This window comes from Helianthus annuus, chromosome 6 (assembly GCF_002127325.2).
Source record: "Helianthus annuus cultivar XRQ/B chromosome 6, HanXRQr2.0-SUNRISE, whole genome shotgun sequence".
Lineage (NCBI taxonomy): Eukaryota > Viridiplantae > Streptophyta > Magnoliopsida > Asterales > Asteraceae > Helianthus > Helianthus annuus.
The window spans coordinates 23,922,672-23,983,619 of NC_035438.2; the positions used below are offsets into that span (position 1 = coordinate 23,922,672).

A 60,948-nucleotide genomic window follows, 5' to 3' on the forward strand; every position below is an offset into this window, starting at 1 on the left:
CCTCCTTGGGCTCCAAGAAATTAACTACAAGGGCCTTGATTGCCAAAAATGAAGTTAAAAAGGGTTTAAAACGTTCAGGGACTGAAACTGCCAAGCTTTAAACTTGTTTTACCAGTTTTCCCGGTCCATGCGGCCCGCGTAAGACCCCCCTTAAGTCTTACGCGGCCCGCCTCAGCATGCCAGATGCAGAAAATAACCTGCAGGTGCGGGTTTGGTCAGTTCCACCGCCTTAGCCTAGTTTTTAACGACCTAGGGGCTGTAAGTCGGTTCAAATTAATAGGTAGGACACCTGGGGTGATCCCATGGCCCTCAATAACACCTGGAAATGATCAAGACCAATGGAATTTACTATATAAGGAGAGCTAGTCTTGTGTTCTTGGCACATCACTTGCAACAAGCTTCACTAAGGACTTACTCTGGAGCTCTCAGCAGTAACAAGAGGAATTCAAGTGTAGAAAAGATTGCTAGGAACATTAGTAAGCTTCTAATTACTTCTTTAAGTTGTTTAATTTAGCTTAATTACTTAAAAGTCAAACTTAGTGCTTAATTAGTTTGACTTTCATTTTAATTACACGTGGCTTAACCACTGATCAAATTGAAAGTGGTTAAGAAACCACATTAGCATAGGTGATTAACCCCTGAAAGGGTGTCTCCTAATTATCTCGTTTGATTGATTAAATGTCGGGTCAAAGTTGTTTGACAAAAAGTCAAACTGGACAGAAATGACAAAAATGATTCTAATTAATAAACCAGAGGTTCTAAATTATATTATAACATTCTAATGACTCGGTAATGACTATATAAACATGTTTTATCAGTCCTAATCCGACAATTAATCGTTTAAGGGCAGATTATAACCGAAAGCCGCAAAAGCTTGACTTTTGCTATGACTTTCAGTTCTGACCCATTCAAGCTTATTTCTTCCTTGTTTTAAGCTTCCATTAGGACCGTAATACATTGTATTATAACTCTCTGAACTTATATTGCATGGTGCCTAATCGTTTGTAATTTATGCTCTTGATCGTAATTATGCTCATTAATGCCTAAAACGCCCTTTTTGCATAAAACCAAGATTTTTAGCAATATGAATGGACTAAAACCTTTGCTACTGATATTTAGACATGTCCCGAAAGTTTGACATCAGTTTGAGGTCTAGGATGGGAGTTATGATTAATAGCGTAATTAAGGGACTTCTTAATAATTAAAAAGCGTAATTAGCATAAGGCCCATCTAAACCCGATTTTCGACACCAATCTTTTTACCTACTGATGTTAAATAATATTTTGGGATTTTTGAAGATTTTTATTTATTTTTAGGCTGAGCTTAACATAAGATTATAGCCTAATTTCGGTAATTACCGGTTTTACCCTTTTCATACATAAATTGAGTTTTACATAATATTTTGAAGCCAAACTTTTTGCTACTGATCCTAAATGATAAATGTATTATTTTGAACCTTATAGACTGACCAAAATATCAGATTTCCTATTTTTACCATATTAGCCCTTTAAATCGCATATTAGGCGTTTTTAGCACCTAGTATGGGTCAAAACTATATTTATCATTTAAAACCCATAACCTACTGATGTTTTAAGTTAATTTACTTAATATTACAGTAAGTTAAAGTTTTAAACTCAGAAACCTATTTTCAGCTTTTAAAAGTCTATGTAAAATTACCAAAATGCCCTCACGGTGCATAATTGGCCATAAAAGGTGTATTTTTCATATATTAAGTATCTTACTGAAATAACTTAATAAAATGCATGTTTTTACTTATCTAATCAGACCTGGAACTCAGTTTTATAAATAACTCTTTTATAAGCATCAAAATTACCAAAATGCCCTTATGGGACTTATTTTGGTTTAAATTGCTTTTGGGCATAAATGTTGATATGCTACAGTTATATTAACATACTTTGAGCATAATAATGATTAAGACCTGTTTATAACTTGTCCGGTTACCCGTTACGCATTTACGCGTTCGAAACGGCTTACGTGACTAGTTTACGTAAAATAGCCGAAACGGGCTTTACTTTGTCATTAAAACCTCATTTTCCACAATGTGTTTAGTTTACCCATATTATACAAGTATCCAAGCTTGTCGGGTCTAAATCACATTCTATCCCGGTCTCCGTTTAATCTACCGGTTAGGTTCGTAAGGTTTCTTTCTAGCTAGTCGGTCTAAGTCTTTGACTTAAGTAAAGACCCGTTAGCATCCTAATTGTAACACCTCGAATTTTTGTGTCCAATGATGTGTTAACACGTGTCATTTGTTTACACGTGGCATCTATAATAAATAAAGGACTAATTTTGACAAACCTTGAAAGTATATAAATTCGAGGGTTATAAAATGTCAACAAGGGTAAATATACTGTATAGTATCCCTAAATAATGCTTAAACCTTCAAACGAATAAATTATAGATCGTACAAAAACAAAACGCGAAAGAAAGTGAGAGATTACAAACTACAGGGGTTAACTGTGTCAACATGTTTAATAATACCTCTGAGTGACCCTTTAACGTTCCAAAGACTTTGTAACGGTATTATACACTCACTAAAATAATATATATGAATTTCGCGAAGTTTCGATATGAAACGAGAAAGTTACGATCGAATTCGTAGAAGAAGGGTTAAAAGCGTCAACAGTGAAAGTTAAGGCTTTCCAATATAATTAATAAATAAACCAGGGACTTAATAATGCGGGTAAATAACACGAGGCCCCTATCGGTAAATAACCGAGGGCCAAACCGCAAAGTTACCCCTTCAAAACCGAAAGGTCAGGTAAATCATTACGAAAGATTTCGTTATTAATTACCGGATTCTGATAATCATGACAAAAGATTTTAAAAATCTGAAAAACAGACTTCTCGCGACCCGCGTGAAGGTTAGGCTTAAGTGTAAGCGGGCCGCGAGCCTCCTAAATAACACGCCTAATATTTAAACTTTAGGCGACCCGCGTTAAAGTGCATGGGAACTCCCATGCGGGTCGCGTAAAGTGCCCAGATGCAGAATTGTTGTAACTACTTGGCCTTTGGACCATTTGAACGATCAAACCTCAATCAATGAGGCATGGGCACCCTACAATTGACCCATATCACTCAGGGGACACCTACCCATCATCATGATCAGTAGTAGCATGTTGTGTAATGATTTTAGGCCTTGTTCTTGGCTATAAATAGCACCATTGTGCTCACAACATTCATCACATTCAAAACTCACTCATCTGATCATTCCAAGAGCTCTAAAGCATTCCCCTGTGTTCTTAAGTCTTCTCTTAAGCTTCTGTAAGTAATTCAACCTTTGTGGTTCCACATTTGCTTAGTATTTAGCTAAAAACCAAACCGTCGTAACTACGGTTTGACTTTACAATAAATCAGTAATGGTTCAGTCTTATGACGAATCAAAAGTGGTTATGAGTTGGCATTTACGTGGGTAATAAACCTCTAAAATGGTTCCCCCTGATCACCACTCTAACTATGTCAAATGTCGAGTCAAACGTGCGGTTAAAAAGTCAACAGAAAGCTATTTTAGCGATTTATGCATAATCTGTAATGTATATGTTATGGAACCTGTTTTGAAAATCATAAAACATGATAATAAGTATATAAACCTGTTTGCGCTCGTTTGAATCGATCATTTACTATATTGAACCGGTTCGGAGCCGAAAGTCGCATAAGTTTGACTTTTGCTTTGACTTCAGTTCTGACCCGTTTTAGTGAGGTATAAATATACCTTAGGACTCTCTTAGGACCAGGTCACATGTTGGTATACGCCTCTGTGGTCGGTTCATGAGTTATCCGAGTCTTTTACGTATTTCCGTCATTCGCCTAAAAGTTGACCGTAACGGCCTTTTAAAATTAAAACGAGTATTTCGGACACGTGAACGGACCAAAACCTTGCTTGTTAAATTATAAGCATGTCCTTAAAGTTTCACGTCAATCCGAGGCCTAGAATGAGAGTTATGCTAAAAGGCGCACTTTTAAGAAAGTTTTGTAATTAACGGCGCAATTAGCATAACGCCCATCTAACCCAAGTTTTCGTCACCAAAACTTTTACCCACTGTGGTAAAATAATATTTTGGGAATTTTAAAGATTTTTAATAATTTTTACCTTGCTCATAACCTGCGGTTATGGCTACGGTTCGGTAAATACCGAATATGCCCTTTTTGGCCAAAACGGGAGTTCTACAAGGTCTTTTGACCCGATTCCAGTTGCTACTGGTTTTAAATAATAAATAAAGTATTTTAAGCTTTATAAGCTGTTCGGGAAACTCAGATTTCCTGTAGAACTCGAAAAGCCCTTTTAAAGTCTTTAAAATGACCGAAAAGCCCCTACGGGGCATAATATAAACTTAAACTCGTTACGGGCATTACGGAAGGTATCCTACTGATACCACAACCCATTTAAGGCATATTGACTTAGGAAATAAGCGTACGACTCTCATGATTAACCGTTTCGCCTATTTGCGCACACGGTACGGCTCATGGAACTAGTTTTCGTGCAATAGCCGATATGGGTCAAATTATATTATTTGAACCCCAAAATCCAGAGTATGAACTATAAACCCATATAAAACAAGTCTCTGAACTTGTTGGGTCCAAATCATACTCCATTCTCGGTTTTCGCCTTTCCGTGCGAATTAACCATATCTATGTATCGGAATCAACCGGTTTAAGCTACGGCTAATATAAGGACCGTTAGGATTCTAAGAGGTTAACTAAAAACCTTCGTTCCAGATTAGGAGCCCCAGTAAAAGCTATCGGTGATTTGATCTAAATTAAGGAATATACTTGCAAAGGTAAATACTTTAACTTATTTCCCCTATATGGGCTTGGGTTACGGTATATTAATACCGCTTGATTGAGCATTATATAATTCCATCGCTTAGGTGGTTAATTGATTAAATATGATCGGCTCATTAAAACAGTTTTGTTGCTTATAAGCCTTTGGGGGGTTTAATGACCGTTGTCCCGGATATCCTCGGCATCATTTTACGAAATGGCCACGACCATCGACATCCCGGTGTAGGCGTACACCCGGTATAAAGTGTCGACATTAAAATTAAAAGACGTAGCCGTTGGTTTTTATACTACGGTTTTACGCAAACGTGGTGTGTCTATAAATCTTTAACCCGGCACGACCCGGGCTACTGAACGCATAAAAGAACATGTAAAACGTTCACAAGATCATTATGAATTTTCCCAAGTTATAAAAGAGTTTGTGCCCTGTGCATTCAAATCAATTTTACTAAACATTTTCAAATGTGTCAGTTGAATGTATTTACCAGTGTAAACTGACGTATTTTCCCCAAAAAGATTAAGTGCAGGTACCTAAACGTAAATTGGCTGGTATTAGCTCCCTAGCGTCGGGATAAGCCTCGCAAGCTTGATTGCAGTATCTGATGGAACAATACTTTATGATTATTTACGATCCACTGTGGATATTCAACTTCTGTAATACATTGATATTATCACCAGAGGTTGAAATATATATAATTATCTTATGCTTCCGCTGTGCATTATATAATTGTGTGGTTTGACTATATTGTTGCTAACATCGTCACGGTAATCCCCCACCGGGCCCACCGGTGAGACACGTGGAAATCGGGGTGTGACAGGTTGGTATCAGAGCCAACATTGAGTGAATTAAACACTATCCTTATGTGTTTAATCTCAATGACACAATTGCACATACTTGAGTCTAGACTTAACATAGGAATGTTCTAAATTCTGATCTGGAAATTTTGCTTACAAATTTTTATACGTCGCCAAGCGAAGGAGCTGTAATAGGAAGTCTCCACATCCGGAGTCATGAACTGCTGAGCTTCGTACCGCGACCAGGATGAAACGTGCAACCAAGGAGAAAGCATTCAGGAAATGAATGAAGAAGAAACTCCTCTTACTGAAGATCGTTTCCTTAATAAGTCTTTATAAGAACATATTTACCTTTCAGTCCCTTCGAGGACAACATTATTATTTTCGAGTCCCGCTTAGGGCAACCTTATATTTTTTATTTTTATATAATGGAATGATTAAGTTTAGACTTTCATTCTAAATAAGAAATATTAAATAAATCAAAACCATTCCTTTTATTTGATCTGCCTAAATAAAGAATCTTAAGGGGGTGAAACCTAGCCTGGTGTCTTTTAAGATCCGGTCATGATGGTAAGACCTGATTAAAAGATTCAGAATTTCAGTTAACCTCTGTGATCATGTTAACATCCATGGCAGATGTGATTCGTTAAAAATCGCACGCGTCATTCCTATAAGAGAATCCTTCTATGGATTCCAAAACCCAAATTAGTGATTTATAAATCATGGGTTAAATCGTCAATAAAGATGATCATTTAATTAACATCCATTAGTGATGTAGTGCCTACGGGCCAAAACTTATTAAACATCCATTAGTGATGTAGTGCCTACGGGCCAAACTTATTAAACATCCATTAGTGATGTAGTGCCTACGGGCCAAACTTATTAAACATCCATTAGTGATGTAGTGCCTACGGGCCAAACTTATTAAACATCCATTAGTGATGTAGTGCCTACGGGCCAAACTTATTAAACATCCATTAGTGATGTAGTGCCTACGGGCCAAACTTATTAAACATCCATTAGTGATGTAGTGCCTACGGGCCAAACTTATTAAACATCCATTAGTGATGTAGTGCCTACGGGCCAAACTTATTAAAACATCCATTAGTGATGTGGTGCCTACGGGCCAAACTTATTAAAACATCCATTAGTGGTGTAGAGCCTACAGGCCATACAAATTGTCATATAAAACAAAAAGGGCAGTGGTAGTCGATGACTCCCTGTCAGAAAAAGGTAATGAACTAGGTTCAAACCTCAAGGCTTTGATTCTCTGAAATCCTAGCTTATAAGGTATAAATGTCCTAGTGACTAGGCCTATTGTGCCAGAATACCTTCATGCTGTGATTCTCTGAAATCATAGCTTATAAATTATATATGTCCTTGTGACTAAGCCTTTTGTGATATTACTAAATGCCTCGATCCCAGACGATCATGGCTTATAAATTAAACTTGTCTACGCGACTAGGCCAATTGTGCTATTATTAACTTATAAATTAGGATTTATGATAAGATCCTAAATAAAATAAATATCCTTCCTTCCCTGCCAGCAGGCATTTTTAAAAAGAAATCTCAAGGGTAAACCTAGCCTATATGACGAGGCCAAGATGGTAGGACCTATTCAGGAGATTCAATTCCTTGTTAACATCCGTAAAATGTTAACACTCCTGGCAAACGTGGTTCGATAAAAATCACGTAAGTCATCCCTAGATTGGGTTGTTCCAAACCTTCCTTATTAAAATAATCATCCCTTAAGGAGGAAGTGCCACGGGCTATAATACACTGTCCGATTGCGACATCAACAATTGTAATCTTTTGAAATTCCCCATCCTAAGGGGATGAGCTATGCTCAAAGCCCTCTAGACGATAATCCTGTCATCATGTCATTATTATAACCACTGAATGACAGTTGATTTAAATTAAAGTACTAATCCTGTCGTCATGTCATTATTATGACCACTGAACGACAGTTGATCAAATTAAGTGCTAATCCTGTCGTCATGTCATTATTATGACCACTGAACGTCAGTTGATTAAATTAAGTGCAAATCCTGTCGTCATGTCATTATTATGACCACTGAACGTCAGTTGATTAAATTAAGTGCTAATCCTGCCGTCATGTCATTATTATGACCACTGAACGTCAGTTGATCAAATTAAGTGCAAATCATGTCGTCATGTCATTATTATGACCACTGAACGTCAGTTGATTAAATTAAGTGCTAATCCTGCCGTCATGCCATTATTATGACCACTGAACGACAGTTGATTAAATTAATGGCACTGATCATGTCGTCATGTCATTACTGTGACCGCTGAACGTATCATCAGTGCAATGACTATATGTCTTAACATCTTACGAGATGTTAATTGATAGGCCTCCAGGCCAGAAATTTTAATAAAGACAGTCATAACTTACAACTCCCTGTCAAGAAAAGGCAAGAACACGTTCAGGCCTAAATACCTTAATTCTACAAAATCAAGGTTGATAATATAAAGTTGTCCCTGTGACTTGGTCTCTTGTGCCATAATTATATATTATCAAATTAGGATTTATGATAAAAATCCTGAATAAAATAAACATCCCTCTTTTCCCTGCCAGTATGCAGTTTAAAAAGAATTTTAAAGGTGAGACCTAGTCTACACGGCCAAGATGGTGAAACCTACTCAAAGGATTCAGATCCTTGTTAAACACCTAAGGACGTGTTAGCACTCTTGACAAATGTGATTCAGGAAGATCACGACAGTCATCCTTACATTGGATTCTTCCAATTCCCTTATCTATCCTAGTGATGTAAAAATCATGGCTTATATCATCCTATGATACGATCATATTATAAACATCCGTTAGTGATGAAATGCCTGTAAGCTAAACTTGTCATCCGATAAGACAACAACAGTGATGGTCTTTGACCTCCTGCCTAAAATATTGGACTATGTCCAAACATAATAGTCTATATGATCAATGCGATCATGACTAACATCATCTAATACGATGATTTATTATTTAAACGTCCTTTAGTGATGTTTTGCCTACAGGCTATAATATATTGTCCATTTGAGACATTAATGTTGTTATCTTTATGATTACCTGTCTGAGGTGGTGAGCCATGCTCAAACCAAATAGTCAAAATGATTAATGCAATCATGACTTATAACATCTAATAGGATGAACCCATTATAAACATCCATTTATAATGTTTCGTCTTCGGGCCATATCATATTGTCCATTTGTGACACAAACATTAAGATCTCTATGATCCCCAGTTAAAAGTAGTGAGCTGCGCTCAAGCCTAATAATCTATATGGTCAATGCGATCCTGACTAGTATCATCAATATGATGATCATAAATTCATGATATTGACATCCCTAGGGATGAAATCCCTATGGGCTATACTTTACTCTATTTTTTTTTATAAGACAAAATAGTGGTGATCCTTATGATTCCCTATTCAAAATGGTAGAATGATACCTAAACCTAATAGTCCATGCGATCGAAGTGATCATGACTAATATCGGTAGATACGATAATTATAGATAGACATCCACTAGTGATGTTAAATTGGTATTGCCTTCCTGTCAAGAGAATCGCCTGTCTAAACGATGACAGTTGTAGTCTGTGACTCCCTGTCCAAAAGGTGAAGAACTGTGTTCAAGCCTTAAGACTCCTGATCTAATAAGATTACAACCTATGAATTGATGTCCTTGTGACAAACCCACAATTTCTTTTACAAGTCACCTATAACTAGCCTCCGTGCTTTAATACGTCGTTCGTGACAAGTTAACATATTAAATGTTAACATCACTGGTGACAGACCTTAGTGCCAGGTCCTATGACGTCCTGGAGACAAGGCCATTTGTGCCACATCTAAAGGTCATTACGACAAAGCCTTCGTGCCATATGATTACTTATATCCTTCAAGACTAGGCTTATCGCCATATCTTTCTACGTCCCCCGCGACAGGCTTCTGTGCCATTTATGTATATACATATATATAACCAAGGCCATGTAAGGATAGCCTTTGAGCTATTTATAAACGTCCTTGTGACAAAGACAGTTGTGACATTATGGTCCCCTGTCAAACAAATATTGGACTAGCTCCAAACCTTAAAGGCCATTGATGGTCCTTTTGTGACCTAAGCTAAATGTAATAGATATACATCCAGATAGCATTCACTAAGAATGTTCAGAACAGAATGACCCATACGGCTTATGAATGATGTGGCTAATCTAAGTCAGGTCATCAGAATGATGACTAATAATTGTTAAATCTTGGTAATTAGTACCAAGTTTCGAGTATAGAAAACTCGGATGAGGTAGACGACAGTCGCAATACTATTAATGCAATGAAGGATTTCAAACGTAAACCTCAAAATTAATGGAGTTGATCTCCTGGCTGTGTTTACGCAGCAGTTGGAAGGACCATGGGAAGCTCATGAAATAATCCAAGGGCCGAAAGCTCCTCGCTCTGAATTTCATTCAAAACCATGTCCAATTGCTCATGAAAAGAGTTTGGTTCACACTTCGTATATGAAGGACGAACCAAAGGAGGAAGATAACTCCCATAAATCTAAGAAAGAGAGCGAATACAGGCTTAATAAAAAAAAATAAAAAAAAAGCAACGAAGGTTCGGTAAAAGCCTGTATGTAAGAATTGCTAGCAAAGACATTAGGGACGGTGTCGAATAGAACCAAAATCCAAGCAGTGTGACATCTGCTAAGGAACAGGTCATCATTTCCCCGGAATGTAGGGACCTGGAGAATACATTCTATCACGACTGTGATGAGTAAGACCGTATTAGAGATAGATACCATAAAGCTGCCCAAGAAGGTGCAGCTAAGCCTGGAAAGGGCTAAAGGAAGAAATGCTTGAACTCACCTAATGAACACCAAAAGGCAGTTTACGATGTCATCAAGTATGTTCATCATCCTTTTTTTTCAAATAATAATTTCCGCTAAGTGTCCTGATTTAATACAGGCAATCATAAATCTTCATAAACCATAAGCTTAGCAAACTTTTATATTATCCGCAAGGTATAATTTACCAAGGGAACCTTAGTAACCAATTCTTTTCGTATCGGCAAGAAATCCTTCTGAAAAATCTAAAAGTACTCTTTCTTCGCATAGAGTACAACAACCTATGTTATTTTAATTATTTTCTTCTTTCATTGTTTTTCTATCGCCTGCGAATGCCAAACTATGTTTGATAAAAGTACCATATGAGGATTGGCGTATCCTAATGTGTCCCATAGATTATTTCCATGCCTGATCAGTATGGAGGTTTAATACATGGAACCCATGAGATATCCCAATGGTCATATTGTACTAAAGTCGACTAGTAGTATTCAAAGAAGATATCCAGAATAGAATTGCCCAAGTAAATGTTCCCGAATTAGAAATTCGTGGACTTATATGTGTCACTTGTTTGGCACAAACAATAATGAATGAACTGGAGCCTGAGATATGAAAAATCTCGGTAGTCTCCCTGTATCTAGATTATCTTCTCTTAAGTTTTCCCTGCTTACCTCCTGGAAGGCAGGTAGAATTAATTTTAACATCCCGCTATGGGCTGGAGTATTACGAAAACTCCATACTGCTTATAGAACAATCGAAACCTTGATTAAGTAGGGTTTAAGATGTAGGCTCATATAGCCTCACTCAATATTCTGAAAGTTTTATATTATTAAATAAGAAAGACGGTTCACATTGCTTATATAGTAATTACCGCAACCCCAATTAAGCAACAACTAAGAATTGCCATAAGATGCCCAGGATCTAAAAGCAAATTATTGGTGGATAGGCTTGAAAAAGTCTGTAGCCGCCCACGTAGCAAAGTGCTTGACTTGTGCTCAAGTCAAAGCCGAGCACCAAAAGCCATCTGGCTTGCTACAACAGCCTGAACTTCCCGAGTGGAAGTGGGAATGCGTAACTATGGACTTCATAACCAAGTTACCCAAAACCAGGAAAGGAAACGATACAATATGGGTCATAGTCGATAGGCTGACTAAATCAGCTCACTTTCTACCCATCAAGGAGACGTATAGCTCCGATATGTTAGCCCAACTTTATGTTGATAAGATTGTAGCCTTACACGGCATACCTGTGTCTATTATCTCCGACAGGGATACTAGATACACGTCTCATTTCTGGAAAAGTTTCCAGCAATCTTTGGGCACGCGTTTAAACTTTAGTACGGCTTACCATCCACAGACGGACGGTCAAAGTGAGCGTACTATTCAAACGCTAGAACACATGCTTCGTGCATGTGCGATCGATTTAGGTGGTAACTGGGATAAAAACCTACCCCTGATCGAATTCTCCTACAATAATAGCTACCACACCAGCATAAAGGCTGCGCCTTTTGAGGCATTATATGGTAGGAAATGTAGATCGCCTGTTTGTTGGGCGGAAGTAGGAGAGGTCCAATTATCGGGACCAGAGATTGTTTTCCAGACAACGGACAAGATTGTCCAGATCCGGGAACATCTCAAGGCTGCCCGCGATAGGCAGAAGAGCTACGCTGATCCAAAGCGTAAGGATTTTCACTTCGAAGTGGGTGAAAAGGTATTACTTAAGGTATCACCCTGGAAGGGGGTGATGCGTTTCGGCAAGAAGGGCAAGCTGAGTCCGAGATACATAGGGCCTTTTGAGGTCATTGAACGGGTCGGATCAGTCGCCTATAAGTTGAACTTGCCTGAAGAGCTCAATGGAATTCACAATGTGTTCCACATCTGCAATCTCAAAAAGTGCTTCGCCGACGAATCGTTGGTGATTCCACACACAGATGTGCATATAGATGAGAGCTTAAAGTTCATAGAAAAACCGTTGGCGATTGAAGATCGACAGGTGAAGAAGCTTCGCAGAAAGCACGTACCGATTGTAAAAGTCAAATGGGATGCTCGTAGAGGTCCTGAATATACGTGGGAAGTCGAAGCTACAATGAAAGAAAAATACCCCTATTTATTTGATTAAATCTCGGGTCGAGATTTATTTTAAGGGGGTGAGGATGTAACACCTCAAATTTTTGTGTCCAATGATGTGTTAACACGTGTCATTTGTTTACACGTGGCATCTATAATAAATAAAGGACTAATTTTGACAAACCTTGAAAGTATATAAATTCGAGGGTTATAAAATGTCAACAAGGGTAAATATACTGTATAGTATCCCTAAATAATGCTTAAACCTTCAAACGAATAAATTATAGATCGTACAAAAACAAAACGCGAAAGAAAGTGAGAGATTACAAACTACAGGGGTTAACTGTGTCAACATGTTTAATAATACCTCTGAGTGACCCTTTAACGTTCCAAAGACTTTGTAACGGTATTATACACTCACTAAAATAATATATATGAATTTCGCGAAGTTTCGATATGAAACGAGAAAGTTACGATCGAATTCGTAGAAGAAGGGTTAAAAGCGTCAACAGTGAAAGTTAAGGCTTTCCAATATAATTAATAAATAAACCAGGGACTTAATAATGCGGGTAAATAACACGAGGCCCCTATCGGTAAATAACCGAGGGCCAAACCGCAAAGTTACCCCTTCAAAACCGAAAGGTCAGGTAAATCATTACGAAAGATTTCGTTATTAATTACCGGATTCTGATAATCATGACAAAAGATTTTAAAAATCTGAAAAACAGACTTCTCGCGACCCGCGTGAAGGTTAGGCTTAAGTGTAAGCGGGCCGCGAGCCTCCTAAATAACACGCCTAATATTTAAACTTTAGGCGACCCGCGTTAAAGTGCATGGGAACTCCCATGCGGGTCGCGTAAAGTGCCCAGATGCAGAATTGTTGTAACTACTTGGCCTTTGGACCATTTGAACGATCAAACCTCAATCAATGAGGCATGGGCACCCTACAATTGACCCATATCACTCAGGGGACACCTACCCATCATCATGATCAGTAGTAGCATGTTGTGTAATGATTTTAGGCCTTGTTCTTGGCTATAAATAGCACCATTGTGCTCACAACATTCATCACATTCAAAACTCACTCATCTGATCATTCCAAGAGCTCTAAAGCATTCCCCTGTGTTCTTAAGTCTTCTCTTAAGCTTCTGTAAGTAATTCAACCTTTGTGGTTCCACATTTGCTTAGTATTTAGCTAAAAACCAAACCGTCGTAACTACGGTTTGACTTTACAATAAATCAGTAATGGTTCAGTCTTATGACGAATCAAAAGTGGTTATGAGTTGGTATTTACGTGGGTAATAAACCTCTAAAATGGTTCCCCCTGATCACCACTCTAACTATGTCAAATGTCGAGTCAAACGTGCGGTTAAAAAGTCAACAGAAAGCTATTTTAGCGATTTATGCATAATCTGTAATGTATATGTTATGGAACCTGTTTTGACAATCATAAAACATGATAATAAGTATATAAACCTGTTTGCGCTCGTTTGAATCGATCATTTACTATATTGAACCGGTTCGGAGCCGAAAGTCGCATAAGTTTGACTTTTGCTTTGACTTCAGTTCTGACCCGTTTTAGTGAGGTATAAATATACCTTAGGACTCTCTTAGGACCAGGTCACATGTTGGTATACGCCTCTGTGGTCGGTTCATGAGTTATCCGAGTCTTTTACGTATTTCCGTCATTCGCCTAAAAGTTGACCGTAACGGCCTTTTAAAATTAAAACGAGTATTTCGGACACGTGAACGGACCAAAACCTTGCTTGTTAAATTATAAGCATGTCCTTAAAGTTTCACGTCAATCCGAGGCCTAGAATGAGAGTTATGCTAAAAGGCGCACTTTTAAGAAAGTTTTGTAATTAACGGCGCAATTAGCATAACGCCCATCTAACCCAAGTTTTCGTCACCAAAACTTTTACCCACTGTGGTAAAATAATATTTTGGGAATTTTAAAGATTTTTAATAATTTTTACCTTGCTCATAACCTGCGGTTATGGCTACGGTTCGGTAAATACCGAATATGCCCTTTTTGGCCAAAACGGGAGTTCTACAAGGTCTTTTGACCCGATTCCAGTTGATACTGGTTTTAAATAATAAATAAAGTATTTTAAGCTTTATAAGCTGTTCGGGAAACTCAGATTTCCTGTAGAACTCGAAAAGCCCTTTTAAAGTCTTTAAAATGACCGAAAAGCCCCTACGGGGCATAATATTAACTTAAACTCGTTACGGGCATTACGGAAGGTATCCTACTGATACCACAACCCATTTAAGGCATATTGACTTAGGAAATAAGCGTACGACTCTCATGATTAACCGTTTCGCCTATTTGCGCACACGGTACGGCTCATGGAACTAGTTTTCGTGCAATAGCCGATATGGGTCAAATTATATTATTTGAACCCCAAAATCCAGAGTATGAACTATAAACCCATATAAAACAAGTCTCTGAACTTGTTGGGTCCAAATCATACTCCATTCTCGGTTTTCGCCTTTCCGTGCGAATTAACCATATCTATGTATCGGAATCAACCGGTTTAAGCTACGGCTAATATAAGGACCGTTAGGATTCTAAGAGGTTAATTAAAAACCTTCGTTCCAGATTAGGAGCCCCAGTAAAAGCTATCGGTGATTTGATCTAAATTAAGGAATATACTTGCAAAGGTAAATACTTTAACTTATTTCCCCTATATGGGCTTGGGTTACGGTATATTAATACCGCTTGATTGAGCATTATATAATTCCATCGCTTAGGTGGTTAATTGATTAAATATGATCGGCTCATTAAAACAGTTTTGTTGCTTATAAGCCTTTGGGGGGTTTAATGACCGTTGTCCCGGATATCCTCGGCATCATTTTACGAAATGGCCACGACCATCGACATCCCGGTGTAGGCGTACACCCGGTATAAAGTGTCGACATTAAAATTAAAAGACGTAGCCGTTGGTTTTTATACTACGGTTTTACGCAAACGTGGTGTGTCTATAAATCTTTAACCCGGCACGACCCGGGCTACTGAACGCATAAAAGAACATGTAAAACGTTCACAAGATCATTATGAATTTTCCCAAGTTATAAAAGAGTTTGTGCCCTGTGCATTCAAATCAATTTTACTAAACATTTTCAAATGTGTCAGTTGAATGTATTTACCAGTGTAAACTGACGTATTTTCCCCAAAAAGATTAAGTGCAGGTACCTAAACGTAAATTGGCTGGTATTAGCTCCCTAGCGTCGGGATAAGCCTCGCAAGCTTGATTGCAGTATCTGGTGGAACAATACTTTATGATTATTTACGATCCACTGTGGATATTCAACTTCTGTAATACATTGATACTATCACCAGAGGTTGAAATATATATAATTATCTTATGCTTCCGCTGTGCATTATATAATTGTGTGGTTTGACTATATTGTTGCCAACATCGTCACGGTAATCCCCCACCGGGCCCACCGGTGAGACACGTGGAAATCGGGGTGTGACACTAATAGATAATTAAACCTTCTATACAGATTTATAGCTTCCGGTAAAATGTGCCTTTCAGGAACTTTAGGGATTTATGCTACATCAGGTAAATACTTTTAACTTATTTTCCCTATACGGGCTTGGGATACGGTATATTAATACCGCTTGGTCGGGTATGGGATTATTATGTCGGATTGTGATTTAATAAATCCGCATAACCCGTTTTAATCTGTATTGTTTGATAACATAAACATTTGGGGGTTAACGACCGTGTCCTGGATATCCTTGGCTCATTTAAGTTATTAATGGCCACGACCTATGCACGGGGTGCAGGCATGCACCCGACAGATGCAAATGCTAAATATTAATTTACCCACAAGTTGGGGATAACTCCTTTGTGGGTTCTATAAGTGGTGAGTCAGTTAATCATGTCCGGCTTACAAACCGGCCCCACATGTATGACAAGCATGTAAAACTGTATACAAGATTTTAGTAAGATTGTCCCAAGTTATAAAGGATTTGTGCCTTGTGCATCTAAACCAATTTTCTTAAATGTTTTCAAAATGAGTCAGTTAAATTGTATTTACCAGTGTATACTGACGTATTTTCCTAAAGATTGATTTGACAAGTACTTATCGAAATAGGCTGGAGCTATAGGGTGTTGTAGAGGATATTGCAAATCCCATAGATACCCGGAGTCTGTAGATTTTGTTTTCTTGTACTTTATGATCCGCCTGTGGATCTTATTACATTCCAGTCTTTATTAGTTTTGTACTCGAACATCGACAGACAGTATGGTTTGTAATAGTTTATTTACCCAGCCTTCCGCTGTGCTATATTATTGTGTGTGTTGACAATGATGATATCAACTACGTCACGATACTCCCCACCGGGCCCACCGGTAATACGTGGAATATTGGGGTGTGACAGGTTGGTATCAGAGCCAACATTGAGCGAATTAAACACTAACCTTTTGTGTTTAATCTCAATGACATAATAAGCACATTCCTTAGACTCACGAGTCTAGGCAAAAGACCTAGGGTGCATCTTTATCTTTCCTTTGCTATTATTCTATTTTGTTTTATTTTGTTTCTTGTTTCAACAGGAAGCTTACCATCATGCCTCCAAGACTAAGAGGACGTGGCAAGGGTCCCATGCGTGGAGGACCGTCATCTGCAGGACCATCTCACAGACGCACTCCATCGGCGTCTCTATCCTCCTCCAACTCTCACGATATATGGGGTCAACCGTATGAGCCGGTAAGACACTCAGTGTCGCTAAGCTCTTCGCCATCTTTTCATCAGTCTTTCAGACCATTTGCTCCAATCGAGCCCGAACACTCTCACCATTCTGATCAATCTCACCATTCGCATGAGTCTTATCATTCACACCACTCGTTGCAATCCCATTCATTTCACCACTCTGACCCCCCTACTCTCCGGGACAGTTTAACCCAGCCGACTATGTTAATGACTTCCTTGGCTATAACCCATTGGGCCCTGAGGACCATTTCTCTCAGGAAATGGAGATGGATGATGACCCCGATCCGGAGATGCAAACAGGAACCCCGGGCCACCCTATTAGCATATCTAGTGGGTCTCCGTTTCAGGGATCCCCTTACCGTGGACCCGACTCCTTCTAAGTGAGGATGGCTACCTATGACTGGTTCTTTACTCCATCTTACCATAGCTCTCTGGCTCAACCACCTTTAGAAGATCCTCAACTTCAAGCTGTCTTACCACCGCCACTCCAGGTAGAGGAGCCACCGCAGCAGCCACCGCAACCACCTCCTGAGCCTCCGAGGCGAAGGAGGAACGCACGCATGTCCGTGAGAGGAGGACCCCGTTTCAGTTCTCCTCGTGGTTCGAGTTCCTATCCCCCTATTCCAGAGGACCCTCAGATGGGTGGGCCCTCAAACGCGGCACCGGAGGATAATCCTCCGCAAGCTTCTTATGCACCACCTATGCCGCCTGTGGGATTTGATAACCCAATTCCGACGTACCCAGGTTCTTCCGGGTACAATCCTTATGGAGACCCGTCGGGATATCCATTGGGCTATGGAACTCATGACCCATATCTTACGGCTACGCAGTATCACCACCTTTATCCTTCTACTTACCCTCCTATGCCTCCAACTGACTACCCAATTCAGGGTTATCAGTATCCTCCGTATCAGCCACCTCCTTCCCAACAACTACAGCAGCAGCAACAAACTCAGGAAATCTTAGAGAGGTTGGATAAGGTTGAGCATAAGACCAAGAAGAACAAGGAGAGGCATACTAGCTTCATGAAAGGCCTCGCCAACCTTATCAAGGGGAAGAAGAAATAGAGGGGTGTTTTGTTTCTTGTTTATTGTAATCATGTCCCTACGTGGACATTTATTTGATTTCTGTACCATGTCCCTGCGTGGACATTTGTTTGATTTCTGTATCAAGTCCCTGCGTGGACTTATTTTCATTTCCGTATACCCCTGCATGGGTAGTTTGTCTTTTCTTAAGTCCCGTTTAGGGCGGTTGTATTGTTTTCTTCGTAATGAAGTTTTAACTTTGGTTTTAATTGTGTACTTTATTACACTATTTATTTCCTTTCAATTTATAATTGATCTGCCAAAGAAACTCTTAGAGGTATAACCTAGCCAAAGTATTAATTGGCTATGATGGTACAACCTTTTTAAGATAATAAATCTCCGTTAACATCTGAACATATGTTAACATTCCTAGCTGTGTGGTACGAGAAACCACACAAGCTTCCAAAAGAGTACTTGGATCCATCCAAGTCATTTAAAGCCAAATTGATCAATGCGAATCCTGGCTAATAAATATCAGTGTGATGTATACATCAAGACATCCATTTGAGATGCATGCTTTAAGCAAAGGTGTAAAATGACAATGAAAGTACGATTCATAAACTTCTTGTCAAAAAGGCAATGAACTTTGTTCAGACCTTAAAAGATCACTGATTTTTGAAATCATAGCTAGAATCTCAACTTGTTCTGGTGACAAGCTGTAACACCCCGACCAGAATAGGGCTGACGTGTCACTCTTACAGATATCAAAACTCAGAACCAATCCATAAGATTAAATAAAAGATCTTAATTACATTTTATTACGTTACTAAAATAAAGAATCTTGGTCAGCAACTTCCTAACGCTCCTCACTGAAATCCCATATTATCCCAGATTACCTGTAAAACAAATAAGACAACCACAAAAAGAAAATACGGCTGAGCCAAAAGTTGCTCAGTAACGGAGAAATCAACAGTACAAGTAAAGTCATATAACAGCGGAAGCAAAACACAACATAACATAACTGAGACTGAACTGAAACGATTACTGACACGGGTACTGAAAAACAGATGCAGACACAGGACTGATACAACAACTGATACACGAACTGATCTGAAACTATAACGGACACTGATACAGAAACAAAAATCAGTCATATACATAACCGATCCCGAACCCAACACAAAACCGATGTAGAGACTTATACATTGATGACCATGATGACTTTGTATAAACGTATTCATTTAATAATGCTATTATTTTAAATATGCGGTACTTGGCAAAACTGTTTTCTCATTTGAACATTTGAGTTTTATCAAGATATAGTAATTTATCATATTTAATAGCAAATCGTTATTACACAAAATTAACAAATTTTCTAACTATGAAAACATTATATATAAAAAGTAGAGTAAGTTGAATAACCTAGATTTCTAAACAAAATACTTATTATAAATTTCGAAAACCGATACGGACACTGAGTCAAAACACATGTAACTTATCATAACATAATCAGAAACAAAACATATTCAAATACTGAAACATATGCTAACTTACACGACAGATATATCGACAAAATAAGTCGTGTAACACAGAAGCACCCAGAGCCAGAAACAACCAAACAGGTACACAGCTAGCTAGTCCATGCACCTATGAGACGGTGAGTGCGGTGCGCACCCATTGTTCCATCTCCACAAACCAAACCAAACCAAACCGAACCAAACCGAACCAAACCAAACCAAACCAATCATGCTCGGGTGACAGAATACAAAAACTAAAGCCATTTACCGGCAACTGAACGTAATGCTAAAGAGAACATGCAATAATGTTTACAATTGCTATAGTCTATTGCATGCTACTATGAACTTATCAACTAACGGAAACAGACAAAATCCGTACTGCAAAGTAACGGATATGATTAAGATAAATACTATGATGAGAAGACCAAAGAATCCGTACCAAGAGTAACGAAAATAAAATTATACTATGATGTAAACGAAACGGAATCCGTACCTTAATTTTAGCAAAAGAAAGCAATACAGAAATCAAATTGTCCTCAAATAACACGCGGACCTATATTCCTGTTATACCCCAAATCAGTTTCATAATTGATTATCCCTGATAGTATTATTTAAATTTCCCGGCGACAAGGATCTCACTCTTAACACTTTACTCAAAATAATTTAGAGAAAACTAAATAAGATCCCAATTTCACATAATTGCTTAATTTTAAAGACATATATAAACAATTTCTTTTTACAAAACAACATCGATTTCATTTATATAAGAAAATTTAAAACTCCAGTGAACATATTAGAAGTGTAAGGTCTAGTCATTTACTAGATCCATTTACTTTCCCATTGAAATTACTAAATGTTAACTATCTGTTCGATTTGTTTAAATAAAATCTTCATTTACTTGTAAGAAATTCTTTTTGGCAACACACAAAGATGGCCAATATTTGAATTCTCAACGTGAATTCACTATGGAAATTTCCTAGTAAAGTTATTTTAGCATTATTAGATAGTAAAATATGTAGGGATGAAAAGTCATGCTACCTATAAAAAAAATTATTTTAACATTCCTTTAAATAAAGCAACAATTTGGTTGAAGTAAGTTTGCTACCCCAAAAAGGTTCATGTGTATATTATTTTTTTTTTCCAGCCGAGTAAGCCAATGAACAAACGGAAAATACCCAAACCAGGTTCAAACCCGTATATGCCAGACTTCAGTTTGTTAAGTTTAATCTAGATTAGGTTTAACAAGCAATGATTCAGTTAATACAATACAGACTCTGTCGCCGGAAACAAATCGGTGGTTAGTTTTAGTCGATCAAACGAAAGTCGGGATTCAAATCATTACCTCAAACGATGAGCAAGAGCAACCAAGTTAGTTTTGCGGAGATTAATGGCATTGGTAAAGGTCACCGGTTCTGGATGGCGTGAGGCTAAAAATAATGGCGATTGTAGTTCGAACCAGCGACACGATTGGCTCTTGTTTGGCTGATGGCATCGCAACTCGACTGACTGAACCAGTGGTAGGCGGAGGAGGTGCAGCGATGACTACGGTGGCTGGTTCACACAGCATTTGAAATGATGACAAGGCGGCTATGTGCGGCGGTGCATGGCGGAGCGACAAACTAGTCGTGGTGGTAGAGGTTGTTCTACCGTGGTGTGCGGCGGCAATGGTGGTTCCGTTGTGACGAACTCGATCGTGTGCGGGTTTTTTTTTATGAAATAGAAAGGACAGGGCCATAATGCGATTGAAGGGTTTTAAGAGAAGAAAAGAACCAATGGTAATGTCGGTCGGTATGTCAAATAAGGCTTGGATTCGATTGAAACATAATTCCCTATTTTACAGATGGTTACAAAGGAAATATATTAATCTTGACAAAATTTCTATATATATATGTATTATTTTAAAACAAGACTTTTTAAATTCTTATTTCATGTCTAACCAACTTGATACATATATTTGAAAAAAAAAACAATAGTTAGAGACTTTATGTTATATATTTTTGTTAGTTATTTTGAAATTCACAAACCTTCATATCCCTCATATCTGTTCGTTCAAAATTGATTAGTATACATACTTATCAATCCCTTAATATAATTTATAAATATAAATACATTTAATTTTTAACGAAATTTATAATTAATTTTGTTCTAACTACTTATTAATTTACCAAGTTAAAATATACCAACTTTTATTGATAATAAATATTGTTAAAGTAAGTCAAAATTTCTGAGTGTTACACAAGCTTTTTAAGCTATTTTAATGTCCTTTGAAACAAGTTTAATGATAAGTAAAAAGTCTTCTATGACATTGACAGTTGTGAAATTTCTATCTTTCCCCTGTCTAATAATGTGTAGAATAATGCATTATGTAAACTTTTAGTCATGTCTTGAAATGGTCTAAATGGTTTAATAATACCATGACCATTGGATCATCAATGCGATGAATTTATATGTAATTTAAATATTATTATTGTCTATATTATAGCATTCAGAAATGGCTGGCTCAGACAAAGTAAACAGTCATCCAGCACAGGGCAACACCAGAATCAATATTACTGGTGCCGAATTGCAAGCTTTAATCACCGCGGCAGTCTCTCAAGCGGTAGATGCTAAGTTTAAGGAGCCGAGTATTGTTCGCTCTCAAACTCACTCAAAAACCCATTCTCAGTCACATACTCACAAGAAGAGTGAGTCAGTGCATTCGTCTAACCAAGGTAGTATACCCAAGAGGCAGGTAGATCTTGAGCCGACCCCTAGGTACACCAAGGGTTGTACCTACAAGTATTTTGTTTCCTGTAAGCCGAGGGATTTTACAGGAGAAAAAGGGGCGATAGACTGTATGAAGTGGTTAGATGAGATGGAGACGGTGATAGACATTAGCGGTTGCGCTAAGGAAGATGTAGTTATGTTTGTCTCCCAATCTTTTAAGGGCGATGCCCTTACGTGGTGGAAAGCACTTGTACAGTCCACCGGGAAGGTCCGTTTGTATAACCTTTCCTGGGAGAAGTTTGTCGATCTGGTTAAGGACACTTATTGTCCTCAGCATGAAGTAGAGCGCGTAGAAACTGATTTTCTCACCCTCGTGATGAAGGATCTAGATTGTAGATCCTATGTGACTAGTTTCAATTCCATGTCGAGGCTAGTACCATATTTAGTCACCCCTGAGCCGAAGCGCATCGCGCGTTTTATTGGTGGTTTGGCCCCAGAAGTTAAGGGGAATGTCAAGGCTTCAAAGCCAACCACCTACAGATCCGCTGTGGATCTGTCATTATCCCTCACTTTGGATATTGTGAGGAGTAGGGCGAAGAAAAATTCGGAAGAGGGGAAGAGGAAGAGAGAGGATGATCAGTCCTCTCAGTCAAATAAGAAAGGAAAAGGGAACTCTGGTTCCAAGAAAGGGCAGACTGGTGACAAGCCCAGATGCAAGACTTGCCATAAGAGGCACTTTGGCAAGTGCAACCGGGACCCACAGGCCAAACCATGTGGGATTTGCAAGAAGAAAGGGCACAAGTCTGTTGAGTGCCGAAACATCAAGGATGCAACCTATTATGGTTGCAATGAAAAGGGGCATATCAAGACCAATTGCCCCAAGAATGCGAAGAAGCCTGAGGAGGCTAAGAAGAACAATGCCCGAGTGTTCCAGATGCAGGCACGGGAAGCGGTGACTGATGATAACGTCATAACAGGTACCTTCCTCATCAATAATATTTATGCTAGAGTCTTATTTGATTCCGGTGCTGATAAGTCTTTCGTAGATCATAAGTTCTGTAAGTTATTGAGTTTGCCTATTAAGACTCTAGACATAAAATATGAGGTAGAACTCGCTGATGGTACCTTAGAATCCGTTTCAACTCTTCTTGATGGATGTTCAATATCCATTAAGAACTATTCTATCCCGCCGTCCCTCCTGCCAATGAAATTGGCTGGTTTTGATATAGTTTTAGGCATGGATTGGTTGTCGCATAACCAAGCCTAAATTGCCTGTGATAAAAAGCTTATCATTATCAAAACCCCCTCCGGTGAATCAGTCACTATCCAAGGAGACACACAATATGGGTTACCAAGCAACGTGTCCATTCTTAAAGTATCCCAGTGTTTGAAGGGTGGATGTGTCATTTACATGGCACAAGTGACGGTGAATGATCCAAAGCCGAAGATTGAGGACATTCCAATTATTTCAGAGTATCCTGATGTCTTTCCGGATGAGTTACCTGGATTACCTCCTGAGAGGCAAGTAGAATTCAGGATCGAGATTCTCCCTGGATCTGCGCCTATTGCACGAGCTCCGTATCGTCTCGCGCCTACCGAGATGAAAGAACTCAGAACTCAACTGGATGAGTTATTGGGAAAAGGTTTTATTCAGCCCAGCTCTTCGCCTTGGGGAGCTCCAATTTTGTTTGTGAAAAAGAAGGATGGTTCAATGCGCCTATGCATTGATTACCGTGAACTGAATAAGGTAACGATCAAGAATCGTTATCCTTTACCCAGGATCGATGACTTGTTCGATCAACTCCAAGGAGCGAGTTACTTCTCAAAGATAGATTTGAGATCTGGGTATCATCAACTTAAAGTTCGAACTGAAGATGTTCCGAAGACGGCATTCAGAACGAGGTATGGACATTTCGAGTTCTTAGTGATGCCTTTTGGGCTCACTAATGCACCTGCAGCATTCATGGATCTCATGAATAGAGTCTGCAAGCCATATTTAGATAAGTTCGTCATTGTTTTTATAGACGACATACTTATCTACTCGCGGAGCCAAATGGAGCATGAAAAGCACCTTCGATGTATTTTAAGACTGCTTAGGCAAGAGAAGTTGTATGCCAAATTCTCTAAGTGTGAATTTTGGCTTCGTAAGGTCCAGTTCCTTGGACATGTTGTCAGTGAACAAGGTATTCAAGTAGATCCTGCCAAAGTAGAGGCTGTTATGAATTGGGAAGCACCTAAGACACCTACAGAAATTCGCAGCGTTCTGGGTTTAGCAGGATATTATAGAAGGTTCAACGAGAACTTCTCAAGAATAGCTGCACCATTAACCTCCTTAACCCGCAAGAATGTAAAATTTGTCTGGGGTCCCAAGCAACAGGAATCTTTCGAGAATCTAAAGCAAAGATTGAGCAAAGCTCCGGTATTAACTCTACCGGAAGGAGTTGAAGATTTTGTGGTATACTGCGATGCTTCACACACTGGCATGGGGTGTGTACTTATGCAGCGGGGCAATGTAATTGCCTATGCATCGCGACAGTTAAAGGTGCACGAAAAGAATTACACCACCCATGATTTGGAATTGGGTGCCGTTGTATTCGCACTAAAATTATGGAGACACTATTTGTATGGAACAAAATGTGTAATCTATTCAGATCACAAAAGTCTCCAACACTTGTTCAACCAGAAAGAGCTCAATATGATACAACGCCGTTGGATGGAAACTTTAAATGATTATGATTGCGAGATTCGCTACCATCCCGGTAAGGCGAATGTGGTTGCCGATGCTCTAAGTCGGAAAGAAAGAGTTAAGCCGATTAGGATCAATGCAAAGAGCATTGCATTAAAGAATAATTTGAATGAAAGGCTGTTGGCTGCACAAAAAGATGCTGTATTGGAAGATAATCTCCCAAATGAAAAGTTAGGTGTAACTGCTGAACAGTTAACACCTGGAAAGGATGGAATTCTGAGAATGAACGGTAGAATTTGGGTTCCTATTCATGGAGGACTTCGGGATGTAATCCTCTAGGAAGCCCACAACTCTAAGTATTCGGTTCACCCGGGAGGTGACAAGATGTATCAAGATTTAAAGGCAAATTACTGGTGGATAGGTTTGAAGATATCTATTGCCACCCACGTAACTAAGTGCCTGACATGTGCTCAGATTAAAGCTGAACATCAAAAGCCATCAGGTCTTCTACAACAGCCGGAACTTCCCACTTGGAAATGGGAAATGGTAACCATGGATTTTATAACCAAGTTACCCAAAACAAGGCACGGAAATGACACTATATGGGTTATTGTTGATAGACTGACAAAGTCAGGTCATTTCCTGCCCATCAAGGAGACTCATAGCTCCGATAAGTTGGCCCGGTTATATGTCGATAAGATTGTAGCACTTCATGGAGTACCGGTGGCGATTATCTCGGATAGAGATACTAGATACACCTCGCATTTTTGGAAAAGTTTCCAACAATCATCGGGCACACGTTTGAATTTAAGTACTGCTTACCATCCTCAGACTGATGGTCAGAGTGAGCGTACTATTCAAACCTTAGAAGACATGCTTCGTGCATGTGTTATTGATTTGGGTGGTAGTTGGGACGACCACCTGCCATTGATTGAGTTCTCCTATAACAATAGTTATCATACCAGCATTCAGGCTGCGCCTTTTGAGGCATTATATGGTAGGAAATGCAGAACGCCTATCTGTTGGGCAGAAGTAGGAGAAGCTCAGATATCAGGACCAGATATAGTCCTTGAAACGACGGATAAAATTTTCCAAATTCGAGATCGCCTAAAAGCTGCCAGGGATAGGCAGAAAAGTTATGCTGACATGAGGCGAAAACCTCTAAAGTTTGAAGTAGGCGATAAAGTGTTATTAAAAGTGTCACCCTGGAAAGGTGTGATGCGTTTTGGTAAAAAGGGCAAGTTAAGCTCTAGATATATCGGACCATTCGAGATCATCGAATGTGTCGGCAGTGTAGCATATAGACTAAGATTGCCAGAGGAGCTGAGTGGAATTCATGATGTGTTCCACGTTTGTAATCTCAAGAAATGTTTAGCTGATGAATCTCTAGCAATGTCTCATAAAGACGTGCAAGTTGATAAAAGCTTGAGATTCATTGAGAAGCCTATAGCAATTGAGGATCGGCAAGTCAAGAAGCTCCGAAGAAAGTATGTACCGATAGTAAAGGTTAAATGGGACGCTCGTAGAGGTCCCGAATATACGTGGGAAGTTGAGTCCACTATGAAACAGAAGTACCCTCACTTGTTCCAGTAAATCTCGGGGTCGAGATTTCTTTTAAGGGGGTGAGGATGTAACACCACGTAAAAACGTGTCCAATTATACATAGACACGTGTCCTAAACTCCGGTGATGTGAAAGATTGAGTTTAAGGGACTAAAGTTGACAACAAGTGAAAATCTGCAAACGAAAGGACTAAAAGTGTCAATATGCCAAACTTGAGCCTCTGAATGACCACACGTGAAGAAAATATTCTTAAATGGGTGATTGATTGGATATGCGAAGCCGTTTGTGAAAATAATCGGAAGATTATAAATTACAAGGGTTAAAAGTGTCAATATGTCAATTCTGACCTCTGAGTGGCCTTTTAACGAAACCGAGGCTTCGTAATATTCAAATATACTCCTGAGAATGTGTGGTAAAAATTTCACGTGATTCCGAGATCGTTAAGCATGTTTTCTAAACTTTGGGCTAAAAGCGTCAACTTGATGAAACTTGCGTTTATGAAGGAATCTAACGAACCCGAGCCTAACGAAGTTTGTTTATACCTCCTTGGGCTCCAAGAAATTAACTACAAGGGCCTTGATTCCCAAAAATGAAGTTAAAAATGGTTTAAAACGTTCAGGGACTGAAACTGCCAAGCTTTAAACTTGTTTTACCAGTTTTCCCGGTCCACGCGGCCCGCGTAAGACCCCCCTTAAGTCTTACGCGGCCCGCCTCAGCATGCCAGATGCAGAAAATAACCTGCAGGTGCGGGTTTGGTCAGTTCCACCGCCTGAGCCTAGTTTTTAACGACCTAGGGGCTGTAAGTCGGTTCAAATTAATAGGTAGGACACCTGGGGTGATCCCATGGCCCTCAATAACACCTGGAAATGATCAAGACCAATGGAATTTACTATATAAGGAGAGCTAGTCTTGTGTTCTTGGCACATCACTTGCAACAAGCTTCACTAAGGACTTACTCTGGAGCTCTCAGCAGTAACAAGAGGAATTCAAGTGTAGAAAAGATTGCTAGGACCATTAGTAAGCTTCTAATTACTTCTTTAAGTTGTTTAATTTAGCTTAATTACTTAAAAGTCAAACTTAGTGCTTAATTAGTTTGACTTTCGTTTTAATTACACGTGGCTTAACCACTGATCAAATTGAAAGTGGTTAAGAAACCACATTAGCATAGGTGATTAACCCCTGAAAGGGTGTCTCCTAATTATCTCGTTTGATTGATTAAATGTCGGGTCAAAGTAGTTTGACAAAAAGTCAAACTGGACAGAAACGACAAAAATGATTCTAACTAATAAACCAGAGGTTCTAAATTATATTATAACATTCTAATGACTCGGTAATGACTATATAAACATGTTTTATCAGTCCTAATCCGACAATTAATCGTTTAAGGGCAGATTATAACCGAAAGCCGCAAAAGCTTGACTTTTGCTATGACTTTCAGTTCTGACCCATTCAAGCTTATTTCTTCCATGTTTTAAGCTTCCATTAGGACCGTAATACATTGTATTATAACTCTCTGAACTTATATTGCATGGTGCCTAATCGTTTGTAATTTATGCTCTTGATCGTAATTATGCTCATTAATGCCTAAAACGCCCTTTTTGCATAAAACCAAGATTTTTAGCAATATGAATGGACTAAAACCTTTGCTACTGATATTTAGACATGTCCCGAAAGTTTGACATCAGTTTGAGGTCTAGGATGGGAGTTATGATTAATAGCGTAATTAAGGGACTTCTTAGTAATTAAAAAGCGTAATTAGCATAAGGCCCATCTAAACCCGATTTTCGACACCAATCTTTTTACCTACTGATGTTAAATAATATTTTGGGATTTTTGAAGATTTTTATTTATTTTTAGGCTGAGCTTAACATAAGATTATAGCCTAATTTCGGTAATTACCGGTTTTACCCTTTTCATACATAAATTGAGTTTTACATAATATTTTGAAGCCAAACTTTTTGCTACTGATCCTAAATGATAAATGTATTATTTTGAACCTTATAGACTGACCAAAATATCAGATTTCCTATTTTTACCATATTAGCCCTTTAAATCGCATATTAGGCGTTTTTAGCACATAGTATGGGTCAAAACTATATTTATCATTTAAAACCCATAACCTACTGATGTTTTAAGTTAATTTACTTAATATTACAGTAAGTTAAAGTTTTAAACTCAGAAACCTATTTTCAGCTTTTAAAAGTCTATGTAAAATTACCAAAATGCCCTCACGGTGCATAATTGGTCATAAAAGGTGTATTTTTCATATATTAAGTATCTTACTGAAATAACTTAATAAAATGCATGTTTTTACTAATCTAATCAGACCTGGAACTCAGTTTTATAAATAAACTCTTTTATAAGCATCAAAATTACCAAAATGCCCTTATGGGACTTATTTTGGTTTAAATTGCTTTTGGGCATAAATGTTGATATGCTACTGTTATATTAACATATTTTGAGCATAATAATGATTAAGACCTGTTTATAACTTGTCCGGTTACCCGTTACTCATTTACGCGTTCGAAACGGCTTACGTGACTAGTTTACGTAAAATAGCGGAAACGGGCTTAACTTTGTCATTAAAACCTCATTTTCCAGAATGTGTTTAGTTTACCCATATTATACAAGTATCCAAGCTTGTCGGGTCTAAATCACATTCTATCCCGGTCTCCGTTTAATCTACCGGTTAGGTTCGTAAGGTTTCTTTCTAGCTAGTCGGTCTAAGTCTTTGACTTAAGTAAAGACCCGTTAGCATCCTAATAGATAATTAAACCTTCTATACAGATTTATAGCTTCCGGTAAAAAGTGCCTTTCAGGAACTTTAGGGATTTACTGCTACATCAGGTAAATACTTTTAACTTATTTTCCCTATACGGGCTTGGGATACGGTATATTAATACCGCTTGGTCGGGTATGGGATTATTATGTCAGATTGTGATTTAATAAATCCGCATAACCCGTTTTAATCTGTATTGTTTGATAACATAAACATTTGGGGGTTAACGACCGTGTCCTGGATATCCTTGGCTCATTTAAGTTATTAATGGCCACGACCTATGCACGGGGTGCAGGCATGCCAAAAGTATCCAAAAGTATCCAAAAGTATCCAAAAGTATTACTATAAATATGGAATGCCAGATCGTAGGAAGACACACACTATCGAGCTCTCATACTCGTACACTCTCTTTTCTAGCAGCGTTTACACTCTAACACTCACAACTCACAATCATTGTAACACTTAGAATCGATCTGAGCATTATCCTGCAACTGTATCCTGGTTATTCAAAGCAATAAGAAGAACAAGGCAGCCGACGATTGTCAGCTCCCGAGGTTTTATGCCGGCGATCTAGATTGATCAAGGGCTTTCCTCGTATATCCTCTGTCAACTTTTACCTTTATCGCTCAATTGTTTGATTATTGGTATAGCTTGATATCCTCGAGCTATATACTGAAACTGTTTTCATACACAATCAACTTAACATATTTTTGCAAACATCAATAGCACACTACCTCACAAACTAAGTTTGATCACTTAATTGTTTTAGTAATTTTTGACCAAAACAAGAAGAACGTGTTTCGTTGTTTAAACTATTTGTTTTTGTTGTTCTGTTTCTTTAGCGTTACTGTTACTTTCAGTCTGGATAGGTTAAATTCCGTTACGTTTCAAACTAGATGGTGTGTTGATTGTGGCAATACAGTACAGGCTAATCACTGTTAATGTTCCCTTATAATATCTCTCCAAAGGTGTGTTAAGAAGAACAACGTTACAAAGGTAGAAAGCATGGGAAAGCAAAAAGAAAAGGTGGTTGATATTGTATTTTGTTGGTTGGTTTTCCTTTGTTGATATTGTCCAGTATATGTGTTCACGCCCGACCTGATTATTTAAACAAATAAATGATTGTCATAAACTTAAAGCTATGGTCCTTTAAAGTTAGTTAATCAACGAAGTATAAGAAGGAGGCCATACCAATCCTTTTTCAAGCAGAATCTCTTTCTTGTGTCCTGTGCTGCATTTTATAATACAAAAGTGTATTATAAGACCCCTTGTAGTGGGGCGTTATTTGGGCAATTTTTTGATGTATAGCGCCCCGCACACCATTACGGGCGGCGCTATCGGGGAATTTTTGGTGGGAGGCGCGATATGCATAGCGGCGCCATGGGATTTGCTTTTCAAGTGTTGACCAATCAAAAATTATTAAGGGTTTTTATAATTAATTAATGAAATTGAAAATTAATAATTCGGTAATGATGTGTAGGGGCTTTATGACTACGGTTTCTAGTGATATAATGCCCCATAAAGCCCCTGTGTGACGTGGCACGACACGTGTCGCATAACGCCCCACAAGGGGCTTTATGACTACGGATGGCCTAAGTGGTGTGCTATAGGAGATGATTAAGGTCGTATTCATTTATGGCATTTCACATTTTCATTTTTAGGGGTCCCGTTAACATTAAGTGAGAAATGGGTCAGACCTGATACCACCACCACCAGCCGGTCCGTTCATGTAGAGAGCCGTGAACTCCTCGGTGAATTCAATAGCATGTTTTTCTAGCTCAAATAATCCATCCATGGTGGTTAGTGGTGGTCTTATGGCGGTTCATATGGTGAAGGTTTAAGATGAGAGTGATAATAGGTGGAGATTGCTTGTGGTTTTATTTTAATATATATATATATATATATATATATATATATATATATATATATATATATATATATGTTAAATAAAGGTTTGAAAAGACTAAAATACCCTCACGCATGTGAGGTGACTTAACCAACAATTTAACAGAGTTTCTGCAAAAGGTTGTACCCTGTAGTAAAACATGAACGTAAAGGTTGGGTTTGGCCGATTTCACAGTGAAAGGTATAATCTGCAGTTTAGATATAACATAAAGGTTGATTTGTGCAATTTTGTCTTATTAAATCTTCTAAAAAAGTTATTTTTTATTTTTTTTATTATTTAACTAAAGTTCCTTTTTTGTGTTTAAATTAACCCGATTTGACTCAAGCTGTTATAGTATCTTTAATATGTTTACAACTTTATTTGTCAATTGAGTTTAAATTTAGGTTGATCTAGTGAACCAGATTAGGTGACACTTTCTCTTATGATTCGATTGCATTCAGCCATTCACCAACATTTTTCATCCTTTTGCGAGATTAAGGGGCTGTTTGGCAACATCTGAATGGTTAAGTGCTGAACCAGTAAGAGGTCTGAACCATTAAGTGCTGAACCAGTAAAAGGTCTGAATCATTAAAAGCCTATATAATGCTTAACCGTTCAGAGGCAAATGTTTGACCAATTCAGATTAGAGGTCTTAACCATTCAGACTCTGTATAAATTTTAACCATTTAGAGGCAAATGTCTGAATCATTCAGACATCTGCTTGTGAAACAAACAGTCTGAACCATTAAGTGATGAACCAGTAAGAGGTCTGAACCATTAAGAGTCTCATTAAGAGGTAAACAAACAGTCTCTAAACGATGCAAATGCACCAATATTAATTATTTTTATCATATAAATAAAATCAACAAAACAAAAAAAGTTATGTAATAATAAAAAGAGTAAATTACCAAAATCGTCCCTGATGTTTGTTTAATTTTGCTAAATCCATCCAAAAAACTTTTTTTTTTCTTATCTGAACCACTGAGATTTATAAATCATTGCCAAATCCATCCAAATCTTTAACACCATTAAAATTTAAAGTTAAATGAAGGGTAGTCTTGTCATTCTCTTAATTTATTTAATATTTATATTTTTTAAGTCCTGTTTATTTTTCCCTCTTTTTAACACCAAAACAACCCTAATTAGCACAAAAATCTCACCGAATGTCAGAATTTATATACAAAGGTCGGTGCAAAAAAGACAAACCATCTTACATCACCTTCTACGTGTCACTGTTCTCCTACTCCACCTCTCTTTCTAACCCTAAGCATCTTTCTCAGGTATATGTCCAACCCATAACCGCGCCACCACCACCGTCACTACCATTACAAATTATTTGTATTTTCAGGAGGTAACCGAGGTTCCAACGGTAACAACAGTGGATGATCTGGTTTATGATGGAGAGCGATGTCTACAACCCCGACGATGTAACAGTCGCGCTCAATCAAATGTTCTATGATTTGGGGGTTTTGTGATTAAGAACGAAGTATAGTAGGGTCAGTTCTAGGGTTTCAAGGTTGAAGTTCACGGCGGCACTCGGTGGCACCTTCCTTTCCAACAAATCCTAAATTGATTTCTGCCTATTGACCATATCATTATTCTGGCGAGTCAAAACAGGTAAAAAAAACTAACGTTTATTCCATTACGAACCTTTTCCTTCGTCAATCGAACTTGAAATCTTGAGTTAGGGATTAGAGATGGAGGACACGGCATTTGAAATGCTAAATCTAAGTGGGGAAGATAAACAGTAACCTGGGGACTAAATCCTGGGACCCTTCTTTGTTTATTGTTGTTTAGTTTAATAAATGACGACTTCTTTGTATATGTATACACAATCGATGTCACTAGAAATCTGTGAAGTTGTGTTTTATGGTAAATAGAAGTTTCTGTATGTAGTTGATTATTAGCTTTTATTTGATTTTTATAAATGATTATCATTCATGGTTGTTGAAACATCACTTATATTGTTTGGTGTAAAGCTCTATGGCATATAAGTAAAAGATCTGAATTATACTTGGTACACAAATCACAAATGTGCGTCTTTGCGCCCGACCCCCCAACTTTTCGCTCAGTAGTGTCCGGTATGTACTTTACGTACAGAATTTTTTTAGGTATATACGTTTTTGACTTCGGTTTTATAATTTTTTTTAGGTATATACGTTTTCGACCCTCCGATCGGAAATCTCAAGCGTCGCCACTTAGCAACATAATTTGCAACCACAGTAAGCCATAATCTTTTCAATATTTTTCTTTACTAATGGCCCAATAGTTAGCTTACCCAAACTTTCTAAAGAGTCTTTTATAATTAACTAATGGTCTGTGATCTAAATAGTTTGTTGGTCTCGATCCAGTCTACATGTCAGACCAAAATACATCAGTCTAGAATGGAACCCATTGCCTACCAAATTCAAGAACTTGAGGGGTAATCTTTTCAGTAAATAGTTAATTTTAGGCTTTTATATAAGGTTTTGTTGTGTATTGAATATTGATGATATGTTTATATTGTTTGTGGTAATACTTTTTTTAAAGATAATCCTCACCCTGATGAGAAAGAAAGCTTGGCGCTTGGAAAGAAGCTGAATTTGGCAATCAAGCATGTCAAATGAAGGTAATAAAATTTGGTTTATAACTTATATACACTGAATTCCATTGGATTTTAACTATAAGAACATATAAACAGACAAACATACACAATATCTTACCTGTAAAGTAGAGTCTCGGGATGTTAAGACAGCGATTGGTCCAGACTCAAATAGAGCGGCATGAAAATGTGATTTCAAAGCAAGAAAACGACAACTTATGGATAAAAAATGTAGCCATAAAAGAAGCCATCCGCTCTGGTATGTAACAATTGCGGGGCACATGCAACACGAGTTTCTAATGAATTTTGTACAAATCCTTATAGGTTTAGACTTGCATGTTTTTATGTATTAATTTGAAGTTTAGGTTTTTTTGGTTAATGCATTTAACTGGTGAAACAACAGGAGAAGTAAGGGTAGTGGCTGATATGCATCAGAGGGTGAAACAACAGGAGAAGTAAGGGTAGTGGCTGATATGCATCAGAGGAAAGCAAAAGTGGGTAAGCACAATGATGCTTTTATTGCTTTACCATTTTTTTAAACATTGCAAAAGCCTTTGTACTCTTTCACTAAAATTTTGTGTACAAATTCATCATTAGATGAAATGGAAGCTGCTTTGGTGATTGCTTTTATGAGTCATCAATTGAAGCGGCAACTAGAAATATTATTAGGATGGCTCAGGATTAACATAATTTTTAGGATTGTTGGTATGCCATTTACTTTTTTGCAAGCATGTATATTGTGTGGATGACTTTATGAATTTTCATTATTCTAGATGTTTACAAATGCCAGAATAATCATGGTTTTGTCAATTGGCTTAACATTTTCAATATGTGTATGTATGTATGCTGTTTATGATTGAATTTCCATTTAATTTTTGTATGTATATCGATATATTATGTTCCTTTTGTATCGTACATACCGAAACATACGTTTTCATATGGTTAACACATCCCAACTATAAATAACAAAGGTGTGGCCGCCGCAACGCGCGGCCTATCGCTATTATCTAGTTATCTATTAAAACCAAGCATGACTGTTCCTTTGATAACACTATCATTAAATCCCCCCAAAAAAGAAGCATACATAGAATGCTAGAAGCTATCACTTATTGATCTTAAAATCAATTGAAAACATAGATTTATTTACGTGCTACCAAATCACTAAATCATATATAGCAAATCACAGACACAAAACTGATCTTAGTGGTTGAAAGATTGACTAGAAATATTAGCAATACATACCCATGGCATTATAGCCTAGTGGTATCTTGGTGGTGGGATAAGGCTTATGACCATTAGGTCATGGGTTCGATTCCCACAAAGGGGGTTTTCTCATATTTATTGGGTTTCCTCCTGAATTGGTGTATAGGCATTATTGCCTATTGGAGATGGATATGATCGGGTGGTTCTGCTGGTGGCACGATGATACTCTAGTGGTCCGTCAGTGATCCAAATTTTCCGTTCAAAAAAAAAATTATTAGCAATACATGTTAGATAAAGAACATGAAAATAACATACAAAGTAATAATGTTGACAGCCGTTTAGTGCTAACTAATGTAAAATGAAGAAATTTATGTACTTACGAATGCAAAACCCACATTAGCATAGCCCAACTCATAATTATATAACCTATAGTCTGGTGCGATTTTCTTTCAGCCAGTTTTCACACGAAAGCGTAAACTAGCCAGTTTGGTATGGTTTGAAATTTTCAATACTAACTGAATTTAAAAAAAAAGAGAAAGCTCGTCAAACTGAAATGATGACTAATTTAGGAGATTTTACGGTTAAACCGAACCACAAACGCTATGTTAGAGTTATAAAATACACACATACATACGTTTGTTTTTTAGCTAATACCCACTTGTTTAATTAATTCATTACTTAGTTTTCGAGATAAGATAACAAAAAATATATAGAAATAATAGTTGACTTAAAAGTAGATAATAAAAGGAAGAAAACAAGAGTAATAAAATCACGTACGTTTAAGAAAAATAAGAATATATAAAGTTTCAAATTAATTCATGGTTCAGGTGGGAGGTTTATGCTAATTAGGGTTTTTTGGGTGTTAAAAAGGGAAGAAAATAAAGCATGACTTCAAAAAATGAAAATATTAAATAAATTAAGAGAATGGCAACACTACCCTTCATTTAACCTTGAATTTTAATGGTGTTAAAGATTTGGATTGTTTTGGCAATGATTTATAAACCTTAGTGGTTCAAGTGAGAAAAAAAAAACTTTTTTGGATGGATCTAACAATAGTCATCAAACCTCAAGGACGATTTTGGTAGTTTACTTAAAAGATATATTTTGATTTTATAAATAACTAGGTTTAGAACCCCATGCATTACATGGGTTGCATAAATATAATTTTATATAATAAATAATAAAAAATATATCTTTAAAAAAACTCGTATATTGTACGTGTTGAATAAAATATAATGTTATATGTTAACATAAATAGTCATCAAGATTTATCTTTTAAAATGAACATTGATGTACTATTTACTTATTATAACATTTTACTTTGTTTTTTTTATTTTGCATAAATGTAATTTTATATAATAAATAATAAAAATATATATCTTTAAAAAAACTTGTATACTGAACATGTTGAATAAAATATAATGTCATATGTTAATACAAACAGTCGTCAATATTTATCTTCTAAAATTAACTTTGATATACTATTACTTATTATAACATTTTACTTTGTTTTTTATTTATTATTATGTTAAAAACACATGTATTACGTGGGGTTGAATCCCATTTTTATGATACACTAGGTTATTCCCCGGGTAAATACCCGGGTAGGAAAATTTAAATAGATTAATCAAAAATTTCACCACACTGATTCATTTCTATTTAAAATTAAAATCAAACCATACCTATTGAGTAAAATATTGAATCAGGAGTAACACTAATGCATTAGGCCTCGTTAGATGAAATATAAAAACATATACACGGGTACTCTTTCAGAGAGCCCGTCAAGTTCGAACGTTTAGTGTCTACGGTGGACAACAGACCAATCGAATGGTCCAGTGCCTTGACGTCTGGATTATATCCACGCAGTAGTTTTGTAACTGAAGTTGATACAGACGCTTTTTGCAAATTCGTAGAAGAGTTTGGAACACAAGAAACGACTGACACTTGTGCACGGATAGTAAAAAGCTCAAACGGAGAGCTCATTAGTGATTCCACACCACTTGCTACGATTCCTGCTGTGAGAGCTTTAGAGACGTACACCTAGTTGTCTTTACGACCGTCTGCATAAAGATGGGACCAACATATTGAAAATGTGTTATTGTGAAGTTTCGAACATTCAGAACATAACATGTATAGGCAATAATAACTTACTCAACTAACCAAATAAGTATAATGCCTTAAAAGACGAATAATCTACCTTTATAGAAAGTCGTTAATAACTCGTAGGTACCGAAACATGCTCCAACGCCCAACATTCTCCCTGTCGCCAAACACCCGAAACCATTGTATAACCCTGCAAGAATACGCACATTGAAAGAGATTCACCTTCAGTCAATCAATTTCATAAATCTTGAATTCACAGGTCAACATTATAGAATTTAAATCAGCATCTTGAGTGTCAAATTCGAAGTGATGGTTCCTTGAAACGCTAACTGATGTGACAATGGATAACATCTTAGTTTAAATAAGCGTGAGATGCTATGAGGCGTTTTGGTCCCAAAAGTCACGACGCAAGGCACACACCTCACATACAACCAAATAAGCTTTGTTTACAACCAGAAACTGCATATCTATCATCTATTTTACGCATAAACCTATCTATCAAGTAAACGTTTCATCATTTTTGCATCCCTTAGTACATGTAACCCTCATGGTACCCTAATTATTAGAAAGATTAAAGGCATTCACATGTAAATAATATTATTTGTAAGCATGTTCTAGTGAGTTGATGACTGATGCACTGATCATATGAAAGCATAACTCTTTGGTAAATTAAAAACCAACTACATAGATGACAGTCAAATGTACATTACTGGTTAGCAGATCGTAAAATCTACTACAAACCTTACTTTGTTGATTCCTAGATCCTTTGTACCATATGTCTCGCAACTTCTCCATAATTGATAGTAGCTCAAGCTGGAAAAGAGATAATCTACATCTAAATAAATTAAAAAAAAACTCTTTATATAATTAAAGAATTAGCAATTAAAAACCTCCTATATATAATCATTAGATAAACTACTACTATACAATACAAAATGGGAATGAGTCTATGAACTTGATTCACATAACTATTCTCCTTATTATCGTTCATTCTAATAGTAAGTATAAGCTAAATTATCTCTATAAAATATGAAAATTCATTTAAAAGTAAACTTGTACATACCATGATAAAGCTCTTCGTTGACAACACAAAATAAATATGAACTCCTCCTCTCAGATTAACATCACTTAAGATGTTCTTGTTATTTCTAGTCTTGTGTCAACATGTCATTTGCTAGATTCATGAATGATGAGTCAATTCTTTCATGAGAAAAAAAATAGGATAACCAAGTGTTGAGCCATTAATAATTAAATAAAAAACTTAACTAAAGCCCATTTATGATACAAAAAAATTGTTTTACCATCATTTTGTACTTTGAATTATATCAGGTGAATTCACCTATTCGGTAATCTTTAGTCAGTCCAGGTACTGTTCTGCACAAAACAAAATATATTCAAGATACTTGCAATATAACTTGAAATTTATCTATTATAAATAACTTGACGTGTCAAACCATATCTGATGTGTATGTCTATTGGGAGATATGGCTAGAAATTTTAAAGTATAAAGTATTTACATATAAAAAACTTTACCATTTGTATATCTTTTGAAGATATGTCTCTCGCCACTCCAGCAGAATTTTTTTATACCTCAAATGAAAAAAAGGTTATAAAAATACATATTCTACCTATTGTAAAAGAGTGAAAAAAATGTCCAAATTGAAGGATGTCTTAATGTATGCCAATATATGTGTTGTTATCCTATTATTTGATTAAAAAAATTAACCTACACAGGGAAAAAGAGTAGAAAAAGCAACATCATAAAACACTTTGGCATATACCCAACAATATTTGGGTCTCGTAAACAAAAGAAATAAAAAATAATAAAAGTAATAAGCAAATAAAAAGGCGTGAACAGTAGGAATCTTATCATCCATACTAAGATTAGTACCATCACATGATAAATTACAATAAATGGTGAATATCTTAAATCGGGTCATCCCGCGACAAAAGTACGATAGGCTGGCTACATTAGTAAGGATTTCATATTATGACACAATAGACACCTGTTGTTAATGTTGTTATAATTTCTAAAATATATTTGGAGTTTGCTTTGATTAAATCACTTAACTGCACGAACAAAATGAAAATGCCTAGTTACTTCATCTTTAACAAAAAACTGTTGTTTTTGCATAATTGATTTAAAAAAGATATATATGTTGTAAGATTAAGAAAAGTAATATCAAAAATCATAAAGTCCACTTAACTTTTTTTTTAAATCAATTAGTGTTTGTAGGTTTACCTCACCATTCGTGATGCCGTCTTCCCTGTCTATCTCTCTCTCTCTATAAGCATATCTCTCCACACCATGAAGGAAAGGAAACGCCTGGACACGCGTGAGAAGACCGACCCAGCTGCCTTGCAATATTCCACCGCTATTCTTTCCATTTGTCTATACATAAAGGTAATATTAATAAACAACTAATTAATACATGATCAAAATTAATCAAAGAATATTACAAATTTAGAAAAGGAAACAAAAATACACGTGATTCTATCTAGTCAAAGCGATGCACTTGTTTTGTTTTTTCAAAAATTAAAGAAAATGTTAGAGATGAAATCAACTTACTCTTAAGCAATTTTAGAGTTTCCAGCAAAAATGTTGAAATAACCGGACAATTTGAGAAAAAAAAAATCTTAAACCCTGCTATATATTAATTTTGGAACTCAAAAAACAACCGAAAACAAATATGATTGTTAAACAATCAATCGCCTTTAAAATGTCAGCCACCCCTTTTTGAGTGTCATCGCCTCCAATTATACTATCTTGTTAGCATCATGGCCTACTCGTGGAGTTTGAAGAATAGTACCACCACATTTGATATCATTAACAATTTATTGGATTTAATTCCTCTGAGTAAAAGCACTATAGCCTACCTATAACAAAGAATACTATCAGTTGCTGCATAACCCACTGCAAGAAGGATGGAATTATATGGTAATAAATTAGGTTTATAAGTAACGGATTGTTTCAAAATGATTCCAAATCGAAGACTTACTGAGTAAATAGTTAGATACAATAAAGATACATGTAGGAGCATTCCATACTCACTATATATTCCTATTATTCGTAGATATCCAATAATGCTAAGGCATTCTGGTAACTGCAATACATAACAAAAGACATTGTCAAAAATAATGTAATATTACAAGTATCAAATGCACAAATAACAGTCATAAAATTATTCGTGTTACCCATTTGATAATGTATGTATCATAATCCTAATTAGCCATGCCTTAGATCCCTCCTAGTCGCAGATTGGACCTATTATGATAGCACTTCAAACAGATTATACCAGCTTATCAACACGACAATCGTTCGCCAATCTGTGCAAAACCCTAAGAATAAAACATCCATCATTTACCCAAAAAATTATAATAATAAAAAAAATCTTCTTCACCTATTAATACACCTATTTAAGCTGATTAATTTTATCAATAACCAGAAAAACACTAAATCACACCAAATAACCCAAAATCAAACAAATTAATCCACCAATTCTGCAAAAACCCTAACCCTAAACCGCTCATCCATTACCAATTTACAAATTAGAGGTTAATTTTCCCACCTAATAACTATAAAAACCTTCTGTTACAAACCAAAACCAAAACTAACACAATAAAAACACATACGGAAGTTCGTGACTACAAAAAAAAAACACTAAAAATCGAGCAACTTTATAACAAATTCTATCAACGACAACATCCAATAAACAATAATCAAGAGGCTAGTATAATAAGAATTAAAGCACAATCTGATACATTAATAACAAATTCTACTTACCAAAATGTGTCACTACTGGTATAGAGAAGAGAGATGGTAAACCAAAAGGAGAAGAATATTGAGGGTTACCTCACCCAAATTCCGCTTTTGCTTCGGACTATCCACCTTCTTCAACACCATCGACTCCTTACCTTCGCTATTGCTCCGCCTCAGCAAAGACCAGAACATCCACTTTTTCGATCCGGAACCAGTAGAATTACTCTTTTTGCATTTAGTTATGTCATCATCATTTTCCACAATATTTTATCCAAACCATTTTATGTCAAAAACCCTAGAAATCGATTTATGACAGAAACCCTAGAAATCGATCAATAGATTTATTCCAGAAACCCTAGAAATCGATCGGTAACAAAAAAAAACAAAAAAACAAACTGAGATAAACAAAAGACCTCGACATACCTGGCTGTGCTTGGAATTGGGCTGAAAAACAACAATCTTGATTGATAGGTAACAAAGATCTGGATAACAGGGGAAGCAGTGAGAACAGAGGCCAAGTGAAATCAAATTAGGGTTAAGAGGAAGAAGGAAATATGATAAATAGAAAGACTTAGATCGAGTTCTAGTACCTTAGATCGAGTGTATGATTGTTGATTGGTGAGATTTTGTGGAACTGAGGAAGGATCTTGGCGGTGGCGATAGGAGGGAGACAGAGCTGCAACTATGTTTCTTTAGGGTTGTGAAAGACGAATGAGAAAAAATGAAATATAAAGGATCCATTATCCATCATGCTTGACCCATATTCCGACCCGGATTATTTCGGATCCCGTGTCAAAGATAAGTGGACGGAATTTTCCCGCCAAAAAGCAAAAATTAGTGGCCTGATAGCTTGACACATCAGCAGAATTTATCACATTTATTATATATAATAGATTCAAATTATGAGATACAATTATTTTAGTTAGTTTTTTACACCATCATGCTTATTTGTTTATTTCATTCATAAAACACTCGTCTTAAATTTGTATTCAAGCAGTGGCGAAGCTTGACCCGAATGATTGGGGGGGGGGGTCGAAAACGTATATACCCAAAAAATTCTATAGAACCGGGGGGTCGAAAGCGTATATATCCAAAAATTTCTATACAAAAACTACATATATAACACTACTGAGCGAAAAGTTCGGGGGGTCGGGCGCCCCCTCCTGCCCCTTCTATACTTCGCCCCTGTATTCAAGAGAGTTTACGGTACAAAAAAGGTGGAGATCGATCACCACGTTTTCATATATTTCATCATTTTTATTAATTATACCGTAAAATTGAGAATTAAATTCTCTTTGAATGGAGTATAGAATTGTTATATTTAAAAATGGTGTATTTCAGTATGTTGGTGCAATATGCGATAAATGATGAGTTTAAACCAATTAAATTAGTACGCCAACCATTATAATGATGCGTCTTTAAACACTTACAATTTGATAGAAGCATATGCCGATCTAGAATAATTATTTAATTCTAGTGAAAAAAAACAATAATACAATTATTAAGCATATATCAAACAGGAAACTTTGATTCCTAATTTACCATAATTTCAATCACTGAACTCCAAAGTATATCTACTCATAATAAAAACAAACATTTATGCTTATCTAAATTTTTGTTTAGAGTTATTTATAGAAAAACTAATATTTTTTCTTATCTAATTTTTTGTATAAAATTATTATTATTATTTACTATGATCATAATAAAAAGAGTAAAATGCCCATATAGTCCCTATGGTTTGTCAAAATAACACATATGGTCCTCAGCTTTTGAAAATTACACTCATGCTCCCTGTGGTATTATACTTTGTTACTTGGATGGTCCCCTGATTGGATCGACGTTAGTTTTTCCAATTAAGTCTATTTGAAAGGTCTAAAATACACCTAATACTAAAAATAAAGTTAGAAGAACAATTTATTATCATTTAATAACTAGAATGGGTCCCACATTTTTAATTTAATACAACTAAACTCCCCATCTCACATGTTTCTTCAATTCATCATCTTCGTTTCTTTCTGGTTCTTCAAGTTTCACACACAAGTGTGTGTTTGTAAAGAGAGAAGCAGGTATAGAGAGAAATTTTCAGATCTCGATTTCGAAGTGGTAACTTCAGTTTCTTGAGCGTTTTCTTCCCTAGATCTAAAGAGTTTGAGGGAAAAATTGGGGGTTGTGGTTACAAGCTTACCGCGTTGAAGCTCGAATCAGATTTAGAACTTAATCTAACCAAACTCGTTTCCAGAAGAAAAAAAATTATATTGAAACATGAATATATATATCGTTTACATTAAAACGTGAATTTATACCGACACATACATTAAAATGTCAAAACGTAGACCAACTGAAAACGTACATAAAAATTAGCATGAAAACGTATTTATATTTGACTCTACTCATTTCCAAAAAGGTTACGTCGAAACATGAATTTACACTGGCACGCACATAATTTTGAAAAGTTAGAACTCAACGGGGTGAAAATGACATTTTATAAAATTTTTAGAAAGTATAAGGGGTGTAAGTGTCAATGTCAAAAGTTTAGGATATGTTTTTGTACAGTTATAAACTTTTGTAGGCTGTTTTGGACAAGTTGGAAACTTGAGAGGCTGTTTTGTATTTTCGAAAGTTTAGGGGTTGTTTTTTTTTTCAAGTTCTAAACTTGAAAGATGGTTTTGTCTTTTTTATCAGGGGCTATTTGGGTCAAGTTGTAAACCTGAGGTGCTATTGTGTATTTTGCTCACCGGTCGTATGTTTTAAAATACACCGGGCTTACGCGCATTGCGGCATGGGCACATCACAAATATCGAATGGATTAGTCCAAACATTATGTGATGCGTTAACCATACGAAAACATGTGTGTTCGACGTATTCGATGGAACTCAGTATAACTTATATAAGCATGCGATTGGATCAAAACATAAAGTAAATCGAATTAATACCGTATAATCATAATGTATTATTTGGAATATATTAGAGGTTTAAAAAAGGAAAAAAAATACAATTTGACTCCACTCGTTTCTGAACAAAATTTACGAAAAAATACATAAAAATAAGCATGAAAACATATTGTATTTGACCTGACTCGTTTCCCAAAAAAGATTACGTCAAAACGTAGACCAACTCGAATTAATACAAACACATACATAAAAATATGCACGTAAAAATGGTTTTAAAAGAAAACGTATTATATTTGACCTGACTTGTCTCAAAAAAAATTACGTCAAAACGTAGACACACTCAAATTTATATTGATACGTACATAAAAATATGCACGTAAAAAATGTTTTTTTAAAGTAAAATAATGATAAAGATAAACAAAAGAATTTAACAAACAAAAGTTACTGATGGAAAATTAAATTAGTAAAAAGGTAGGGGTTAAAAACGCTAAATGCCAAAGGGATTAAAATGGAGAACTCCAAAAATGAAAGGGCCAACCAAAGCCGGTGGAAACCCGACCGAATTTAATTTTTAAGATATACTAGTAATAGTAATGTAACAACCCTCGAGAAACACCCCTAAACGCTCCTAGATACACCCCGTATGTGAGAAACGGACCCAAATAACATTAATATTAATAAAAATTAAAGAAAACAAGAAAAGCCCTTCGCTCGCCGGCCGCGACAGACGAAGGCAACTCCTTCGTAGGGAGCGAGGCCCCATTACTTGCGGATCACTTGTACTGCCACGTGTCAGACACATGTCGGCCCTACTCGCTGACTCACCAAGCCTATCGCCGCCTTTAGGGCTCTCGCGGGCCGCGATAGATGAAGAGGAGGATGTCGCGGGGCGCGACCCGCCCTGATCAGGCTATAAAAGGGGCCGAGATAAGCATTTCCAATCCGTTCAATTCTCTTTATTCTCTCTCAACTTCTCATAGGCAGAAACTATAGCCAATTAACCCCTGAAAACCCGAAGCTCTGCCTTGTTGTAAGTATTATAACCCTATTTATTACCCTACACGATCTATCTAGGGCTCCGTAACGCATGTCAAGGCTCTGCCTGACTCAGTCGTTGGAGTTCTGTCTCGTGTACACCCGATTGATTAGGACTCCGTAATGCATGTCAAGGCTCTGCCTAACTCAGTCATTGGAGTTCTGTCTCGAGTTGTACGGATAATGCAATTTGGGTTATTTTACTAACACATGTGCATTGTTTAATTTTAATAAATAATAACCAGGAGAAACAACAGGAAGCTATAATATTACCAGGAAGCCTGTAGAAATACCTAAGTTTGCAAATGTAAGTACATTCACTTTTTCCTCACTGTTTGTGAGTACATTCTCCTTTTATAAACACTTTTTGTGAGTCAAAATGTTTTACCAAAACCTCAAATGTGTTCAAATACAATTACAGTGATTAAGTCTTTGTAATTCTACAATTGCTGCCAGTATTATGGGTTTTGTATACTATAACAACCCTCAAAATAATTCCGACACCCTAAAAATAATTAAAATATCTCAATACGTCCTAAAATACACCCCGAATACAAAAACGGACCCCGAATACCTTTATTTTTACTAAATTTAATTAAAAACAAGATTTTTAGGGCTGTGGCGGGCCACGTAGACCTACCCTTGGTCTTACGTGGACCGCGAGCGAAAGGACATGAGGTGCAGCCCGGGGCTGCCACGTGTCTGATACGCGTCGAGGGTACATCGGTGAGCCGACAAAGCTAGGCCATACGGACCCTATGTCGCGGGCCGCGTAGGCCCTTCCTTTCTCTTACGCGGGCCATGAAGGCCTGGTCGACCGACCCTATATAATGGGAGCTCAGGCCTTCAGTCCCAACTCGCACCGAATTGCTTTTCTCTCTCGAATTTTCACATAGCAATAGTAATCTCCGGGCATAATAACCCCCTAAATAATGAATTTCTGCCTTGCTGGAGGTATCATAACCCTAGTTACATATTAGATACGATGCCCGATTGATCCAGGGTTCCGTAACGACTGTCGAGGTTCTGCCCGACGTAGTCGTTGGAATGCCGTCTCGGGGAGGGTATTACTAATGTAAATATTGGGTTATTATACTAACACATGTGCATTTGTGTAAGTTATAGATAATCACCAGGAAACCCTAAAGGAAAAATTAAGACAGCAATGTGAGTAATCTCCTTTTTGTAAACTGTTTTTACAAAACCTTGAATATTTTACAATGTGATTAAGCAGTGATTGAGTCTTTGTAATTCTTCAATTACTGCCGGTATGTTGGGGTTTTGTATACAAAATGTGGAACACGTTACCATTGGACAAAGAGTTAGCGAATGGGTAATGTGACCCACCAGTCAGGATTGACAATACTGAATGAGTAATTGTGTAGATGTAAACATTGTAATCGTTCTCAATACTGTTAAATGATAAAATTCTTCTTGATTAAACTGGGATTCACTCACCAGTATTTCCCACTGACAAAATTTTTTTAAACGCGTTTCTGGTAACAAAATGTGAAAGCCAGCTAGAAGCCAGCTGGACAGCACTGAAGGCTTGGAAAAGTGGCTATAAAAGTTACCTAAATAAAGAAGATGTTTTATTTCGATAAAATGGGGTTTACCTCTATAAAACAGTTTGTAATTAAAACTTGGGTTTTATCCCAATATACTTATTTATATAAAATATGGTGTTTTACTCTGATAAAATATTTCCTAATACGGTCCTGAAATAATTTCCGCTGCCAAATTGATAAACACTGATACCACCAATACTGATTCTCGCGGCCGCCCGTTCCCGGGACAGATAGGGGGCGGGTGTTGCGACAGAAGGTGGTATCAGAGCTAAGCCACTGATTCAGCCATAGAAGTGTTCTGCTGATACCAAGATATTATACAAAATGTTAGGAAATAAATTACAGAACTACGTGCATATTTGTATTTTATCATTTTGTGTTATTTGACTATTTGTTAGTTTACAGTATGAGCGATCAAGGACCATCCGACGCCTACCATCAGTTGTCCAGCTCACCTAGAAGCGAAGGCACCTCTTCACAGCCTGCCCTCTCAAGGTATTATGCTAATAATGAAGATGGGGTATTCGTGTTTAAGGCTCAGTCTGAAGAGCCATTCCCTCCTAAAAATAGAGGATGGTTCAGTAGGGGAGCGCATGAACGTAGGAAAAGAATGAAAAAGTTGCAACAACAGCGAGCCCTAGCAGCCGCTAAAAGTGAGACAGATGCCCACACCCAAGATATGCTCAATAGGAGTCTAGCAAACTTCCATATCCTAGCGACCACAGCTGCCGACCCTAACCTGGAGCAACTCATAGCACCCCAACCATTACCACTGTTCCCTACCCAGCCAATGGAAATAGAAAACAACCCAGAAAATCAAATCCAAATGCATGATTTTAACCCAGAAGAGATACCTAGAGTACCAACACCCAATCCCTTAGACCTAGACTACGACCCGTGGTTAGATGAGCATAGGGATTACCAGCAACGATACCAATACAAGGAGATGAGCCCATGCCGAATCTAGCAACTTACCCAGGTTTGGACCCTCTAGAGCCCTACTATGATAACGATGAATACATTAGAGAAATTCTAGAGAATCCATACCCGTACCAGGAACCCATGCCCCAGTTCCCAAACCCAGTCCCAGCACCTGCACCCCCAATGAGTGCAGAAAATGTGCAAGAGCTCCGAACTTTCAGAGAAGAGATTTTAGAAAGTAGCGAGAGGATGAGGCAGGTTGGAGAGCGACTCGTCTGGAAGTATGACGAGCGCAATATGGAGTTCTGGATGAACCCATATCCGCGATGATGGTGGTAGTAATAATAATAATAATATGATAATATATATAATATATGTGTATGTTTAAAAAAAATCTAGACAATAATTATGGATGCATAATAGTATTGTAATTTTAAATTTCAGTATCGGTTTGTATTAGATGCATATATTATAAGAAAAATTAAGTCGCAATGTCTGACTTTTTTGATCAACATGCGTGTTGTGTGATTGGTTGTATTAAATATTATCTTGTGATATTAATACGTGGCAAATGTTTAAAATTCAGATGGACAACGAAGTGAATCAGGAAAACCAGAATGACAATAACCCGAATAACGATAACCAGAATAACAACGACAACCCGAATCATGATAATAATGGAAACCCAGTGGATAACAGTGTCATCCAACACATAGTGGCACAAGGGATAATAGATGCAATGCCATATATTATCAAAACAGTTAGGGAAACCGATAATAAAAGTAACAATGGCAGTAAACGACCAACTGAACCTGAACACAACGTAAACAATGGACCCTTACTTCAAGTGCCCATTCCCAAAAGGAGAAGAACCATATCTTATGGTTGTTCTTATAAAGAATTCTGGTCTTGTAAACCAATGGAATTCTCAGGCAATGAAGGGGCCGTTGCAGCTCTACGCTGGATAGAAAAGACTGAGGTTGTCTTAAAAATAAGCAAGTGTGCGGAAGAGGATAAGATAATGTTTGCTTCCAATTTGTTTAAGAACTCAGCCTTAGAATGGTGGAACACAATCCTCCAGTCTAGGGGAAGTGACAGGGTTTACAATATGGAATGGGAGGAATTTAAGAATATGGTAGAAAGGAAATTCTGCCCTCCCAATGAAAAGGAACAGATAGCAAATAAGTTTTTAAACCTTAGAATAACTGGAGTAGACAGTAAGGGGTACACTATATTATTCTTTGAATATGCTAGAATAGTACCAACCCTTGCATCACCTGAACCCGTATTAATCTCCCGTTACATCTGGGGATTAATCAGTGAGATTAGGCATGTAGTCAAGGCGGCTAGACCTCAACCCATAGAAGAAGCTGTAGAACTAGCAAATACCTTGACAGATGAGTTAGTGCGTACACGGGAAGAGGATCAAAGAAAGAACCTAGCTCAAAGGCTTACCCAAGAATTTCGCTCTGAAAATTCCAACCGTGGGAAAAATGTAGGTTCTACCTCTGCACTTTATTGCAAGTATTGCAAAAGGAAGCATTCTGGAAGATGCTCCATATATTGCAACTTCTGCAAAATATCTGGACACAAGGAAGAAGACTGCAGGAAGAAACCTAACAACAAGATAGGCGACAACTGTGGAGAACAAGGCCACATCAAGCCAAACTGTCCGAAACTAGCTCTAGCTACAAACAACAAGAATACTAAAAATGCTAGAGCATTTGTTCTGACCACAGAAGAAGCTAAGATGATTCCGGATGTGATTGCCGGTACGTTTTTAGTTAATGATGTTTTTGCTAAAGTATTATTTGACTCTGGTGCGAACCAAAGTTTTATTAATACTTCATTTTGCAAACTTCTCAACCAACCATTAACTAAACTCCCACAAGAATGTCTAGTAGAGACAACAAATGGGGAAACCGTTAGGATTTCTAAAATCTTGCAGGAAGCAAGAATAGAATTTTTAAATCAAAAGTTTATTGCAAACCTTTATCCAATGAATCTGTCAGGATTTGATGTTGTATTAGGGTTGGATCGGTTAATAGCCAATAAAGCCAGTATTTTATGTGATCAAAAGTCAATCCAAGTAAATTCACCAAAAGGTGAAAAGATCACAATTAAAGGAGACAAACCATCTAGATCCATGAAATTTATCTCTGTGATGAAAACAACAAGTTATATAAGAAAAGGATCTTTAGTGTATTTGATTTCCATAATCATTAAAAGAACTGAAGGATATTCCAGTAGTATCCCAGTTTCCAGATGTATTTCCAGAAGAATTACAAGGACTACTGCCAGATAGAGAAGTTGAGTTCAGGATTCATCTACTACCAGGAACAGCACCAATTGCCAAAGCACCTTACCGTTTGGCACCCGCAGAAATGCAGGAACTAAAGAAACAATTAGACGAATTGTTGGAGAAAGGATTCATACAACCAAGTTCATCGTCGTGGGGAGCACCAATTTTATTTGTTAAAAAGAAAGACGGATCAATGCGTATGTGTATTGACTACCGTGAATTGAACAAGGTCACGATTAAAAATCGGTACCCATTACCAAGAATCGATGATTTGTTTGATCAATTGCAAGGAGCTCGATTTTTCTCGAAAATCGATTTACGATCATGATATCATCAATTAAAGGTACAGGAAGAGGACATTCCTAAGACGCTTTTAGAACAAGGTACGGCCATTATGAATTTACCGTCATGCCATTTGGTTTAACCAATACCCCAGCTGCATTTATGGACATGATGAACCGAATATGTAAGCCATATTTGGATAAATTCATAATTGTCTTTATAGATGATATTCTCATTTACTCTAAGAGTAAAGAGGAACATGCAAAGCATTTGCACGCACTTCTAAGTTTATTAAGGAATAAAAAGCTTTATGCTAAGTTTTCCAAGTGCGAGTTTTGGTTAGAACAGGTACAGTTTCTTGGACACTTAGTTAATCATGAAGGAATTCACGTGGATCCCACCAAGATCGAGGCAATTACTAAATGGAAAACCCCTGATTCGCCAACTGAGGTTAGAAGTTTCTTAGGATTGGCCGGTTATTATAGAATATTTATTCGAGATTTTTCTAGAATAACCATTCCCTTAACTAAGCTAACCTGTAAATCTGTTAAGTTCGAATGGGGACCAAAACAAGAAGAAGCCTTTAGAATTCTTAAGCAAAGACTAACCAATGCACCCATACTCGCATTACCAGAAGGAACTGAAGACTTTGTAGTCTATTGTGACGCTTCTAAGTTAGGTTATGGATGTGTGTTGATGCAACGCCAAAAGGTTATAGCTTATGCATCTAGACAACTTAAGAATCATGAAGAGAATTATTCAACCCATGATCTAGAATTAGGAGCCATATTTTTTGCTCTAAAATTTTTGAGACATTACCTTTACGGTAGCTGATACTTTAAGAATCATGAAGAGAATTATTCAACCCATGATCTAATGTGGTAGTTGATACTTTAAGTCGAAAGTATCATGAAAAGCCAAAAAGAGTGCTTTCTCTCAAATTAAATCTACAGGTAGATTTAAATGAACCGGTTAGAAAATCACAAAAATTAATAATCAAGGATAATACTGAAAAATTAAAAGGAATGATTAAGGAATTAAAATAAGGAACAGATGGAATTTAGAGATTCCATAAGAAAAGAATGTGGATACCCAAATTAGGAAACCTACGCCACCGTATATTAGAAGAAGCCCACAAATCTAAGTATACGATGCATCCTGGAAATGATAAAATGTATCAGGATTTAAGAAAGAATTTTTGGTGGATAGGAATGAAAAAGGATATAGCAGCTTATGTTTCTAAGTGTTTAACCTGTTCACAAGTTAAAGCTGAACATCAGAAACCCTCAGGTTTATTGCAACAGTTAGAAATGCCAGTGTGGAAATGGGAATTGATAACAATGGATTTTGTTACCAAATTACCCAAAACTAGGAAGGGTAATGCTACAATCTGGGTGATTGTAGACAGGCTAACTAAGTCAGCTCATTTCCTACCAATGAAGAAAACTTTCAGTATGGAACAGTTAGCTAAGTTGTATGTAAATGAAATAGTTCCATTACATGGAATTCCTTTATCAATTGTTTCTGATAGGGATAGCCGTTTTACCTCTCATTTTTGGGCAAGTTTCCAAAAAGCAATGGGAACCAAGTTGAATCTAAGCACAGCTTATCATCCTCAAACAGACGGACAAAGTGAAAGGACAATTCAGACAATGGAAGACATGCTTAGAGTTTGTGTAATTTATTTCAGAGGTAATTGGGACGATCACTTACCATTAATAGAATTTTCTTATAATAACAGTTATCACACAAGTATCAATGCTGCACCATTCGAAGCACTTTATGGACGAAAGTGCCGAACCCTAGTCTGTGGGGCAGAAATTGGAGAAAAACAACTATCAGGACCTGAGATAGTACAAGAAACAACCGACAAAATTATTCAAGTCAAGGAACGACTGAAAGCAGCACGTGACCTACAAAAGAGTTATGCTAATAACAGACGAAAGCCCTTGGAATTTCAGGTAGGAGACAAAGTGTTATTGAAAGTCTCTCCTTGGAAAGGAGTAGTCAGATTCATAAAATGGGGAAAGCTAAGCCCCAGGTATGTTGGACCTTTTGAGATTATTAGAAGAATAGGACCCGTAGCCTATCAGCTACAACTGTCAGAGGAAATGGCAGGAATACATGATGTATTTCATGTATGTAATCTCAAGAAATGCTTAGCTGATGAATCACTAATAGTACCTCTTAAGGATATAGAGGTAAATGAACAACTTAAATTTGTAGAGAAGCCTCTAGAGGTCGAAGACAAGAAAGCTAAGAATCTCAAGCACAAGAGATTAGTTCTGGTAAAAGTAAAATGGGACTCCAAAAGAGGACCAGAGTATACATGGGAGCTTGAATCAGAAATGCAAAGGAAATACCCGCACTTGTTCCAGTAGATCTCGAGGACGAGCTCTAAAACAAGGTGGGGAGGATATAACATCCCTCAAAATAATTCCGACACCCTAAAAATAATTAAAATATCCCAATACGTCCTAAAATACACCCCGAATACAAAAACGGACCCCGAATACCTTTATTTTTACTAAATTTAATTAAAAACAAGATTTTTAGGGCTGTGGCGGGCCGCGAAGACCTACCCTTGGTCTTACGCGGGCCGCGAGCGAAAGGACATGAGGCGCATCCCGGGGCTGCCACGTGTCTGATACGCGTCGAGGCTACATCGGTGAGCTGACAAAGCTAGGCCCTACGGACCCTATGTCGCAGGCCGCGTAGGCCCTTCCTTTCTCTTACGCTGGCCACGAAGGCCTGGTCGACCAACCCTATATAATGGGAGCTCAGGCCTTCAGTCCCAACTCGCACTGAATTTCTTTTCTCTCTCGAATTTTCACATAGCAATAGTAATCTCCGGGCATAATACCCCCCTAAATAACGAAGTTCTGCCTCGTTGTAAGTATCATAACCCCGGTTACGTATTAGATAAGCTGCCCGATTGATCCAGGGTTCCGTAACGGCTGTCGAGGTTCTGCCCGACGTAGTCGTTGGAATGCCGTCTCGGGGAGGGTATTACTAATGTAAATATTGGGTTATTATACTAACACGTGTGCATTTGTGTAATTTATAGATAATCACCCGGAAACCCTAAAGGAAAACCTAAGACAGCAATGTGAGTAATCTCCTTTTTGTAAACTGTTATTTACAAAACCTTAAATATTTTACAATGTGATTAAGTAGTGATTGGGTCTTTGTAATTCTTCAATTACTGCCGGTATGTTGGGGTTTTGTATACAAAATGTGGAATACGTTACCATTGGACAAAGAGTTAGCCAATGGGTAATATGACCCACCAGTCAGGATTGACAATACTGAATGTGTAATTGTGTAGATGTAAACATTGTAATCGCTCTCAATACTGTTAAATGATAAAACTCTTCTTGATTAAACTGGGATTCACTCACCAGTATTTCCCACTGACAAATTTCAGGTAACAAAATGTGAAAGCCAACTAGAAGCCAGCTGGACAGCACTGAAGGCTTGGAAAAGTGGCTATAAAAGTTACCTAAATAAAGAAGATGTTTTATTTCAATAAAATGGGGTTTACCCCTATAAACCAGTTTGTAATGAAAACTTGGGTTTTATCCCAATATACTTATTTATATAAAATATGGTGTTTTACTCTGATAAAATATTTCCTAACTACGGTCCTGATATAATTTCCGCTGCCAAATTGATAAACACCGATACCACCAATACTGATTCGCGCGACCGCCCGTTCCCGGGACAGATAGGGGGTGGGGGTTGCGACATATACAGTACTTGATAACCTTCACAATTGGGCACGAGTATCCAATGTGTGATATGACCATAGTCACAGATCCGTCGAGTGACACGTACTGACCGAGTAATTGTGTAGATATAAACAATGTAATCGCCCTTAATACTGTAATATGTAACAACTGATGCTTTACAAAATGGAATGTACTTACCAGTATTTCTTGCTGATAAAATCTTTTTAAAACGCGTTTCAGGTAACACAATGTGAAAGCCAATAAAAGTCAGCTGGAGAGCACTGAAGGCTTAGAAAAGTGGCTATAAAAGTTACCTAAATAAAAAGGAGATCATGTTTTCAATAATTAGGGTTCATTCCTATAAATATATTTCAAGTGAAACTTGGGTTTTATCCCACTTGTTTATTATAAAATATGGTGTTTTAAACTCTGATAAAATATTTCCTAACTACGGTCCTGATGAAAGTTTTCCGCTGCCAAATTAATAAACACCGATACCATCAGATTGGCTCGCGGCTCCCGCTCCTAGGGTGGGGTGGGGGGTTGTGACAGAATGTGGTATCAGAGCTATGCCACTGGTTTAAGCCCTTTAGGTGTTCTTCAAATACCTAAACCTTAAACATTTATGTTAGGAAATTAAATATCTTATGTGTTGTTCTGTGAAAATAAAATCATAGTATAAATATTAAGATAGTACAATTCATGTATTATACCTAAATGATTTCATGTCATTTAAATTCTCAGTATATGTAACCCCTATTTGTATCTTACAATTATGTTATGTTTCATATTATATATAAAGGTGATATATCAATAATGCTATATTAATATTAAATTTTGTGATATATATCATACCCATATATTTATGTGAATATAATTCAATATAAATTTTATAAAATATGGTGTTTTAATCTCTGATAAAATATTTCCTAACTATGGTCCTGATGAAAGTTTTCCGCTGCCAAATTCAAAAACACCAATACCATCAGACTGGCTCGCGGCTCCCGCTCCCAAGGTGGGGTCGGGGGTTGTGACAAGTAATAAGACCCGCGCGCGTTGCGGCACGGGTACATCGTGAATGTTGAACATATTAGTCCAAGCGTTTTGTGATGCGTTAACCATATGAAGTAACTTACTTACCCGATTAATTAATTAACTTACTTAGCTGTTTAACCAATTAACTTATTTAGCTTACTTAGCTGTTAAGTTTCCTTAGCTATTAAGTTTTCTTAGCCGCTTAGTTTTCTAAACTGTTAAGTTATCTTAACCGCTAAGTTTTCTTAACCATTAAGTTTTCTTAACCGCTAAGTTTACTTAATAGCTAAGTATTCTGGTTTAGCATCCCCTGGTTATGAGTTCTAATTTCTAGATACAATGGAACTCGTATTAGCGTATTAACCCAATTCAACTTTAATGGTAATCACGAGATCAAAACCCACAACGAATGACAAAGTATAGCTGTATACCGGCAGCACTTAAACATCCGTTGGATTGGTTTCAATTGATCGGATAAAGTACCGTACCAGTGATTAGAGTTATTACCCTGATAACGGGCAGAGTTTTGGGGGTTTAGGGGATCCTGCAAAGAAACAGAGATACGAGCGGGAACACGATCGAGAAATTTGATCGAAATTGAGCAACTGAACCTGTCCCACTCTGCTTGTTATATACCCCAAACTAGCACCCCTCGCGCGTCTCGGAAGGCACCGGGGTAACCCCCGCGTGTCGCGGCAATAGTCGGCCGGGCCTAGACCTGCCACGTGTCCTAGGTAGGCTTGACACATGGCGCCTCGACGTGACACGTGTCCTCAGTCGCCTTTTTCACCCAATCACGTGTTTTTTTCTTGATTTTCGTGCTGGTGCTTATCGGGTATGTTCAGGTCTTGATCCTAAATGGTTCGGTTTTTAATTGCGAGTCTAATAAAGGTAATTTTGTACGGGTTGGTTCATCAACCGTCAGGTTTTCAAGTTTCATTGCGCACACTTCTGGTTTTGATTACGGGTTGCTTTCGGGAATAATTTTGGGGGTTGTTACATAAACCATTGAAATGTCTATCATTGACCAAGAAAAAAACAGATGCAGTACATCAAATCATTTAGTAATTCATGAAACCTATAACAAGAAATTACCAACCACCACCACTGCCATCGCCACCCCCACCATACCCACCCCCACCGCCATCAACGACGACTTCTAGATCTAGGGTTTTCAGAACTTCGTGATTTATGGTTTCACCATATCTGACAACAGCGGTGACTGTGGGATGTGATTATGGTTCTGGCAAAACTCTGGTAAGCCTCAACTCATGTGTATATCCTTTTTGGTGTAGATCGGCATACTCAAAAGGCTTGAAACGTGACCGGTGGTGTTGGGTTGCAAGTCAAAAGCAGTTGCTGCAAACTGATGATTATGAAACTGTGATGAAGGTAGAGGTGGTGGCAGCTGAGTGGTGGTGGTGGTGGCTGAGTGGTGGTGGTGTGTTTTGGGGTTTAGAGAATCTTCAAATGAAAAGATGAAGATGGGATGACACAATTTTTTTTATTAAGGAATTTATAAGTGGAGGATGAATTGACGTAAATGCCCCTCATGTCAGGGGCACATGATCACTTTTTAACCAAGTAAATGGATGAGGTTAGTGATACGGGCCAAAATGGTTAGAAAACATGACGCTGGGGTCTCAAATGTTAAAAGATTTTTTTTGGGCTGATAGGGTTAAAGTGGAACAACCACAGGGGCCAAAATCGTAATTTACTCAAAAATAAAAAACGTTTACTGTAGCTCCGATGCGACAGATGTCATATTTTAATAATATTTATAATTATAATCGTAAAATCTAGCCAAACAAACCATGCTGAAAATAGACTAAAACCTCTCAAATCATTACAAACATACAAACCTTTGTTTCTAACGTGGATCTCTAGGCTTATGATTCCATTCACGTGTGTGTATTGTCACGACCCGCCAAAATTCAGCACAAAATTTCAGCTTTCTAGAACTTTCCGAGGCCATCTAGTCGCACTTAGAGCTGCCCGGAAGGTTCCGGAACAGCCCGTATCATTCCAGCAACATGGGGGCACAATAAGGACGAAAATGCAGCAAAGAAGGGTCCAGAGAATGGTTGGAAATGCCTGGTCAAAACAGCCCTTAAAGTCTGCCATAGAATTCTCTAGAATTTCAGCAAAATATCTTGATATTTATGTAGAATTATCTAGATAGTGTTATGTAGATTTTTGTAAAGGAATGATCTAGAGATGGAACCATCTAGATCAGGTCCTAAGTAGTATAAATAGGAGTGCTACGCGTCATTTGCACTTACCCCTCATAACTCATTCATAACCCAACTTATTGTAAACACTTTGTACTTGTAACCTTGTTCAAGTAATCAAAACACCATCTTTCTTGTAGTATTGCACTACAAAAACAATCTTGTGTTCACATAAATCAAAAACCTCATACATATCATGTGTATCACGGTCACGCCTACACTGAACTAGTGGTCAATATGGCCTGCACAAAAAGTAAAGTTAATTATGAATAGGTGGGACCCCAAAGACTTCCGCTGCTATACATAACTAAACCCATCCAAAAGGCTGAACTTAGAAGTATTCTAAGTGTCGCACAAGAGTTCAAGAATAACTCCGTGACAGTAAGTACACATATTCACATAAATGCAAATCAGATTCATCAACTCCAATATAAAAACAAAACAAAAAAGTTCGTCATTGTCATTGTCGCAAGAGAAAAGAGACAATGCTAAAAGTCACATACGTAGACTACAAGAAGCATATTATAGTCATTGTCGGCTGCCTATTTCCATATAAGTGTCACGCTTCCAAAAATGCATCCATCTAATAGAACATTAATCACAACTGAACATATATGCTACTGATTCTCCATAGAACAATACATACAAGGAATCGATTTGCTTCTGAAACATATCCGAGTCATAATGGATAGCTCTTTGGTACCAGTTGGGTTGTGTTAAATATAATTAGAAAATACATTATTTCATTAGTATTTTTTAATTAAAGAAACAATTGAGGAGGTTATATGCATGAACCACTTTCATATATGCTAGGTAGAGTATAAACATTGTTATTCAATCTAGGTGGTTAAAATACTTACTCGAGAACCAGTTTCGGGTAAGCTTCATGGCACAATCTGAAGATCATGATGAGAGTGAAGATGATGAGGAGTGTGAAGGTGATGATGATGATGAGTGTGAAGGTGAAGGTGAAGATGACGACGAGTGTGAAGGTGATGATGATGAGGAGTGTGAAGGTGAATATGATGATGATGATGAGTGTGAAGGTGATCATGACGAGGAGGTTGATGCTACTGCGAAGGGTAAAGATGATAAAAGACGATCTTTCTTTCGTAAAAGCAGTTTCAAACACGCATTCACATCATCCTAGAAAAAAATAATACTTTAGTATAACCTTTAACATATAAAACTTAAATGATTAAAATTTTAATGACGTATATTACCTCGACGCTAAGATAGTAGATATGCCCAGTTTTCTCCAGAGGCACAACGCAGAGAAAAAAAAAACCAAGGCACACGCGTGATGATGTGACGAAAACTGCATAAAGTCGGAATCTGCAAATACACACAATATTATTGTAAGAAAACTTGTTAGATTTGAATTTTGTGACAAATACCAAAGTTGAGGGTCAAAAAAAGGAAAAAACCAAAGTTTAAGGGAAAAAAGAAAAGTACCACCGACCTTTCAAAATAAGAGTATATAAATAGAGCTAGTTTTTTTACACCCCCTTATTCTTATTCAAAAAATTCCGTTGATAGCCACCGCCATGAACGCTGCATGGCTCGCAATTTTCACTGTGGTACTAGCCACCTGGAAAATAACTCGGGCTCCATCTCCTCCGATGCCACCAGGACCTATCAATGACCTTTTCTTCATAAAATTAATATCATTAGCATCATCTGATATATTGTAGCGGAGATGTCTACGGGAAACGTCTTGTTTCCAGGTGGAAGTGAGTTGGATCAGCTGCAAAGCATTTATAGGTATTTCCTAAACCGAATTTGACGAATGAAATGTTATCCTAACTAGATGAGACATAATCTTACATTAAAATCGCAGGGTGCTTGGTACACCGACAGAAGAGGTGTGGCCTGGGGTTACCAGGCGAAAGATGTGGAATGAAGATGCTCCGAAGTTGCCCCCGCAGAATTTGGCATCGATTGTTCCATCATTGGGAGACGAGGGAATTGATCTTTTAGCGGTATCAATCGTATATGTAATTAATTCAAGTAAATATTTTACAATTTCTAAACGTTAGTTTGTTAACTCCGTTATTTGGTGTTTCAGAAAATGCTCACCTATGATCCGGCGAAGCGGATCTCGGCTAAAGTCGTGCTTCAACATCCCTACTTTGTTGGCTTGGAGCATGGCAGTCGTGGAACTTAAAGGTTCAAATTCAGCGGCTACCAAAAAAGATCTAGGATGCAAGGTTTGACTTTTGAAGAATTTTGGAGAAATAAATTTTGAGATGTAATTCTGTTGGTTTTATAATTTCCTATATAGGGTGTATGTTGGTGTAAACTGTGGTGTGGTGATGACTTACCTTAATTGCCAAGGGGTTTTGCCTTTTTTGGTATAAAAATACATGGTATGCTAATGAAACCAAATAGATGTATAAGAACTCTGCAATTCGAGTTAGTAAGTTGCAATCAGCTAATAACCTATTGTGGGATCATAGATACATGATAATAATATAAGGGTTCCTTAAAAGTACCTCTTAGTGAGGTGTTTTACCATCAAATGATCCCATATTTTATAGAATTTTAAAGCTCAAGGAAACTACAAGGCACAAATTGAACTTCATAACGAATACTAAACATTTGAGTTATGTTAAACATATCATATATTGAAATAAATTCTACATTCAGGGTTGCAAAATCAGTAACTTGAATTTATTTACAATGGATGGTTTTGAGTATTTATATTCCTTGCTAGGGATTAAATTGTGTGCAAGGAACATACCTTTATGGATGGCTATGCCAACCGATTAAGAATGACAAGGGATGATCATGAAAGAGTCATGGGTGTGGGAAAGGACGTAAGAGGGTGGTCGCATTAGTTGTGATCACAGTACTAAATTATCAAGAACCAAAGATATTAATTGTTGTTTTGACAATAATCATGGAGCAGATAACAATTAAAGGATGATCATAATCATCCATTGAGATGTGGTAGTCCAAAAGTTATTTATTTTATTACTTAAAGATGAGTGATAATAGTTAAATGTCTCTTTTAGTCCTTTCGGAGCGCGTTGGGCAGCTGTTTGACCTCGACGAAAATCAAGTATATGATAACGAACATCATTTCCTTTATATGGGGCAAGTTAGCCTCTAGTATTTGGGTACCCAACATCAACAACATAGTACTTATCTGTATAAATTGAACTTGTACTTCAATGCAATGGGTTAAGTAAAAATATAGCATAAAACATATATAAAATAATACTAACCACCCGTTGGACGAGGAAATTTCACCTCTGGCTTACGTAATGCTTCTAAAAAAATTCTTGTGTCATGTGCAGTGCCTTCCTATCCCGCCCATGCAAATGTAAAACACATATTAAAATCACATGCTGCCATGATATTTTGGGTTGCATATCCTTTTCTATCAATATATTTTGCTTGTTCATGCTCTCGAACCAATGCCTTAACATGTGTCCCATCAATAGCACCAATGCAATCCTATAGATACAAAAACACTAATTACTAATTCACAATACTATAGACAAAGTATTAATTCTGAAATTTGAAGAAAAAAAATAGAACACACCTTGAACATGGGGTAATACCGAGAGTTGTTTAAGAGTTGTGGAGGTACTTCATCATTGTAGTTTGCTTTAGGCATGATGATGTCCCCGCTAAGCTTAAGCACCGCTCTTAAAACACGATGGAAATGTCTATGAATAGTTTCCCCTAAATGATTGAAAATTTCTTGAGCTAGCCTATTTCCACATCCGTGTGCTAATATCAACAAAAAAATACCAACAGACTCTTCAATAGATACATTACGTGTTCCCTTTAGGTTGTAGTGCATTCTAAGATCCGAACATAAGCTCTTGAAAACATCAACATGTAACTTGAAATCTTCATAACAACGTCTAGGATGACCATTGAGTGTTTCTTGAAT

At 37.2% G+C, this 60,948-nt stretch overlaps 2 protein-coding genes and 1 long non-coding RNA gene across 9 annotated transcripts; 2 read left to right on the top strand and 1 right to left on the bottom strand.

Moving 5' to 3' along the window:
* Positions 1-32,571: 32,571 nt before the first annotated feature.
* LOC110865013 lies at positions 32,572-34,789 on the top strand. 7 transcript variants are annotated; one of them, XR_002550253.2, is made up of 8 exons: positions 32,573-33,015; positions 33,378-33,479; positions 33,550-33,620; positions 33,731-33,820; positions 33,928-34,006; positions 34,079-34,238; positions 34,383-34,477; positions 34,577-34,789. It is a non-coding gene; the product is annotated as an uncharacterized LOC110865013 (long non-coding RNA). The 7 variants fall into 7 exon arrangements; XR_004860306.1 differs by having other exon boundaries at positions 32,572-33,015; positions 33,378-33,620; XR_004860307.1 differs by having other exon boundaries at positions 32,572-33,015; positions 33,378-33,620; positions 33,750-33,820.
* Positions 34,790-39,467: 4,678 nt separating this feature from the next.
* LOC110865014 lies at positions 39,468-41,766 on the bottom strand. The gene is made up of 4 exons (XM_035974070.1): positions 41,636-41,766; positions 41,139-41,527; positions 40,285-40,389; positions 39,468-39,677 (listed from the first exon to the last, which is right to left on the bottom strand). Exons 2-4 carry the CDS (start codon positions 41,235-41,237, stop codon positions 39,468-39,470), a joined length of 414 nt encoding a protein of 137 aa, XP_035829963.1. The 5' UTR covers positions 41,238-41,527; positions 41,636-41,766.
* A 16,254-nt stretch (positions 41,767-58,020) lies between these two features.
* LOC110863851 (cell division control protein 2 homolog B-like) lies at positions 58,021-59,429 on the top strand. Its single transcript, XM_022113111.1, has 3 exons — positions 58,021-58,805; positions 58,882-59,023; positions 59,110-59,429. Exons 1-3 carry the CDS (start codon positions 58,741-58,743, stop codon positions 59,206-59,208), a joined length of 306 nt encoding a protein of 101 aa, XP_021968803.1. The 5' UTR covers positions 58,021-58,740; the 3' UTR covers positions 59,209-59,429.
* The last annotated feature ends 1,519 nt before the right edge of the window (positions 59,430-60,948 follow it).

Excerpts from the sequence above, each read along its gene's own strand:
- LOC110865014 (XM_035974070.1), bottom strand. The coding sequence starts at position 41,237 with ATGTTCTGGTCTTTGCTGAGGCGGAGCAATAGCGAAGGTAAGGAGTCG. Across the intron at positions 40,390-41,138 it reads AAAAGCGGAATTTGGGTGAG|TTACCAGAATGCCTTAGCAT; the intron begins GTAACCCTCAAT and ends TATGTATTGCAG. Across the intron at positions 39,678-40,284 it reads TGTATCTAACTATTTACTCA|ACAAATGGAAAGAATAGCGG; the intron begins GTAAGTCTTCGA and ends CTTTATGTATAG.
- LOC110863851 (XM_022113111.1), top strand. The coding sequence starts at position 58,741 with ATGTCTACGGGAAACGTCTTGTTTCCAGGTGGAAGTGAGTTGGATCAG. Across the intron at positions 58,806-58,881 it reads CAGCTGCAAAGCATTTATAG|GGTGCTTGGTACACCGACAG; the intron begins GTATTTCCTAAA and ends TTAAAATCGCAG. Across the intron at positions 59,024-59,109 it reads AGGGAATTGATCTTTTAGCG|AAAATGCTCACCTATGATCC; the intron begins GTATCAATCGTA and ends TTGGTGTTTCAG.